Genomic DNA, 72,089 nt, shown 5'->3' with positions numbered 1-72,089 from the left:
CCGCGGCACCGTAACTTCTGCCCTCCTGCCCCAGCCGACCCCCGCGGGGCCGACCCCGGGGCTGCCCCGCCGGGGCGCGATTCCCCGCAGCCCCCGGGCCCGGCCCTGCGGGGCGGCGCCCACGCCCAGGCGCTGCCGCGCCGCAGACAATGGGGGCGGCAGCCCCGCGCCCACCGGGCCGCGGCGGCGGCGGCGCTTCACTCACCGAACAAGGTCAGAGCCATCGCGGCGGCGGCAGGGCGGGCCCGGGGGGCGGCGAGGGCTGACCGGGCGGCGCGGCGCTGGCATTGGCGCGGCGGCAGCTCTCGCATCAGCGGCGGGGCGCGCCTGCAACACAAGTTGGGCGCGGGGCTGTCAGGACGCCCCGCGGCAGCAAGTGGCGGCGGCCGCCGGTGCCGCGGGGCGGGGCGGGCGCAGCCCGCAGGGGAGGGGAGGGCAGGGCCGGGGGGTGTCGGGGGAGGGCGGCCGGGGACGCGCGGCACCGGGGGCAGCCCGCGCCCGCCCCCCGCCCGCTGCTCACGCTGCGTCCCGCCGCCTCGGGGAGCCATCTTGCGCCGCACGGCCCGGCCCCGCCCGCCGCGGCCGCCGGGACGGTTCCCATGGCAACGCGGCCGCCGCCGCCGGGGCACAAAGGGAAGCGCGTCCCCTCCCGCGGGGCTCCCGGCTCCCATCCCCGCACACCGACGGGGTACCGGCTCGTCCCTCGGGCACCGCCGAGCCGTCCCGCACGCCTTTGCTCCTCTGAGAAGATTCCCCGTGGAAAGCACCGCTGCCCCACGGCCGGTGCTTCCTCCGCCTTGGCGGGGCTTTGCCTGCCTGGTCCGGCAGGAGAGCCAACGGTCCTGTGAAACACATGAGTTTTGAAAGCGAGGTGAGAATTGCCTCTTAAATGCCAGCAAGCACGAAAAGAGCAAACCCATATATTTCCCCTCCAAATCTTTGATTTGAGAAATTTCAGCCAGCCCAGCTACCGTCATTTTTCGCTGTCCAGGACTGTAAACTTCAGAGCTAAAAGCATTTAACTGAGAAGACAGCATCGCGCCTGGTGTAACTCACTTGTACAGTTTGCATTTTCAACCTGAAAACAGATACTCACAACAGAGGGTAGCGAGTACTCGACAGACCCTCCCAGCACACGCAGGATAACCAGACCCACCTCTCTTGGCTGTACAGAAGTTTCTCACTTACAGGTACTTCTCTCAGATGCAAACTCAGATGCGTGCTGAGAATTCAAATCCAGCCTGAGCACAATCCACACAAGTTTAATCTACTACAGCTGTAGAAATTCACAACCTTCAGCCGAAGGCTTCGGAGACCTCAGCCAGGGCAAGCAGGCTTTGCAGGTGTTTTTAGGAACATCATAGAGCCTGTCCCACCTTCGCTTGGGGCACTGTGGTGGCTTCTGCGGCGGGTGCGCAGTGAGAAGCCTGCCTTCAAGACAAGATTTTTGGCAGAGGACAGCCTGAAGGAAGAAGAGTGTGTACACAGGCTGCATCCACAGCTGCTGCAATTAATGGTTCCGGTTCTGTGAATGCAGCTCAGGGTCAGCAAGTACATAAAATACATTTTCTTTCAACAAGACAACTAAAACAAAGGTCTGTCTGAAAAATAGGTGGTTTATGCAGCTAGCTGTTTTCATGCTCAGTGTTCTACCTAATCTTTTTTGTAGACAACAAAAGGACAAGATAGTGTGGGAGTTTTCAGTATCTTTAAATCCGGTTTAAGACAACATGAAAAACATGCAGGTTTTTTATATCTGTCAGATATTTCAAAACATAGGTTTTTATGTTGATATACTTTGCTTAGCATGCAAAGTTAAAAGAAAAATAAACGTTTTATCCCAGAGTGATCATTTCCTTCATTTTATTCCTTGCCAAAGGAATTCTCGCATGATGAACCTGATTTCACAAAACATTTTCATTTTGCATGTATAAAGTGCAAAAGTTTATTGAGCAGCTGGACTACTGAGAAATAATATTTTAATTGCAGAGCTAAAAGGTTAAAAATGGATGAAAACTGGTTTGAAAAAAAGGAACACAATAAATCTTTGCCATCCTGCCTACATGATTTGACCTTTGTGTGCATGGAGTGTTTTGCTTGGCTTTTTGGAAATAAGTTAGACCTTCCTACAGATTTTTTTCCCTCTTACATTTCCTGGAATTAAATCCTAAGCTTTCACTCCAACTTCCTTCAATTAAATGGCCAGTTTTTACTATTCCACTACTCCCAAATCTTTATTGCTAACTATTGAACTGTATGTTTACTTGAAAAATGCTTTCCTGTACAGAGAGTGCAACACAGTTTTTCATAATAGGCATTATCAATACTAGAGTTGTTAAGATCAGTCTGAATTATTTGATTAGTCATTTCAATTGTCTAATAATGCCTTTGCTATTAGTGCAGTTATGGCTAAAACCTAGGGAAGTGTGATGGTCATTTCACAGTTAGTTATTGGAGCTGTATTTTACTGTGCCTGGAAGAGTTCTGCAGCTGATCTGAACTTTCAAAACAAATTGAGCTCAATTATTATCTCTGATTAGATGCTTTTCTTGGTTTAGGAGGATGTTTTGAGCCAGGCTCCAGCACTCTGCAGAGAACAGCAGCAGATTTTGGAAGGACTTCACCATCAAGCTCATACCCAGAACTCTGAACCAGCCCTCACAGGTGTTGGCACAAAAAAGGTGACGAGGGTAGCAAGGAGTGTGTCTGTACACAGATGGCAGCTGTGGCTTTTACAAGGGCTGACAGCCTTAACATGGCAGGAAGAAATCAAAGATGCAAAGCAGAGAAAAAAAATTAGCCTGAAGTTCACCAGGCAAAGATCCCTTCCACCACACCCTACTTTTGAATGGACCTGAAATCCTCATGGAGATTTTTGTTTAACAACAACATTATCTTAAAATTACATAATGCCTTATCGAGCCAGCACATATTAGTGCACCAGAAATAACAATGATTTAACTGCTACTGTGGGAATTTCATTAGAAGAGAGCTGGAGCTGACTGAGCACTGACCCACGTCGCCTTGCACAGGGGCGAAGGGAGGAAATGCAGATGCTCGGGAGCAGCTGAACCACAGCTCCCACCTGGGCCTGTTTGGCCAGAGGGGCTGCTCCTTCACAGAGACCCCAGAGCATGAGTTTGATCTTTTGCAGGGGAGAGCACAAAAGAGAACCCTGTTGTGCATGACCTTGGTGTAAACGGCAGCAAGTATGACCTTAGTGTCTTGTTTCCCTGGATCTTTAGCCCTTGAAAAGCCCTCCTTTGCAAAATTGGCTTGTTAGCATCACTTAGTGTAGAAAAAGCACTATTATACTTGCCACCTCCCAGGAGTATTTAGGGGTGTATTTACAAAGTGTACCTCAAGGATAAAGTCTCCAAAGAGAAATATATGCGTAAAATGCTATTTTCTTGCCTGCTCACTGTCCTTCAGTACGTTTCTTGCCTTGTCTCCCAAACCTCAAGGCTCTTTAAAAACTGCAGTCAGTTACTACTGCTTCATTATTGAGGTAAAATTTCATCACTGGGATTTGCGATTGGTTTCTAGTGTTTAGGTTTTTTTATTTTGACCCCTCTCCTTTTGCTGCCTTGCTCTGGGTGCTGAGCACTATGGGACCAGTATCCCATTTTCTAGTGGCCTTTCTTTGATCCATCACTTTGTCTGAGAGTCTGGTACAAAACTGCTTCTAATTACCTGACATTTATTCTTCAAACCTTAACTAATTCACTAATCATATAGTGATAAATGACATTTTTAAAATTAATCGCTGACATTTTTAAAGATTTATACACAACTGGAAAAAAAAGTTCCCAGCTAGTAAATATAATGTTGTGTGAAGGAAAAAAAAAACCCACTATAAATTAAAGCTGTCCTGTATTAAAGGGAAGCAGTAAAATTGAAGACACGGGGAGATGTTACCTGATGAATAGCAGTAGCATCTTATCACAGTTAGTGTCTTTGTGCTACAGACCCCCTTGACAGCAGGAAAACAGCACTGGTAAAAGCCTTGTCACGTGCAGAATTTAATTTAACTTCTAATGTGTAATTGCTGGGAGTTTGTGAGGCAGGCAGGGAGGTGGCCAAGGGCTGCCTTACCGAGCAGATTCGGAGTTCACAGTATTTGCAATGGAACATTTATTCCTTGGAAAACAGCAAGGCAGATTTCTACCACTTATTCAGTAAGATAAATTCAATTATTTTAGCTAATTTAAAAGTCATCAATTAAAAGTTTGAAGACTGACTACCAAGCTTGCTAGTTATAATTAATGTTTATGTAGATGACAACTATTTAAATGTAACATCAAGCCTTATCACCAAACCCAGGATTGTCATTGCACATTACCAGCATTTTGGATAATCTTTCTCCCTTTAATGAGAGAACTGGCATTTGAGCTTATATTTTGGATGCTGCTATTGTTTATTATTAATAGCAAAGTTATTTAAACACAATATTACCTAACACTGTTACAGGCATAGAAGGAGAGAGAATTCCTGCATCAAGTGCAGCCTCTATGAGCAACCTTTGCAAACCAGACATAATCAGTGTTTTACTGGGATCTATGCTAGTCTGTAGATTTTGGTGGTAATTTTTTTCTTTTATGTACAGGGTACAGACTAGCAAAATAACAGTTACTAGGGGGAACTTGCATGTTGAATTTTATGATCATTGCCAAAGAAAGTGACATAAGTGTAACATATCCACCATGGCTCCTGTTTTAAATCACAACTACCAAATTAGGAACTCACATTTGGCATCCTACCCAAATCCATAGGACTGGCACTATGTCCCATAACAACTTACAGCAGTTTAGTACACAGTAGGTGGTGTACACCAATGAAATGAAAAATGGGCTTAACACACCTGCTTCTGGCTGTGTCATGAAAAAATGTTTGACAGAAATAGCTGGCAATGACAACCTTTAGAGTTGGATTTTTTCCTGGTTACAGTCAAAGTGAATGCCACAAGATCTAAGGGGAACCAGCACATGAGCACAGTCATAGTTTTAAAACTAAAGCTGTTTTCTTTGAAGCCTAGAGAATGTGCTTTGTTTAGACTGATGTTATGAGATATTATGCCATTTTTGAATGGAACTGCATTAAAGTAAAAAAAGCTCCCCCTTGCCTATGTTTCCTGAACAAAGTCCTTTCTGAAAAAATTTTTAATGAATTTTACATCATGACTCCCACTTAATTGAATTTCCAAGATGTGCAGAAATGTGGTGAGAATTACATCATGAACAGGTACTATGGATAGGATATAGGTGATGCTGCCTATGTATCTTGGCAAAATCATATGATCTTAAATTTTGATGCTGACACGTGGGGCATTTCTCTCACAGCAGGTTCCTGATGATATTTAGAGGCAGCAAGTGACTAAACTATTTATAACTGCGAAAGGGCTTTTTTTTTTTGTTATTATTTGCAGCTGGTCTGAAGGTATTTTAGCACCAGACTTTTTATGAGCTTTCTTACTGCTCATGTGCACACTTACTAGCATATCCCATCAGCAGAGACTTCTAGTGTGAGATCAGCTAGTAATAAAATTATTAAAATATTAGGAAATTTCAAAATTGCTTGCACTTTTGCTCAGATGTAAGAGCCACATACTCTAAGTTACATTTTTAAGAGTCTTGTGCAAGAAACACAATATGTTTTTGATTGCTTGTTTTATTAAGTGAAATGAACAGGCTAATTGAAGAAATTCCAGGAAGTTTCTGCTTTCTGTCTCCTAGGGACATGCCTCAAGTGTCAAAGGAGATAATACTGATGGCTATAAAACACCTAAGTGTGTTTATACTGGCTGTAAAATGCAACTTATAGCTTCTATTTAACTTTCATAATATTTCCTTTTTATACCACGCTTAGAAATTCCTATTAAGGCATTAGTTGAAGTAGTGCTTGTATATATTTGAAAAAAATCCCTGGTAATTGCAAGTTAAAAACCAGAAGGCAAGCCATTGGCAAAACAGTCTTGGGAATAAACTGTTATGACTATAATTTCATCCATAAACACTAAAAACTAAGAACAAGCTAGCCATCGAAAAATATAGAAGTCTCCAAGATACCTCTAGTCTTGTCTTTCAAAATATGTTTAACGCTGAGTGATGAACTCCTACTTGAAGCCATAAGCTATGCCACAGAGCTGGCTGTGGTTCTGCAATCAGTTCAGACTTCTAGAACCACTAGATCCACTTGTAGATCCACTGGATGGATTTGAAGGATTGTTAAAGAAATTGAACGTTCTCATAAGCAACCCAAACCAGCAATTCTGAGGGGCTATATAGAACTGACACACAATTACTCGATTTTCTAATACCAGTCCTTCAAAGTAATTTCTATATTCTTAGAGAACCTATGTATGTGTTACTGAAGCGAGTCGAAAGTAATGTTTTTAATGAGGATATTAGTTATCCCATGCAACTTGCTTCTCAGAAAGAGTTGCATCTTCTAGACTACTTAGGGTTCTTTGAGATAATGTTCATGTTTTAGAGCACATGAAATGTTTAAGGGTATTTTAAGGCTCAGTAATGCACTTTACTTGAACAAAGGTGTATGAGCCCTGGTAAGGCAAACTGCATCAGATTTGAAGTTGAATTCTATGTGATAGTTTAGAAAATGGACTATATGAATAAGAAATGAAGTTTGGAAAAGTTCTGATAATTTCCTGCTGATTAGACGTATGCAATCTACTCATCAGGTGCCTTTGTAAAATGAACTTTAATGCCTTGAAGATGCTTCTAAGTCCAAGCCTCAGAGTGTTGAGATAGCAGAAGCACTGGGTAACTAATTTGCAGTTCAACAAGTCTCTGAGAGATGTGTTTACTTCCACCAGGAAGACTTTTGAAGAATATAAAATCTTCCAAACCAAGTGGGCAAGCACATGCACTAGTGATATCTCTCTGCTTTAATGCACAGCTAAGTGTGAGCAGGCAGGTAACGGCAGCAGGGTGCAAAAGGCAGCAGAAAATAATGTGGGAAATATCTTTCAAGACCAGCATTAGTTCTTCAGGATTGCAGAGAGACAACATTTACCAAAGCAACTTCAAAGAGCTGAAAGAGATTAAAGTTTTCCTCTTAATGAATCTAAAGTGTTACTGAAGGGATCAATAGCTCTTCTGTTAAACAAGCTGTTCAAATCAAGTATTCCTGGAGAGGAGATAAACCAGTCCTGAAAGTAATAGTGAGATTTAATTAGAATTTGAAATTGTTCAGTATTCGTTAATTTATCTGCCAGTATCACAATAGTTTTAGTGAACTGTAAGTTTACAACAGTAGGATTCCCTATGAAAGGAAAAAATTATCTGATTCTTTCTGAGCCCTTTTAACTGTGCCTCAATTATTTACTATGTAGCCCACATAGAGAGAAATTTCTCTTTTCTGTACCTGATGTCACTGTTTTTTTCTGGGGGAGGAGGAGAGAAGGAAGGGAGAAAAAATCGTTACTTCCCGTTTCTTTAATAATAAAATAATTGCATCCCATTGTTATGCACGTTTTCCTTATTGTTAACCAAGACACATGGAAAGCCTCTCAACAAAGCAAAACTAAATTAGCAGATATCCAGGTCCTAAATTGGATGCCAGAGACTATTACTAAGACTTGGCAACTTTTCAGCTGTGCATGCAGCAGTTTTATTTAAAAAAAATCAGAGATCAGGTAACTGATCTTGCAATCTGACTTGCCCATCACCACACCAACCTCAGATCTGGAATTCAACCTCATGTATTCAACTGTAAACTCATGCAATCCTCAATCAAACAGATATATAGAAAACTAATTCCTGGTTTAGTCCTTCCAACATCCAGTTCCTAGCAGTTTTCTACACAGATATGGTCCCAGTGCTTTCAGCCTATGCAAACACAATGACTTCAGAATTCAGAGTTAATCTGCACAACAAGTCACTAATAAGGGAAGCAGTTTCCAAAGAGGACCGTTTGGTTTTTTTTTCTTAAACCCCAATAAGTCAAGAAGGTATCTTTTGGACATACACAACCAAGCAAAGCTCTTTGGGAAACTCTGTACAATGCTGCAGGAGCAGGGGGATCCAGGCCCTCACCATTTTGGTGTGGGTCACAGCAACGTTTCAACTGCCAGTGTGCTGCTTGTTGTCAGAAAACAGTTTCTTTGGTCCACCAAGGGAAAGCTGCTCTCCTTTGTGCTCCCAGATGGATGTATTTTCAGGAAGAATGTGTCTTAAACTATTCTATGGGAACAATGGCTAAAGAAATCTAATTAGTTTATCCTCAGAGTGTTCAGATCAAAAAGCAATAATCCAGATTATTATGTTATACAGCATTAAAATAATTTCCTCTTTATAGCATATAATCATTAGCCACATAAAGACAATCCCCCCCCCCCCCCCCGCCGCAAACCACTGAAAGTAACATTGTCTGTATTCTGTCCAGTTCTTTGAAGGAAGGAAAAATATTGTGTAGGCACTATATACTGTTTCACTTGCCTTTGTATTTAGCTAGATAGCTTCAAAAACATAGATGCAAAGTTCAGGTGGATCATTACCAATCAGTTGTTTTCCCTACTCTTTCTCCTTTATTTCAAGATTTGATTGCATGGTTACTTGCTCTTCAGATTTCTTTTCTTTCCTGTGTGCACAGCAAAACACCTTCCTTCTGACTGTGGAGAATCCTAAGAATCCTCTTTAAAGCATCCTGCTGCTCTGAAAACTTGAGAGTGAAGGGCAGATATAGCGATAACAGCTCCAAGGCTGCAGTTGTTACTCAGAGAAAGCCACTATCTTTAAGAAATTGTCCCAGATATAAGGATTTCATTGTGTATTTTTAGCAAGGACAAACAAGACAGATTTCTTGGTGCTTTTCAGACTGCATTTGCCACTGCTTCCCGAACCCTTCCTGTCCCACCTACCTAAATGTGCTTCCATGGCAATTTACTCCCACCAAAACCAGCGCTGCTCTAGTCCTGTTTCTGTTCCCTCCTATTTCTCTGCAGCTGCACTGGCTGTTGGCCAACACCAGGGCCTAGGAAAATAACCAGCAGCATCCTAGAGGGACAGATGAGTGCACAAGTGCCAGTGCTGCCATCACAGCAAGGGCAGGGACTCCAGAGCAGCCCAAACTCTCCAAAGACCCTCTTGATAAGCTGTGCTGTGAGTGCTCTTGTTAATCAGACTCTTTAGTAGCCTGCAGTTTACTTCAAATACCATACAAAACAAGAATCAAAATGAAGCATTTCTTTATCCATCCACAAACTCTTTCACAGACCATCAAACTGATGTCATGCCACCTTCATAGACTTTACAATGACGTCAGTGGGACAGATTAGATTTCTGCACCAGCCTGCAGAACACACCCCAGAGACCCTCGGTCTGAGCACAGCCCTGGCGACTGCTGCTGCTGCAAACATCTTGCAATGGAACAGGGCAACATGGACCAGTAGATGAAGGAATTCAAACAGTGCATGGAAAATGCAGACCCATAAACAACAACAACAAACCCCCTATCACACTGAAGTGCAAACTCATAGAAAGGTGAAACACTGCAGAGCTCTCTTCAGTCAGCTCCATGTATAAAGCTGGACTATCTCCATCAGTGGGCTCATATCACATGGGTGCTCCTATGCCCACTTTACATTGATGAATATATTTATATAGAATAATTTTTAAAATTATTTTTATTATTTATTCTTGCTGTACAAGTAAAGTCCTTTATTCAAGTCTACAAGCCAGTTTATGGCAGTTACTTTTTCAGGAGTCTATTCTAGAAGCCAAATTTGTTTTGTTAATTTTTTTAGAGTTTATATTCTACTCTAAGGAGTCAAGTAGGCAAACTGTGCCATGAAGAAACTTATACCATCCCCTGGTAGTTCATTAGAAGAGCAAAAGGGATGGCTTCCCCTTAACTCCTTGGAGAATGACAAACCAGAGGGCAAAGCTTCCTACCAGGAGAGGGACAGAATCAGTGAAGCAGAGGTGGCTTTCAGCTCCTTTCATACAGTGCTGGCCAAATTATATTTTATTATCAAGTAACAGGAAGGTGCAGCCTACCAACTAGGTATGAAATTTTATTCACCCCTTAGCAGGGGAAAACTCCAGGACCTACCTGGGCCCAGCTGCAGAGGCAGGCAAGGAGCTCCCAGGTAGCATAGCAGTGTGGTGTCCCTGCCACGGCTGGCCCAGGCTGGGGGGACTGTACCTTCCCTCTCCCTCTTTATCTTCTTCTCTCAAGAGCTTAATGCACTGTAAAATGTAGAATATTAGGAAAAAAGTATGAAAATGATGTCAATGTAAATAAAGTATTTTCTGAAAATATTCAGCAGTTACCACTAGATGGCATTTGGGTCCTGAGAAATTAGAAACTCACAGAGTTCAAATTAGATGTTACAGACAGCAGGAAACGGTAAGAAATGGAATTACTTATCTCATTCAGTTAATAATTTATTATCCATTGTCTTGTATAAGCAAGACATCACTAACAGAAGACATTTTATTTTCAAGTTTATAAATTGCTTTTATTTAACTATAGCTCTTCAAGTGACTCTTCAACCCTCTGCCCAGTAGGCAGAGGTTTGAGCTGTAGTCAGCACTTACCAAAAATCTCTTCCACACTTTTAAATGAAAGACAAATGTAGGCCAATTCACAGACTTTGAGCATGCCATGGAAATCTGCCAGAAATGCCTTGCTCCAGTAACTATACACAGTATTTCCTGTGTTATTTTTGGATAAACCCCTTAATACAGACTGCAGTACAAAAAATAATTCCCATTCAGGAATAGAGCTGTTACAGTTTGCTTATTATGAAGTAATAATTTAATAATATTCACTTATTAATATTATATTTTTCACTGGTTCATTTTAATGTCAGCTTGTACAAGCTGTGATGTACAAAGTGACATTTACATTCTTAATCTTTGCAGGGTACAATGTATCATACCCAGAGGTGCAATGAAGCTCTACTGGGCACAACCTGGGGTGACATATAGGTGGCATTGTTTAATACAACATTGTTTGAAATCTGTAAGCCTCTCCATGTCACATTAAACTAAGCAAGGGTATTTCCCTTACTCTGCATCAAAATAGGAGACTGAGAAGTGAACTATTAACTTTTTCCTTAAAAGAGACTAGAGTACAGTTAACTCTTACTTATAGAAAGTCAAAACACCTTCAATAAATGTCCTTAATTTTGCATGTATGCAAATATTATGTTTTTTCATTAGATTATCATAAGCACTGCTGCTCTGAGCATATAGCAGCCTAACAGTTCATCACAGCAAAATTCAGCAATCAAAATATTCAAGAAAATAATCCTCACCTTTTCATAAAACAGGCACAAGTTTCTCTGAAGTTCTCAATGTAGGAAAACTGCTTTGCTTTAAGTCAAGTATTTTAAGAGATAGTGTACTGCAAAATTAATTGGCTTTTTAAAATGGCTTTGTACTGTTTTAGTAAGTATATACCCACACTTTTTTTAGTTTAAATTTAGCTTAATACTATTCTCCAGCAACATAAACTGGACTGGAATAAATCAACAGACATGTCAAACCAAAAGTTTACAATCTGTAAAAGTCTGTGTTTGTAACAATCTAATTCTGCCAAACTGGTGACATTTTCTTAGGTAGACAAGACTCACAGGATCTTATGCACCCTCGGGAACATGCCTGGGTGCCTGGCATATTGCAAAGGGCAGTTCCGTGAAGGTGGGGAGTGTGCCTTTATCCAGTATGTGAAAACAACAACAAAACCTAAACTAGATGTGAACTTACAAGAGCAGGTAAAGATAATGTGTTTCTTTCTTGAAACAAAATGACCTTGACAGACCTTTGTAAAAACTAAAAGTACAAAATTTATATATCAAGCTGGTACTTACAATTTAAGTATAAATCCAAGTCAGTATAAAGTGTTTCTATCCCAAGAAGCCAATGCTGTGCCATATGTGACAAATACAACTGTCAACTCAGAAATAGCATTGCAGTTGTATGGTGACTGGGAACAGAGCTCAAAGTTCTATGGCCAGCAACCTCCCTACACAGCATTCAAGAGAGTGCTGCATAATTTATAGAAGAAAAAAGAGTAAAGCGCTATTAGAATCAGAGCCCTGAAAATTTTGGGTAGACAGCTAGATACAGAATGAAGAAATATTTTACACATATGTGCAAGTCATAAATTGTAATCTTAATAACTTAGAGTCATTAAATAGTCAACAAAATGAGCAAGTGTTCAAAATGTTCTTATCAACCAGTGAAATATACATCATCTGCTCGACATTTACATGGATTATCTATTTTTTTGACAAAAATCATTAGTCCTTTATATCAATTCTGCTGAAAGAGAGGACAGAAAGCAAGAAAACCTTTTGCTTGTTTTCAAATCACAGCCAGGCTGACTATAAAGTCTGTTGGCATTTTAGAGGCAACCAGAATGACTGTATATCACTTTTAACAGAATTTTTCTCAACACACCCTTATGAATAATAGCATGTTTATACTACTTACCTCAAGTGAGATCCAAACATTCCTAACATCACTGTAAACATTTGGAAGGAATATATCTTCACAGAATGCATCCTTGTGTCAGAGGAAAGGGCTGCTATAGTTTAGCAGTGAAAGATAGCACCTTCTTGCTCAGAGGAAATAGTAGGCAATAGTTCAGACATTTCCCCCCCCCCCCCCCCCCCACTTTCATTCTTTCCATTTATTCAGAAAGTCAATTTATTTTGTTTGCTGCTAAGGCAGAGGGCTCATTCTCTCCTTGCTCATCTCCCTTTTCTCCTGATTAGAATCCCAGACGTAGGACATGGATATGATTTCTGATTTTATTTTTAAACATAAGCAAATTAGTAGGCTTTTTGAAATCATCCAGTTAATAAAATACATCAGCCCAGTAATTTCTCAAAGGCAGTGTTTTTGCCTCCTGTAATGGCCTAGAACAAGTGATTCAGCTATAGGGAGGGAAGTACTATTTATGTACCATGGCAATAGTAGCTTGCAGCAAAACAAGAGCAGGAACGTTTTAGGCAGTAAAAAAACCGCAGACTTTTATCTTTCAGGTAGCTGAATACAGCCGTCAGACAGACATTCAGTGCATTCCATCCACGTGCACAGGATGGTGTTAAATGGAGGTGTAATAACTCATGTTTGTACTTTGATGTACTGAGATAGCCACAGGCAAGAGTGAAGGAAGGAAAATCTGGTTACCTGCAAGGAATCTATGTGCCAGCACTTCATTCCTGAAGCTCATCACAGGCTAGCACCGACAGACCTCCCTAAGCTCATTAATTGTAAACTGGAGTATGACCAGGCTCTGCTGCCTATGGTGGTTACAAATACTGCCCACTCCCTACCCTACTTTCTTTCTGCTACTGGTATTAAAACCATGTAAAAGTTCCTAGAACCATGACTCCTTTTCTTTGCTTCAAGCTGTTTTGCAACTTTTATGTTTGTTACCACTTCTAGTTTGTCTAGGCAGCTTAAGATAATGTTTCTTTGCACTGACTACAAATAATAAATTTCCTTGCATAATAATTTTACAACACTTTTCTAATTAGCTATTCACTCCCAGATTAAATTGTTACAGGTAGTTTATTTAGAAACTTAAAAACCTTATCTTCTATTCCTTCTTCTTCCCCAAAAATGAACAGCATTAAGTGCTTGAAACAATATACATCATTATAAAACTGGTAATGGAGGAGGGATAAAGATTTCAGCAAAGTTTAAAATAAAATCATTACATAAATTGGATCAAGTTTATGTGTCAATATTATATTGATAGCCACATGATTAGATGATAACTAACCCCATGCCTAGGAAGTTAAAACTCTTTTTGAAGAAGGTTGCACTTAGCAGAATTATGAAGCTATCAGCTTACAACCCACACTCATTAGTTGTGCAGAGCATCTGCAATGAAGTCTTTTGTAACAGTTACAAGTCCCTCCATACCTAAACATATGTATTATAATATAACTTGGTTTAGGAAGATGTAAATGTCAAGATATCATAAGCTTCTCATGTCTATTTTAGCTGAAGAAAACAAGATATACAGTGTGCAGAAATTCCTTTTCTGACTACTAACTTCTCAAAACAGAAGTTTGCTATAGAGAGTTAACCAAGGAGGAAGCAACATGAAAAAAGAAGGAATTCCACACTAAATATATAAGCACTTTCTGGGGCTCATCACACAAGGAAAAATATTTTGAAGAAAGTGAAGGAAAAAAAAAAAAAGAAAGAAGTCATATTAAAACCTAAAATTAAAAGGACAGGAGACTTACCGTTAAAGAATACGAAACTTTGAAAATTTCATGATACTGTTGTCCGAACCAGCCCTACACAGTGTTATACAAGACACAGGTTAAAATAATCATACCTGTATTACCATCAATCCGATGGTTAAAAATACATGTAAAGACAACCACAGGCCAATCTTACACTCACGGTTCTGCAATGTAAATGAGCGCAGTTCCAATTATGTCTCTACTGAGGGGAGCAACAGGCAGCATATAAATGCAAACAGCCTTCATTAGACACATTGCCATGAGTATATTAATCATGTCAAGAAGCATTGCTGAAGTTTCCTTCAGCACAATTTAACATACCTTACTTTATTAGGATGCACTCAATTTCACTATGTTTTCTCCTCATTATCATTTATGATGACCAATTAAAATGTTTGTGTCTGTCTTTAAGCAAATTACTTCTGTAATTCAGGTAGCTGAAATCACCACTCATCCCACACTTCTGTCATCTCCCTCCCTCAGTGTAATATCTTTCTTTGCCCAGCCTCTATTAGCATTTTAAAGAGAAAAAGCTTACTTGGATTGAGTAGTTAAGGTATAAACCTGAGTCTTTTTAAAGGACAGAAATTAAATAGCGGGTTGATTCTCCACCCCACCCCTCCACCCCCTGCCCTGAGTATCCCTGTTATACTGCCTTTTTTTTTCCCCCCTTGGAGTGACAAGTATAACTCATAGTCAGAAAAAGAACTTTCTGGAGCAATAGAGGCCTCGGGCATTATTCTCATATTGGGCTCAAAGTTGTCAGCTTAACTTTATTTCCTTTGGTCCATACAAAGGCAGTAAAGGCAACAATTGGAAACACACAACAGCTTTACCCTTTTGTTTCCTCCAAAGCCTCCATAATGGGGTTCTGTCAAGAGCTTTTCAAATGATAACAAAACATGCCTCTCCATGTATGTTTCCAACACCCATAAATAAGCCCAAACCATTTTTACTATTCTAAAAATCAGGTGAGGGCATGATTTTTTATGAACCTTTGACAACACGACTGTTGTCAGCCGTTCATCTGACTATAGCTGTTATTTCTGGCTTCATGGATATTGAAATAAGATTAAAATAGCTGGAACTTAGCTGGAAATTCTGATTACATACGGTGCTTTTGCTGTGGAACTCGGAGCAACCAGAAATGGCTGAGCAACATCTGGGATCACCAAGCTATGTTTATGAACTCATTTGTCTGTGGATTACCCTGGGCTCCTGGAACTAATGATACAAGGTTTATTCCTCAGAAGCTGCTGGAGCTCAACTACAGAGCAGTGGAATTTGCCTTATTTTCTATAGAAATGTACACGTTCTTGTTTACATAACATTACTCTGACATTATAGTAATGACTTCCAGAAAAACGCTGATAATTGCAAGGGTGAAGAAATAAGTCTGAAGACAGTGCTGCCTTTTAGAACAATTATAATTTCATTAAAATAGGAACATAACTTAAAGATAGATTTTATTCTCTTTGATGATTTACTCATGCAAACTGCACATAAAAGAAAACAGTACAGTTTGTGAAACATGTCAAATGTAAAGACCCAAAATGCTAAGTACAGAAGTAGTGTGACATACGTCTCAAAACGGAATCCATGGTAGTACGGCTAATACCTTTTCTCTATTTGCTGAACACAGATTTTAATGGTTCTTTTTCCAGCCCCACTGTTAAATCCATTAACTGTTTACATATCTCCTATACACTTATGTAGACTTATTTTACAAGCGCAACAGTTTTGTTATAAAAAAACTCCACTTATATGATTTAAAAGCCTTTGTGTTTAGGAGAGCAAATTATAGTATAATCAACGAGGCCTTATCTAGTCCACCAAAATTACAATGAAAAGTGACTGTAGAGCTTTCTTGCAAAATTCACATTTTGTGCCTATGCAATTAATTTCGTTCTCACAAGAGTTCCATTGTATTTCCCCATCCTGGAAACATTCAATAACTGTTACAGCTTTTTATGTTGAAATTGGGAAAGTAAGACTTTTAAACACATGAGGTTTTCAACACAACTTTCTTAGATTTAAAATACAAAATATTTAGAATCCCTATTATTTTCATGCTTAAAGCCCTGCAATGATACATATACGACTTAGATACTTCTTTGTCCAGCTTTCATTATAGTATGGTTGTATATATATTGCAGAAATTATGATTTTCCTGTGGATCAATTACATTTTTAGACTTAAAACTGAACCGAACAGAAACTTGATGGCACTGACACTTAAAAACACATGGTATAGTGTGGAGAAGGAAGAGCAAATGAACTACACAACCCATTATAAATGCATTAAATCTTTGTTATATACATAATGGAATCCTGCTTTACTGCCAGTTGCTACTATGCATCTGTTTTTGCTATTATACAAAGTTTTCCGACCTGAAAGCACACATCTACTTTTTTTAAAACAACTTAATCTATTGTAAAATATTAAACTGTATTTTGACATGAGTACAGAATCAAAATAGATAATGGCACATTTAAAAAACTCAGTATCCTACAGATGATTGGATAATGAGAGAAAGTGTACCTACAATCATCTCATCAGAAACAAACTACATCATGGAATGTTAGTTATCCAAGTTCGCACAGTAAATAACATTTTAAAACTGCAATCACCTATCAGCCAGCATCACATTGAAGGCATCTTTAAACATTCAAGCAAAAGACTGCTGGCATTAACTACTGAACCATTCTCACGCACACACCACACACACCACATTATAATTACATTGTTTCCAAGATACGGTAGATACTGATTTTTTTTTTCCACAAGAAAGGTATCAAAATTTTTGCTACTAAAAGATGACAGTGCTTACACAAGAATTAAGTACAAGTTAGCTTGCAAATACAAGACAATGACAAAAAAAAGTCGAGTTGTCTGAAGAAGGATTTTAGGCTTTTCTGGCATCCAAAACCTTGAGTAAACTCCTTAGTCTGCGACTCAAAAATCCACAAAATATCAACCTACTTTGGAATACTATGTATTCCATATCTGATAACCCTGTATTTTACAATATGCTTACTGATTTCAGCCTAGCATCAAGGGGTGGTTATAGATATCTATTCTGACTAGAGAAATAAAGCTCTTCTCCCACCAGAATGGAAGTGTTGGAGTGGAAAAAAACAAACACCTGACATCGATTTAAACTTAAAAAAAAAAAAAAAATCAAATCTATTTAGTAATGATCCTCATCTAGGATTGGTATGTGCATAAGAGTACTGTATCTCATATACTGTACTGGCCCTATTAAAATTAAGAACCCCAACAGATAAAAGCCAACCAAAATGCTATACACAAAACAACCCAAATGTTTTTCTCCCAATGTTCTTCCTCTCATAATGTGCAAAACAACAAAAAGGCAAAAAGACTAAAAGCAAATTTACTGTAACTGTCTTTCTCTTGCCTAGTGCTTTATGACCTTGCTCATGTTACAAAGTCAATAGGGACTATGCAGAACTTTGGTATAAAAATGTCACATAATATTACTATCACAGTCTTGGGGATGACCTTCAGTAATTCACCCCAATGTTTGTTGAAATAATACCAAATTAAAAATGAAATAAACCACATTGTACTGTACACACACTTTACACATTAAGCACAAAAAATAACTAGTAAAACTAATACTTAAAAAAAAAAAAAAGTCTTTTGCCAAGAGACTAGAACTGCTGTTCTGTCTCATCTCCACCTGCCAATCGTTAAAGCCAAATTTAAGTTGGATTTTTAAAAACGAGTAATTTTAAGCTACAATTTCTCCTAGATGGAGACTGGTCTTTTGTTGGTTTCCCTTTAAAGTCACAGGTGTGTATCTAAGAAACTGATGCAACGCAAGTTTTTAATCAACTTCCTGAAGGCTGCGACTGGGAGGGAGGCGCCATGACGATCTGGGAAAGCACGGGCTCCGTGCTCTGGTCCGCCATCTGGGTGAGAACGGAGGTGGCCACCGCTTCGGCCTTGGAAGTGGAGCTTACGCCGTTGGAAGTGCTGACAGAACTGTGCTGAATAGCTTCTGTGTGTGGACTGCTTGGCACTGATATGTCTTCCGAGCTGTCATCTTTCTCTGCAGCTGAAGAAGAAAAACTAATTGATTTTGTCTCCCAGAATGCACACCACCCCATCCCAGTAACAGCAATCAGTCCCTAAATGATTAAAATTCATGGTGTAATGCAGCACAAATGGCAAAACAATCTTATTTTCGTTTTTTTAAAAAAGAAATACTACTTTGTAAGCAAAAAAACAGACTGCAGTATGGACTATTCAGGAAACCAGAACTGATTTTCACATCTTCAAAGCCATGATTAAAATTGTCTGATTTCTTCCTAGTTAATCAGCTGGTGGGTACCATGCCTAATTCTAATGATGCATGTTCACATCAATAAGCAATATTCATAGACTAAAAATGCTACCAGACCTCTTCTTTCTATATGAATTTGCTTTAGATTTTAAATATATGCTATTTACTGCATCTCCTTTCAGTATTCAGTAATGAATACTCATGATCATGAATAAGATATCTGAAAAAATACTACTTATAGCACTATATTAATTGGACAATACTTCAACAAGTTTTCAACCCACATTCTTCTAAGGAATGAAGTTCCACATCTTCTTTAGCATACAAATGCCTCTCAATAGGGTTTAAAATTGTTAAAAATGGTTTTAAAAATATCTTCAGAATATTTCAGGTGTTCTCCACAAAACTGAAGTGAATTAGCCACAGAGTTACACCATTTTTTCCAATGACAGAGGGTAAGCAGGTTAAAAAATAATTTTCACTGTGCAAAATCAGAATTTCCAAAATGAACGTAATTTTAAATGTCTTTCTTGCACAGACCTCCTAGTCATTCTAAAATCATTCTTTTTTCCAGAGTTGCAAATGTTTGCCAAGGCATTATGCAAACACTGTCAAGCAAAAAGCTGAGTTGAAGGCTAAAAAAAAAGCAAAAAAAAGAAAATAAGCTTACTGTTTTTTACTCAAAATTAGAAATATGTATGCTGAATTTCACTGTAACTTTTTTGTACCACTTTGTGTTACCTAATGTTTTCAAATATTTTTAAAAACAGTTTTACACGCCAGCTAAAAACAGTACCCAGATGGAATACTGGAAGTGCCTTTTAAACCACTACTGACTATGGTGATATACACAGAGCCAGAAGCAGGCATGAACCATTGCTTTTGACTAAACAATGGAACAAAACTTGACTTTCTCCAGTCTTTGCAATCCCTTTCAAATTTGCTTGAGATTGGCCTATGAATTTAGAAGTGCCCCAGGGGAAGAGAAAGGATGGGAAAGGATGACATGAGAAGACGAGCAACGCTGTTGTATCATATCCTTCTTTCCACAGAAAGTCAGGCTAACAGCAGCAACAGAACACTAAGCATCAACAAACAATAGTGAAATGAACTTCATGTTGGACTTAGGTTTCTATAACATATCAGCTATGGGTAAGAAAATTTGCTACATTAGCAAGTCAAGACCCCAATATAAAGATATTTTAGCAGCCCCATGCATACTATTAACACACTTCTCTTCAAAGCTTAAAATCAATTCTATTACTGACTGTTTCTAGAAAATAACAGTAAGGTCAAAAAAGATGGGTAAGCAAGAAAACTGCTATATTTCTTTCTAACAAATACTGCCTACACAATCAAAGTGGCAATTTCTCTTACAACTCTACTACAAGAGCATGGCCATAATTGTTCGGAAGTTATAATGTTCTTACCCACAAGGCCAACTATTTTACAGATACTGCACTTTTTCAAAAACAGATCTTTCAAGCATTAAAGGAGAGAGGGACACATGACACTGAGCTAGATCTGCTGACAATTACCACATATCCAAAGGTTTCATAATAACTGTATACAGCAAGAGGAAGAAAATTAGGACATTTCAGAAAGACATGTGTGATCCTTAGCAGAATTTGCCCGTTCAAGAACAGAAAGAACATGAACAAGTGTCAATTCAGTTAACAGTATTCAACAGGATTTCATCTTTGCTGTACCTCTATCAAGACGTACAAGATCTCATGTAAAAACAAGGAGCAAACTTTGTTAAAAATAGAAACTCTAGTGTCACTTCCCCAAGTAGCATATTCTTCCCCTCAGACAGAATGAAATGGCAGCAAGTAGGATGACATGTATCAAATACAGTCTCCCTGCTGTAACACCTGCTCCTCCTCTCCAGAGCTGCTGTTATTTTCCTATGAATCTCCATCTTCTTATCAAGCTTCTTGTGCTGATCTCTAATTTCCTTGTTGTCCAAATTCTCCTTATACCCAAGAAAAAGGGTTAGTTTTAAATGCTATGAGCCAGAGATAGAGAGGAAGTTAAAACAGATCATGAGATAGAGAGGAAGTTAAAATAGATCATGATCTTTCAGCTGCAGAAGGAAGGTCTTCCATTGTCATGTCTCCCTTAACATGTATGTTCTTAACTCAAAAGAAATTTCTGTAATAATATCACAATGGTAAGAACATGAGAGAAGTTTGATTTTCTCACTTTGATGGGCTCAGGAAGACCCTATACGCGCTGGAAGAAACAGTTATCAGTACGCTTATGATCACCAACAGAAGTGTTCATTTCATTGAGCAGATAAATATACTGTGCTGAAGACACAAAAATACATGATTCAGGTGTTTTCAGATGCCAGGGGCTAGAGAGGGGGAGCTTACAGCAGACAGGTCATTATATAAGACACAGACCTAACACTAGTTCATGGTAATAAATTGGACTGGAAGCGTAAACCCTTGTAATAAGTACAAACCAATATTTAGAAATGAGGTGCCACCCTAAAGAACAGCTATTTGGATTTTCTTTAATGTCCTTCCTAAGGTAGCCCTAACTTTACAGGAATAGTGGCCAAAAGGTGAATAAAAACTCCATTTGAGAAATGAAAACCAAACAAGAAAATCACTCAATGAATATAGAAGATACTTAAAAGTCACCTCATTACAGAGGTGACTTGTTTTCTTAAGCCTGAAGACTGGGAATAAAGAACAAAGGCTTTTAGAAGAACACAGGAAAGTCATACTTAAATTCTGATTTCTTCCTTTTTTCTTAGTTGACCAGAGAATTGCCAGACACAGGACTGTGGTTTCAAGAGTGCAGCTGATACATACCAGAATCATACTATAGCTAACAACGTAAAAAAAAAAAAAAGCCAAGGCATTTTAGCTTTTTTCATGGCTCCCCCAGCTTTGCCTCAAATCAAGGAAAATACACAGTCCAAATTGGAAATTAATCTACAGAAATAACGTTTGCTGTATATTAGAAAGTTGAAAATTTACAGAGCTACATCACATGACCTTTCTTCAAGGCCAGATAGTTCCTAGACAGGCTGTGTCATGAGAGGAGAGCTATTTTGGAAATGGAATGCAACGTGGACTAGATGAGCTATAGAAAAAAATTAAAAAACAACAAAAAAGGAGAGATTTTTGAGGATGCACTAAAAAGTACCCTTTTAGAGTACTCAAACTATTTGCTTCTTAGCACTGCTTACCAACAGCTTTCATTCAGGTAAGCAAACAAAGAAGGATTTCAGTCTTCAGAAGAAAAAAAACCCACCAAAATCAAAATGAGAGTGAGTACACAAGCACCAACATGTGATTCTGAACTCCTTCAGTCCCCTGATAATCACTAGAAAGGAAGCCTCATGGTAATTATTATTAGGCCATTCAAGGCCTATAGAGGGACTTAAGCCTAGTAATGCTCATTTCCAGCGAGTTGGCCCTTGTGAATGTCCCCTGCAGTCACTGAAGAGCTGTTGCTTATCCAGAACAGGCTGCAGGAGCGTAGTGGTTTGAGAGGTTCAAATCATTCCAGGCCTGAAACTGGTTAGTCACCTTCTACCATTTCTTTAAAACTAACTACAGAAAGAGCACAAGCCCTCTCATTTAACATCACCTACACTGCAGCCTCTATTTATCTTCATTTATATTCAGTTTAGAACAAATGCTCTCGAATATTATGATGTCCTTGTCAAAAATATAAAAAAATACCTAAAAATCCCTTTACTTTCTTTTTTTTTGAAACTTTGATTTTCACAATACATTTTCTTTTCACAAGTTTTCCCCTTTCTCCTACTACAAGTCCAGAAAAATCCTGAGAAAATATAGGGTGTATTGCAAAAGACTCCTAGAAACTATCTAGTATGGAAAAGATAACATGAAAAATAAATGAACAGCATCTGGATTTCTTCTATACACAGCACTTTCCCTGCCACGGCTTAACATACATTCAGAACCAACAGCATCCTTCACTGAGAAATAAAAAAGTTTAGGCTGGCTGAAAACTCAAACATTGCAACAGAAATTCATCCATACTAACTCAAAGTGCAATAATGATCTTTCTGGTTTCTCTGTCCTGATGACACCCTCTTCTGAAGCAGGAACAACACTTTAAATAAAAAAAATATGATCCCAAGAACAATCTTAAAAGAAAGAGGTACCTGCAGTTTTATGCTTTTCATTTGGCTTGTGAAAAAATTGCCTGGAAAATTGAAAAGATCTTAAAAGGTATGCAAAATTAAGTGCCAAAAATACCCTGAAAAGTGATAGATTATTTGTGCCTATTTAAATGCATAAAAATAACATGAAAACCCATAAAATTGTGGACTTAGCTGTTAAAACAGCTAACACAGCCTAAACTATCATTTTTTAAGCAGTGCACAATACTCAGCACTGCAGGAGTTCTGTAAGCTGAGGTCTTCAATTCTTCCACAGAGATAAGACTATTAAACCACTCACTACATTTTTGAAGCAATTCAACTTTGATTACTTGATGAATATAATATGTTTATTTATAGGAACACCATTTTCATTAACATATTGACTGAAACAATGTTTTCCTCTCATAAATTGTACTGTGGGTATGTCACTTAGCCAACATGCCTTCCTAACAATATTCACACAGAGATAACATGACAAAATCCTTTCAGAGGGATGGCATTACAACTATCATTCATGTTAAATTTTTACTTTCAGGAGACTTTTCAAGAAACTAAGTGAGCTATGCTTCCAATCTCCTTGCTAACTATTATTTTTTTCTAAAATTTGCTTTTGCCACTAATTAGTATTTTAGGTCTAATTCATTTTGCATTCTTCAGTGAATCAGAAGCATTATAGTCCTTTTCTGAGGGCAGAAAACCAGCATTCCTAAAGAGGCCATTTGCTAACTCTTCAACAAAGAAATCCTTACCATGTAACCAGTTTGTCAATTTATGACTTACGATTAAATATTTTTCATGACAATTCAGGAACATGCACCCTCAAACCCATCAAAATTTAAGAAACCTACAGGGTTTTTTTGTTTTGGTTTGTTTTTTTTAAAAACTTTGCATGCATAATGCTATCTCCCTAGTAGCTTCCCTATGAAATTATCTTGTTCTGTCAGACGGGAGCCATAATGGCCTCATCCCTGCAGCAATCATTGTTAATATAAATCCCAAACATATTTCTATACTGTTCCAATTTACTCCAAGATGCTATTTTCTGTCTTGTCAAAATGACTGGAGATCAAAGGACCAAGATTTATAAGCTCAAAACTGACAAAATCAGTATTCTAAATATATATGGCAATACAGAGTTGCTAAATCTCCTGAATCTTTTAAATTAAAAAATATTGCCCATTCTGATGAAATTGCTTACAATGACTACAAGTAAAGATGGTGGCCATTAAGTTTTATCGCAAGCACCTGAGGATCTGTTTGCATGCAATACAAAATGTTCCTTTATTCTCCTGAATTACTGACACTGGCAAATTAAAATGAAGTGGCTACATATGGCAGAAACAATCTTCACATTTACAAATATCTTGAAATATCACTAAATCATAAAAACGAAAGCTGTGGGTTATATATTATGAATGTTGCCTAATGCATTCCCAGCTCAGTTATTTGTAACAAATTTGTGTACAATGGACAAAATTGGCCATTTATTCTACAGCAGCAGCAGCTGGTTCTGGCACTGTATATCACAGCCAAAAAGGAAGTTACAAGTCAGGAAAGCATAATTAACCTTTAAAATGCTGGAAGGATGAAAAATCAAAAGAACAATTTAAAGTAAAAATATAGATTAGAAAAAAACTGGTACTGAAAGTCTCAGTATTCCCATCAATATTAGAACTCCTTTTAAAAACACCCTGTTTATAGAACAGCAGTCACTTAACGTGGAAATCAGAACAATCTAGAAGACACTGTACAGTAGGAGCCATGAACCTGCATCTGATTATTTTAATGGCTTGACTGATCCTGGATGTTGTGGTAAATGAGGACAGCTGTTATAGTACCTCTACTGAAATCTCATTATGATGAAGGAAAAAAACCCACAAGGACCTTTCACTGTACTAAGCTAAGCTAATGTATAAAAAATGGTTTATCATGTGCTCTTAATACTTTAATTATATTTTCCAAAGCAGGTGTAGTAACCGATAGTCCTTAAATGCTAATTATCATATGCATTTATTAAGCCAACATAAAACCTTCAACGTTATGCAACAATTCAATTTCAACTTAAAAATACATTTCTAAATACCACATATTAATTCCTGTCTTCCAATAACCTTTGAGATTAAAAAAAAATCTTTAATGTAATATATGTAATATTAGAACTGCACTTCTCAATTTTAATGCTCATTCAGTTCACTTTGGCAGTATTTCATTGATGCAGCCTCAGGCTATAGGTAATGGAACATTACTCACTATGATAGCCAGATTTCTTCTGCATGGCAGTTACAGGGCAATCTTTATGAGCCAGAAGAAGCTGTTTCAGCTGTGCCACTTCATTTCTCAGCAGGGTGACTTCGTTCTAAAGGAGAAGAAAGTTATATACTTTACCAGGCTCAAACTACACACGTTTTGAAGGTAAGCATTAAGTTTTATAGGATTTTCAGTTGTTCATTTAGGGGTAGCTAAAATCCAAGAAGTTTCCATTTGGCATATACTACAAAAATGTATGCATTTCTTTTATCTCAGAAAATGTAAATATTAGCTGAAACTTTGCTAACTTTATTATTTTCTATAACTAGGAAATGCTTTTTTAAAAAAAAATACAACGTATGCTTTTCAGTTTGCAGATGCAGAGTTTACATATAGTCTCATTCACATGATCCAGCTACTGAGAGGAAGGTTTTGTGATGAACTCTAATCAGAGTAAACCTACATTTAGCTACACACATCTTAACAGATGCCACAGCCAACATTAAGAAAAGGGGAAAAAAATATAAAATAAAATCCAAAAAGCCAATGCAGAATAATTTTTTAGTGACTATATTTATACTTGGACTTCAAAAAAGAAAATCTCATGTAATGGAAAATAATTTAGCAAATATTTGCTGATTTCCAGACCGATTTTTTCCTTTGGCAGCCATACATAAATGTGTTGTATGTAAGAAGGAATCACTGATAATAATGACAAAATCCTGAGATGTCTGCTTATGCCACTAAAGCGTAGTGTGACCTAGGAGACAGCACCTGCAAAATCTAGTGACTGGGTATATCTCCAGACTGTGCCTTTCCAGTACTGGGTGACCTTGAGCAAGGTCATTTTACTGCTTTGTGCTTCACTTTCCCCATTTATAAAATGGAAGACAGCAACACTTACCTTCCCTGTAAAGCAGTTTGGTGTCTGTAGATGAGAAGTGCTACATAACTGCATTACATATGACAATCTAAATTAGGAATGGTATGGCATTTTGATAGAACCATTTTCACTTTAAATAGTAGAAAAATATTATTAATCAAGTTATCTGTAATGCTTTGTGATCCCCATATCTTGACACGATATGTATTTTTCATGGGTTACTGTATTTTAAATATAAATCCTTTCCACTGACACTTGAAGTTACTTCAAGTATAAGAACCTTTGCACATTAGCATAATATACCACACACGTGACATAATTGTTTGGTAAAAGCTTATGTTTATGCATTTAGGAGCAAGTTAAAATAAAAGCAAACACAGGAAAATTGGACTGCAACTAAAATTATCTGGAAAAATAAACCACAAGAAAGTCAACTTATTTACTTGTAAGCTAGAAATAAGGCAATGCAGTCAGAAATGAGATGAATTACAAGTAAAACAATTCCAAAGAAAAACAATTTTTTCAGAACAGAACTTACTAGGTTTAATTACACTAAGTAACTAAAATACCAGATTGTTAAAAGCTCTTCTTTACATTCTCTCCCTCCATTTAGAAGACAACAAATTTCAAGCCTTTATCCTTACAAAAACCTGTTAAACTGTTAAGGACTCCTTTTCTATTCAGTCATTTCACTGTGTAAAATATCTCTTTTAGAAACTTTATATTAAAAGCAAAAGCTGAGAGATGCCAGAAATCTGACTTCACAAACATTTTTAACAAAAGAAAAATGTGACTGCAAACAAAAAAGGTTGCAACTAAAGAAACCCAACCAAAAGCCCCATAAATTCTCTGCCAGCTGGCATTACACATCCTGAAACCTTAGGCTGTTAAGAAAGCACACTACGAGGGCCTCCAGCTCTCAGTCTCCCCTTAGTTCACCATGTTACTTACTGAGGAGACACAAATCTGGACGCAAAGCAGGGAGCTGCACAGAACTGACATAGCTGGGGGGAAGAAAAAGCCCGTACTGATGTAGTTTAGAGACAACTTCTTGATAATCTACAGAAGTAACAACATCCAAGACTATGAAATATACTTCTGTTTAGTTCAAAGGAACCTTGGCAAAAGAAGTGATCAAATCAGGAAAAGGCTTCCAGAAATTTTCTATCCCGTCTCTCACATTTTAAGGAGGAATTTTATACAGAAAAAGCACATATAAATATGAAGTTGCAGTTTATCTGTGTAAGTAAAGTAATGTTGTGGGGGGGGGAAACAATTTTCCCCCCTCTCAAACCATGACAAATGTTTATGAAGAACTTTTACAAGTTTATGTCAGCTGTATTAAAAATATTAAGAATGTTCCTAGCAAAAATACAAAAAGCAAATATATTATCTTGCATTAAAGCAGACTTGAAAAAATGGAATAGCATTCCCACATAAAAAAAAGGTTGAGGTAATCTGAATAACAATGCTAGCTGTGTATTCCATAATATGAACACTTGTGCCAAGAATGCTATATGCAATGCACAAATCACTCCTAAACTAGAACTGAGTTATGTCTGCTAGACATGTGGGACATGGAATGTCACAGAAAGGCAATTTGTGGTTGCCATTTATATATTACCACTTCTAACTGGTGAAGAGGGGCTGTTGTGGTTAACCTGTTGAAAACAGGCTAACAAGCAACACATGGAATAAACACTTTAACAGTTGGCATGAAGAAAGATTATTTCAAGTTTTCGTACTGGAAAGGTCCTCCTCATTAATGAGTCTTTGAGTCAAGTGTAGGCATCAACATTTCTTTAAACAAGCATGAAATATACCTCACATGCTGTCTAGAAGAATTTGTACGTTCCCACGTTTCAAAATGTGCTAACATTAAAAAGCAGGTTTCTGGAGGAAAGCATATTGACTTTTACCTGCACTCCATCTTTCAAAAGATGCTCTCCCTTTTGCATTCTTATGAAGATATACCACAGTGTACAACACATTCTTCTGTATCTGCCTCTTTCTCCTTGCATCCAAAATGCATATGTCATGGTGGAACTGGATTAACCCTTACTCAGCAAGGTGTGGGACAGTATTTGTGATATATATTTACCAGAATTATCATCAGAGACAGGTAGATGTGACTTCTGGGGATAGGGGATTGATGGGGCTGAGTTAAACAATGCTCTTGCTGCTTCTTTTTGGACAACTTCCTATATGGGAAAGGATCTTTACTCACAGGCATACTTTCACAATTCAGCCTTCCTAAAGCAGCTTCTGCAGCATCAGTACAAACCATCACTTGATTGCTGCTCATTGAGAACCCACAGTGACATTGTGAGGAAGACAGCCTGTTCTTCTTCTAATACTTTGTCCTCTAAGATTATTAAAGCAACAGGGAGACCAAATACAGTCCATATAATGCACTTTGGCATCTGATCCTGCAATACCCCTGAGTGGCCGCTGCGGACACACCGTCAATACCTTCTTAATACATTATACAGCACCCTGCACCCTGCAGGATTGTGCAAGGCATACAAGCTAAACAAGGTGATGAACAAAATCTAAGATTAATAAACCAGTCAACACATTAGTGGAACACCCAGTGAACAAAAATCAAGTAGTAAATGGTTGGAAGCATGAAAAATATTTACATAGCAGAGCCTAAAATAAAAACAGCCTGCCTAACCTATGTATGTTACTAGTGTGATGTAACAGATGGAAATTTTCCCTTAAGCAAAAATTTGAAAAATACTGCTTAAAAAGGAAATTACCTTCAAACATTTAAAAGAACTTGGCAGAAGTTAATCTACAGAACAAAATACATACGTCAACTAAGTAAACCTCTTCAAAATCCATATGTACTGTTAGCAAGTTTTCAGCCTTAAAAACCTTCCCATTGACATCAGAAGCTTTAACACAGACATTACAAGAAAGCTACTGTGTTGAAAGGAGTCAGAATTGTTACATGAAGCAATGCAGTGCAGTCATTTTGGTATGAACCTGCTTTTGGAAATGTGACATCTCGGTAAATTCAGCTGAGCAGGCCACTTAGATATTAAACAAAATATGAACTACTAACCCAAACACTCAGTCTATAAAACTGCACTAAGGCAAAATTCCAAACTTATTAAATTTTCTATTAAATATAAAGTAAGTAATCATGGGTCATAACTGCCCACTGTGCTGATCAGCTGTGTTAGCCTGTCAAGTGAAGAATTATTATGGAAATACAGGATTGATTAATGTTTTCACATAAAGTACAATTTAATTATTTCTCTGACATTCAATTTTCTTTACAAGTCATTCTGTTCTTTACAGTTAACAGTTTTGCTTTGGTTAGATCATAAGAAAACCTTCCTTGAATTCACTATTACTGAGTTAACTCTTGGAAACCTTTTGGTTATGGTACTTAGGTGATTTTTTTGTTATAAAAATTGGTACATATAAGTGATAAGTTCACGTGATACAAAATATTACTTTCACTAAAAAACTGAACTATGGCCATTTTTTTTCCATTCTCCTTCACTTGTTTCTTAGATTATTTAAGCTACAGTGCTATGTATAATTTTGTAATTATTGGACCTAACTGAGGATTGTGACTGCATTAAAGGAACACGTCTAAAAACTGTGAACAGATATGAGAATATATATTTGCAAGAAATTTAAGTAATGCTGGTGCAGTGTCATGATTCTTGGAACACAGGAAACCATTTCACGTTGTGTGCTTAGGTAGGAATTTTTTTACATTTTAGGGTCTGGGATGCTGAGTATTTTTAAAGACATGAAGATGACTCATACACTGTAATTTTGACTACATGATAAAAAGTAATCTCAACATTCCCTACTTTCTTGTTAGTAAAACTATGATGTTTTCTTTACCAAACAGCATGTAAGAGAAGCTCCCATAGGAAAGAGAAGATACGTGAATTTGACTCAGTGGACAACTCGGATGAAGAAAAGAAAGTGAAAGTTTAATATATGAAAATACATTTCACTACATTTTCTAAATGAATGCTTCATTTAGGAAATGACATAATTTTTCCTTTCAGGAAATTTCAAAATGAAGCTTTTAGACTTTTTATTTTGAAAACAATACTTTGTGCCAATTCTTCTGTGCTGCTGGAAAACATTAGGAAAGTATGCTTTAACATTGAAGACTAGTTTAAATAAAAGGGTCATGGATCGTTCTCTAGGGGAAAAAGTGCACCCACATGACAACCTTCCAAGATTGAGAACCTCAGATGAGGTGGAAAAATGAGTAGCAGCATACACTAGCCTATCCTCTTACAGCATACTTCCATCTCTATAGGATTTATGCACACTGGGAGGGCAGTGTGGTGAAATCTGCACTGCCACTGCCTGTGTTGTACCTGTTCTGTGGACAAAAGAGGCCTTCAGTTTCCAGTGATGTCAATCTGGCACCTTTCACGAGCACTACATTCACTTTAAAGGAAAAAAAGTGAAGTTTAAAAGAACCACAAGAAATAAACTCAAAACTTATTTAAGTAACTCAGGTTGTGAAACAAATTATTAAGAGCAAGATGTGTTCAAGTAAGACTATTACATTGCTAATAAGCCTTTACTCCAACACATCTTGTCATCTTTGTGTAGTATCATAGTCTGAAAGTTATTTAAAATGGAACACAGGATAAAAAGATATGATCCTAAAGTTCACACGTTGTGAAATAGGAGTATGTTCTTATACTCTAATTTTACTGCTATATGCAATTAGGGCTGAATTTTCAAGTCTGATCTGAGCCATCAGTTACAAAATCATTTCTATTTCAGATTTCATGCAAAGTTTTAAGTTCCATTGAGAATCACTGTCTAAGAATGGAAAAACTTAACTCATTTTGACTTGAAATAAAAAGTATACCTGTAACTGGCCATTTAGTGAGCTCAGGTCCTCGGCTTTTTTCTCCAATGACTGCACCCAGACTTTCCGTTTCTGTCGGCATCTGGAAGCAGCAGCCCGGTTTCTCTCCAGAAACTTTCTCCTTTTCTCATCAGGGTCTTCATTGGCAGCTCTTCTTCGCCGACCACCTGTATTTGGTGTTTGTGGCGTAGGCTGAGCTGGTGATGCCTGAAAACAGTAGAAAGTATTAAATAAGTTATCAGTATAATACCTCTCATGACTTAACCTACAGCACTGGTATAAATAGTCATCACTTCTTGAGAAAAGCATTCAGCACATTTCTAAATACATTTCTTCTGTGGAAAGTCATGTCCATTTAACTCTACAGCTATGGTTGTAAAACTTCTACCGTATTTACACTCCTGATCATGTTACATTAACATATTGCACCCAAAATAGCTTTCAAATTACATTGAGTAGGAAATACATTTTCTATTTTTGACTCTTCCAAAATACTCTTCCCACAAACCTCGTCACAACTCAATTGCTCAAGCCCACCACACAGAAGCTGTTTGACAAATGCTGCCAGTGCTGAGACTCACTGATCCCTGAATCTCCAGATAGCAATTTCCTACTTGTTGATGTGTTCCCCACCACTGAATACCAATTTCCCTTAATCCACCCACATATTATGACAGGATCAAAAAATTTCAATACTTTAAATTATACATTATGCTCATTTCACAGCTGTATACAGAACCTAAACAAAGATTTAACAAAACATGATAAGAATAGAATGGATTTTAAAATCCCTTAATGGGATAAGATAGACAGAACATAACTGTCTACATGACATATTCACAGGTGCACCTGCATGTTCAGTCTAGCACAGTAAGAAAGTTTTTCTTTTTAAACTAAAACCCCCAAATATGTATCAGTTGGCATATCAATTTGGCATAAATTCTAGACAGCTAATAATAAAAAAAATCTGGGAACTCAAATCTGCCTTTTAAGAATGAAACACTTGCAATTTTTTATTAATACTAATTGTGAAATAACCATAAAATAATCAAACAGCAAGATTTCCACCTTGAAAATTCTGCTATGTGATATTACAAAAATATTCTTTTAAAAACTGAAGGAAGTATGGGGAACAGCAACAATAAAAAGGAGATCATTTTATGATGGGTTACCCTTTTCCTTCTTTTGTTCCAAATATATTTCTTTTGATACATTATCTGACTTTACTGGCCAGTCTAAGAATGTGAGGCTTTCACTGCAGATACAGGTCCTTCTGGTTCTGGATCCGGTGTGTGACTTTTATAAAATCAGTATTATGCTACAAATTCTGAAAATAATTCTTAGAGTTTTTTTAAAGCACTTTGGAAACACATTTCAACTGGTTTTTTTAGACACAGAACAGCTGCAATCCTCCAGGATTCACCCAGGGAAGTCTGTCTTTCCTCCAGCAGCACTCCCACTTCCAGTCTGACTCAGAGGTCTTGCCTTTTACTCCCCTGTTCTCATCTAACATCCCCAAAGCACAGCACACCATACCTAAAATCAGAGCCCCCCTTTCAGAACCTGAGATGACACAGTACACTTAATCATAGAGCTGAAACTCTTTATGTGCCAGCCCAGAAAGGATCTTTCAAATAAATTAACAAAGCATGATACCTGATGGAATAAAAAAATTTCCAAGAGCATTTAAACATACAATCTATGCAACAGAAATACAAAATAAACCCACTTTTTTTTCCCCAGTATATATATTGACCAGCTGTACAAATTTCAGCTACCAAAGAATCTCCTGTTAATGAACTCCAGAAAGCAGGACTTAGTCCTAAATTTAACAAGATGGGTAATATTTATTTTGAAATGATCGTCTTGGATTACAGATTTTAGAAGCATTAAGAACATGTAAGAACTATAAACACTTTACTGCTACAGAACTACTGACTACAAGAGGAGTACATTAACATCTATTTCACAAATCAAGAGTAAAGAAAAAATATATTTATTTGCAAAATAAAGAGAGGGCGTAAGAAGTACATGTCCACTCTGTTGTCGTACCGGTGTTTCAGTTGTTGAAGTTGCAGGCTGTTGTAGTGACTGTGGTCGTGGTTCCTCTGACTGAGTCCTAACCAACCCACTCGGATGTCCCTTGGCAGTATCTCCATTTGTTACCTGAGGGTGCTGCTGGGTCAAGGCTGCTTTCAATCTCTGAAAGCAGAAAAAAAAGAAGAAGGGGAAAAAAAAGAAATATTCTATCATGCTAACTTAAACAAATAATTATTTATACTAGTAGTTACTTCCATTTTGGAAACAGGAGTTCCACTTCTTAGACAGTTGTTTCTTTCAACAGTGATCTAGGCATATACCTACTAATAGGTAACAATTTTTGGCAAGCATGATAATAGCAATAAGGCTTACAAAGGATCCCAGAAAGAAAGGGATTGTAAGCTGTATGGAGAAGTAAAGATAAAGCCTCCTTCTTGATGAACTGTGCCCAAAAGGAGATTTCTGGAAGGCCATGAACAAACACTTGCTGAGACTGATAGCACACAAAGGTGTGCTACCACATGTGTAACCACCACACATGAAGGAAAATAAGTAAAAAACAGAATGTAAACATCTTTCCATTATAAAAATTCTGGTATTCTCTATCCATTTAAAATAGCTCGTTATGCCTCCACTTTTTCATGGTGTTTAAAAATACTCACCTCTGAAATCCTTCCTATGGTAATTAGATGAAAGCCAAGATGTTTGCTGAAACATCTTAAAAATGCTCAAAATACTTGTGCAGGTTATATGTAAAAACTATTTATGTAGAAATATGCAAGGTAACTCTTACAGCATGCTATTATACAGTAAAAAACTGCTAAAAGGTTTGATGTTCTTCCTTTATTGTACACAGCCACTACGAAAAACAGAAAGTTTCCCAGAATGAAGAAGGCAGTTTCAGAAAAGTACACAAACCAAATTTACTGCAATTTCCCCAGAGCTCAGCTTTAACAACAAAAATTTAGGATAGCTGCAAGCACTAGGGCAGGGCTACAAAAATTTTCAAGATAACGTGTTCATACTTTTTAGTATACGTACAGCACTCTGAAAGCCCGTAGGTATTTAACACTCAAGAATTAATTTGTTCCTTCATAATTCTTCTTGGAAAACAAGCTAACAAAAAAGCTTAAGTTCCTGTCTCCAGCAAGGCCTAAGTGTTTTCTAATTGTCTACTAAAATTGCTAAAACCAAACCCTATGATCTTCCTGCAACAACTGCAAAGTTGATTCCTCTCCCTCCTTCAACTAATCCTGGTTTCTAAACGGTAAATTTTTCTATGCAACCACCAGAACTACCAGGGAAACATATAATTTCCAAGTCAGTTTGTAAATAATATTTTTAGAAGAAAGTAGCAAGTTTTTAATGTTAATATGACAATATTCTTTCTAAAAGTTATTAACATACAATTTTTCCCAACCTATTTTCATTTATGACCTGAATTACTCTAGAAGTATTTCTTGTATTATAACTTACTGTTAGGACGTGACAAACTTTCATCAGTCATCATCAAGAGAGTAGTGACAGTAGGAATCAGTTGTAACAAATCAGTTACAATGTGTCTACTTTAACTTCTGAGGTTTTAAAGGGTATGCTCTCTTTTATTTCAAGCCCTCATATTCGGAAATTTTTCAAAGTTACTGTTTCAAAAATTACTTGTATTGGGTTTGCACAGCAAGATTTTGGAGGGAGTGGGGAAACCTGATGACAACCAAGGTTTTTTGGTATTATTTGGTTATAGGCAAACTAAAACTGGTATTTTCAGATAGCTTAATAGCTTTTAAAGTCTTGATTAGGAAGATTTTATTGTTCATGTATATCCTTGAAAACAAATCCTCACCACATCTGTCAAAATTTGGTAGGACCAGATCATTCCATCAAGAGCTCACAGAAACAAGATAATATACTCCAGAAACAATTTGTGAAAAACTCAGATCCATATTTCATATCTGCCACAAAAGCTCATCAGAGTAATAACCCTCCTTCTCCTGGGTGTTATCCTACCATCTGCTGCTCTATTACTTATCTTTATTTTGCAACTAATTAACAGCATAATCTTCTAAATTCAGCAAGTTAATTATCATTATTGTGGTCTTTGCAGCATCATCAGTCCTTATGAAGTCTTGTCTCTCCACCCCCAGAGAACATATGAAAATGAAGTAGGTTGTGAGAGGGTCTGTTTCTTTAGAGTAGGCTCATTAGGTGTTTGCTGATGAGCTCGGCATGCAGAGAGACAGGTCAGAAGAATTTTGCTGAACACAAGGTCCCATGCCGGGCTCCAGCAAGTTAATGTTGGTTTCTGAACATTTGCCAAGCTGCCCTCTGTCACTTCTCAGTAGAAACCTCCTGCGGAAAGTCTACTGGTTGCCCACTGAGCACAAGGTATTTCTCAGATTGTGACAAAAGGTTTTATATGCAAAGAAGGAGACTGAGGAAAACATTCAGTGTTAAAGCAACTTTTAAGTTCTTCAGAAACTTCTGCAATACACGCAGAAGGGTCTGAACATTAAGTCTGTATTCACTAGCTGTACACTCAAAAGAGGATGTTTTACAGCTGCAACTCCAGGCTCATGTTTCATACACCAAAAGCACACAATTACAGATCTTCTCACAAGATCAGAAGCAATTCTGCAACATTTAGAATCATGCATCCTTATCTTAGTGACAAAGTTTTTTTGTTTTGTTGGTTTTGTTTTTTTAAAGGCAGCTATTGCATCTACTTCTAAGCCTCTCTAAAATACCATTAAACTGACTTATACATTTGATTTTACTTAAGTATATGAAAGTTAGTTTCTTTAGCATAACAAACATGGAGTCATGTCAGAAAAACTGACAATTTATATTAAGTGTGCCACAGAAATCTGAAACTCATTTTCACTTCTATTGAATGTCATTCTCAGTACAAGATGGAAGGGTATTTTCAAAAGAATAGCAGTAAAAGACAGCTTGTGTCTAAATAAAATCTCTAGTCATTTTTCACTTCAGTTCTACAACTAGTAGGAGAAAGAGGATCCAAAAACATTCAAAACTATAGTTAACAGTGTCTTTCACAGGTGTGACTGGACCAGCTATGTTCACTACAATAACTTCAGTACTGGGGCAATAAAATTTAAATGCAATCTAATTTCATGTAATTCTTCCACAGCACTGAAACACATATAGCATTGTGTACATGTTTCTGTGGTGAAGCAGACACCAAGATTGTGCTTAATGCACTCTTCTACTAAATGTCAGCTGTTTCAGTCAAGAGCCTCTTGCAATAATGTCACCAATCTAAGGATTTGGCTCACTGCATAGCCAATTTTTAAATTTCTGTCTGTCATCATTTTATGATTTTTTTTTAATGACTTTTTTTTCCTCTCAGTCATTAGTCCTTGCAGCTGACATACATTTTTCTATCTGCTATTTCACTCAGTGAACCTGTTCCCAAATGCAACTGTCCCTCTATGGAATCCACATGATCATTTAGTGTCAAGCAACTTAAATAGTAACCAGAGAAAAGACTATTTCAGAAGAAAAAGAACCAAGTGCTAGAGGTGACATCTCAGTAACTCGCTTTACATGAATAACCAAAACTGCCATGCTGAAGGAGTTTGACACTTCAGATTGAAAACTTAATCAAACACAGAAATAAATACACAGTTTTGATTATTAAGTTTGGACACTCTAATCTAAAAACACTTACAAAAGCTGTAAGAGAGCCCATTTACCAAAAGGAAAAAGTCTCCGAAAGCCGCCCACAGTGGGAAAAATTACTCAGCAAGTATCTTAGTTCCCTTATCCTTAAAGGGTTTTAAGACGACAGCTGAAGAAAAATTTCAACTGTGCTCTAGGAAGGTATCCCATGCCCATTACCAAAGACGTCTTCTACCAGCTATTTTAAGCTTTAGCTTTTAGAAATGAAAATATCAATTTGTTTTACTAAGGTTCCGTCATGAATTTATAAAAAAAAATATACACTGCTCTTTGTACAATTTGGAACATGCAGCTCATAAACAATCAACAGGTATTAATAAAAATAGAGAAAAATGTGTTGTTTTCATGTTAATAAAAATCAATAAATTATCCAAATTCATATTTAAATAATTAAGTTTCATAGCATTAGGAAATAATAGCACTACAATCTCTAATTTGACTTTAATTGGTTCCCAACTTCACTTAAAAAAAAAAAGTTACACAACAGTAGCCTTTTGTAAGCAGGTAAGAGAGAAATAAATGATTGCAATAAGGAATGAAATCAGAGCATGATGTGCTTTTCTTACTACAAAACTGCACTAGCTCCTTGAAATGTCATGCAAGACATGAACTGCAGAAATACCTTCTGCAAAGGAAGGCCCAAAGCACAAAAGCCTTTTTGGCCACCTGGGTTCACTGATGGCTCAGATTCAGCTGGCTGCTGACCAGCACCCCCAGGTTCTTTTCCAAAAATCAGCTTTCCAGATACTTTGCCCCCAGTCTGTAGTGCTGCCTGGGGTTGTTATGACCCAAGTGCTCATAAAATTGTCCTCAGCCCATGCATCCAACCTGTCCAGATCCCTCCACAAGGCAGAGCCTGCAGATCAACACTCTTGCCCAAACTGGTGTCATGTGCAAACTATCTGAGGGAGGGCTCCATTCCGATCGTTGATAAAGATATTGAACAAAATCGGCCCCAACACTGAGCTCTGGGGAACACCACTTCTAACTGGCCACCAACTGGATTTAACTCCATTCACCATCACTTTCTGGGCTCAGCCATCCAGCTATTTTTTTTACCCAGCAAAGAATATGCCTGTCTAAGCCATGGGCAGTCAGTTTCCCCAGGAGAATGCTGTGGCAAACAGAGTCAAAGGCTTTAGAAAAGTCCAGATAGACAACACTGACAGCCTTTTCCTCGTCCACTAAGTAGGTCACCTTGTCACAGAAGCCAAGCAGGTCAGTGAAGCAAAACCTGCCTTCCACAGATCCAAGCTGGCTGGGTCTGATCCCCTGGTTTTCCTGTATGTGCCATGGGATGGCACTCAAAATCATCTGCTCCATGACCTTCCCCATCACAGAGGTCAAGATGACAGGCCTTTAGTTCCCAGGATCCTCCTTCTGGCCCTTCTTGAAGATGAGCATCACATTTACATTACATTACTCTGGTCACCTGGGACCTCCCCAGTTAGCCAGGACTACCAGTAAAAGATTGAAAGAGGCTTGGCAACCTTTTTCACTAGGTCCCTAGTTGCATAACCTCACAACACCCATGTAGTCCTCCTGAGTTGCCTGCCCCTTCTCCCACAGGTCATAAACTTTCCCTTTTTTCCTGAGTTCCAGACAAAGCTCTCTGTTCAGCCAGGCCAGTCTTCTTCTCTGCTGGCTCACTGTTCATCACAAGGGGATGGCCTACTCCTGTACTTTTGAAATTTTCTTCTCAAAGGATGTCCTGAACTCCTTTGCCCTTCAGAATTGCCTCCCAACATGAGGGAGAAATGTGGCTATGGTAGGCAAAGAGACAGAGGACATGTTCCCAGTGTTCTGCTAACTTAACCACACTAATAAATCCACAAATTGCAGTATACCATTAATGCAATTAAATTTGTAACAGCTTGTATTTCAACACTATATGTGAACTATTAATGAAATAAAAAACAAACTGTAAAACTAAATATTAAGTCTTCTGTTGGCTTAACCAGGAACACAAGTGAAAAATAAACCTGGTTACCATACCTTTGCAGAACTGAGTATGTAGCAAGTAAAATTATTTTCAAGAGATACATGAAAAAGAAGGGGGTTGATATCACAAAGACTTAAATTTTAAAAATTAAATGGAACTTTGCATTTAATAAACCATCACATACCTGCCAGCAATACATCACATTGCACAGAGAGTTAATCTTCCTGTTTGGAAGCTCTTCTACATAAACATTAAGTTTCTCATTAAATTGCTTTTACTTTCAGAGTGATAAGAAATTAAGTTTTTTATTTTTTGCGAATAGGCACTATATAAAAGTAAATGAGCGTAAGAAATACACATAATTCTGATATTCTTGAATTCTACTCATGCTTGATATTAAGTGACAAGAAAGGAGAGAAGAAATACTGCAAATACCCTTTTTACAGTCTCACTTTAGGAAAAAAGATAAGCAATCACTGAAGTGCATATATTAGCTAAATTGTAATGAGAAGGCTAATGAGACTGTTAAAATTTAAGTCTAATGATTTTTGTTTTTCTTTGCATTTGAGTGATTGCTTCTCTCAACTTGACATCAAAGTCTTTGCCACATCCATGTATTTCCTTTCTGCCCTTAAAAGCTTTTTAAGAGCAAATCGCTCAGTAATACACTTAAAAACCTAATTTCTTGCCCATCTGAAAAATTATTTGGAACCAATTCCTCCTGGATTTCACAAAGCAGAATTCAGAGCATAAGTTTCCTAACTCTAAGACATGCAGTTTCTGAGAAAACAGTTCTTGTTTTCACTTTCTTACATTCTTCTTTCCTGGATTTAAGATAAACTCATTTCATCAGAGCTGGTTACATTTAGATATCTCCCCAAATATTAAAAGATTCCTTTTCCCATTCCCAGGGGGACAAGAAATACACCTTCTTCCTTTCTGTCCCTCTCTATACTCTTCCAAAAGTCCTCAGGTTCAACAGAGGAGGAAACTGAAGGCAGACCTGACAGCATCAGGCCCAGTCAGTGCACTGGTAACCACCTCTTCTCAACAGCTTCAGTACACGGTAAACGTGGCCTAGTGTGCCCACTCTACTGGAATCCCATTACTTCAGACAGCACAATAACCAGTATTCCCAGACTCACTGTTTTTCATATTGTGGATTGAGAAGAGAAAATGGGTAAGGAAAGACAGCCCACAGATTTAGGACAATAGAAATGAGGTATCAAAGAATGTTCAGGGCATCCTCACACTTACCAATATTAATGTAGAAAAATATATTTTATCTAGCAGGTGTTCCTGATTCTTTTTTTGCACAAAGTAAGAGTTGAAGGAAGACAAACACTATTTCAGAGGACAGATACTGTTTATGGAGGCATCTTGTAAATATGTAACTGGTTAATTATTGTTTAATAATAGGTTTTCTATTGCTTTAGAACAGCTGGAATAAACAAACAAATGAGATAGCAAAAAAAGAGAAGCAACTACCTAATGTTGCAGAAAATTTTTCAAGAAATTGATTAATTCAAACTACCATCATAAATGGGTCACTACTATTAAGAAAAACAAACAAAAACCAACAAAGACAAAACCCCCAAAATTTCTTTTGCTTGTTTTACTAATGATTTTTCCAAATAATCCTCAAACCCCCTAAAATACCCAACACAACAGAAACAACCTCCACACAGAACAATTTGTTAACTATGTCAGTAATACATATCTAATTACAAAACTCTTGCCAGGTGGATTATATCCAGATGAGATTCTGAAAACATTTTTAAAAAAACCTTTTTCTTTTCCTAGTTTTTTAAGCAATATCATGTTCTTTGGGAGGAAACATATTCTGCTTTTCTGAAGGAAATGTTCACTGTTAAGATGCTACTAATCTTGTCTTTCTTCCAACTAATATTTCCCATCCTCCAATACAAGGAGCAAGACGGAGTTTAGTTAAAATGTAATGAATTTAAAAGAATGTTTAAAAATAAAATCAACAGAACTAACATAGGCTGAAATTGGAAAGAGCGGTAAAATAAATGCAGCTGTTATTATTCTGCTTTTATTAAACCTGTGCTTGCAGAATTTAGACTAACAAAAGAAAACTAAAGCTGTTTTAAAAAGCAACAGAATTTAATTAATTTCTGAAGTTATTCTTCTTGAGGAATAATGGAGTTTTTCACTTACCAATTTAGCCTCAGACTGCACTGGCTGTGGGGAGGAAGGCCCTGGGATTCCTGGGATACTAGGCACCATGGTGACAGGTCTAACAAGCTGACCAGATAAAGTATAAAAATGAAGAAAACCTGAGTATGTTATCATAATAGAGAGCATATGACAACACTACCCTCTGAAGCCAAAACAGCTATCAAGGTGCTTTATAACTAAGTTCTATGCTGCACTTATGCAAATCTGCTCCACTTTCAAATTAATATAGCATCATGCTTACTTACTGGAACTGCAGCAGGGACATGCACATTAGAATTTGTGATAGATGCAGGAATAGCAACAGGCATGGTTTGTCCATTAGGAAGATGTAACAGCAGAGGAAAAGGACCTGGAACTGGACTGAAAAAGGAATGAACTATATAAAAGAAAACTTATCCAGAGAAGAGAACAAGTTTACACATTATTTTAAATTGGTTTGTTTCTTTACAGGTGTAATGTAATATTCATTTGGAGATCAAAAATATGAACTTAGTGATGTGGAGAACATGGCATTATATCTCACATGTAGTGAAAGTTACATGTTTCATGTGTAGTAAAGCACCACATTACACCAAAGCATCTCAAATTCATACATTAACTGCAGAAACAGTAACTGAAAGTAAACAAGATTTTCAAATTCTGCAAGAAAACATTTTACTAAGATTTGTGTAACTTACACTATTGGTCTGTTAGATGATGGAGCCTGGGTAATAACAGTACTAGAAGTTGGTGATGGTATTGCCTGTTGAATAATAACACTTGAGTCAGAACTCGTAAGTAGTACATTAGGAACTTGTAGTGATGCTGGACGAACTATTGTTGATGTAGGCTGTGCAGTCTGCTGCAGTGACACTTCCTGAGAAAAAACAAAGGTTAATCAGTTTGTAAATTACAATTAGAGACCACTAATTCTGACTGTTAAATGAACACAGTTTGAAGGAACAAATCAGAATTTCGGTAACATTATGCAAGTAGAATCAGTTAGACAATTAAAAACATTCAAAAAACCCCTTCTAGATGAATCATTTAAACCATCAAAGTAAAATTTATTCCAACGACAGTGATTTTAGCTTTATGACAAACCTGGCAATTTATGCTAAGGCTGCTATCACTTATAATTCAGTTTTAATCAGATTTTAATTTTTTTTTCCAACAAACCCATGGTGCTATCAACACCATCTTGTTTACCCACACTCCAAATAAGGAAAACGTTTTATGGTGTCCTTATGTACATTTCAGTTTCAGTCCATTGTTCTGGCTTTAAACAAGAGAAAAAAGTTTTATGGTTCAATAACAACAAAAATCTGGGTTTTTTTTAAGTTTTTATCTTTAACCCATGAAGCTCTCTTAACTAGAGTGATAAAAATACTTGGAGTGTTACATTCAGAACTCTGCAAAAATATACATGTATCCTGATGCAGAAAAAATTTCTCGGGCACACACATTTTTAGGTGCAAATAAAGAGAAGACAGAAATTACCATAGTTCTTAGCTTAGCAATCAGGTAAAGTACATTATCAATTGAATGTTGTACTTGCATTTGCTATTTCTGAAAACCTAGAAGGCCTTATTGTAACCAAAGCCTTCTTTCTCAGAAAACCCTTGATATTGTCAGACTTCAAATTTACCTTCAGACTGGCTTTTTACAAGTTATTTATTCGACAATAGCTACTGCAATCAATGACACATAAAATCACATTCTTAAGACCAGCAGACTTTTGCTCTGCTGTTTCACAGAATTTTATAGAATCAGCTGGGTTGGAAGGGACCTCCGAGATCATCAAATCAAACCCTTGATCCACTACCGCTGCAGTTGCTTAGACCATGGCACTCAGTGCCACATCCAGTCTTGTCTTAAAAACCTCCAGGAACGGAGAATCCACCACTTCCTTGAGCAGCCCATTCCAATGTCTGATTACCCTCTCTGTAAAGAAATTCTTTCTAATATCTAACCTAAACCTCCCCTGGCACAGCTTAAGAAAATGTTAAACCGTAATTCAATGAAAACATCTCATACCCGTGTCATACAGGCTGCAATGATTACTATTTCCTCTGAATTAAGCTAAAGTTTTGAAAATTCATCCACAAAGCTTTAAGTACTAAGGTCTTAGCTCTCTTAACAGATTGCTTTTCTTTTAGTACACTAATGTAAAATGTGTGTCCTCCTCTTGAGCAATTTGTAGAACTGAAAGTTTGCTGGCAAACTGCAGCCTTCACAAAGGAAAGGACTTTTGATGAAATTTTCTCCCTCCAACAGCTGGATTTGTCATCAGGATTCACTAGTTCATTCAGTCTTTTCCCCATGGGACCTAAAAGACTATTCACAGTGAATGAAGAGTTTTTGGAAACTAACAGTGAGCTGAGTTTAGGAAAGCAGGGATTTTTTTCTTTAGTATCAATCTGAGATATAATATTGGAACACAGTACCTAGAATTACAGATAAGCATTCAGTAAAGAGAAGAAAACATCCAGTACAGAATGGCAGAAATAAAAAAACCCAGAGCCCAATGCGTACTCTTAGGACAAGATTAAAGACTCCTTTGCAAATCAGGAATTTGGTAGAACAGCTATACAGCTCTTACTCAACAAGAAGAGCCTCAGCGAAAACATAAATGAGACTGAACTGCTTGACTGTGGGACATTAGAGGAAGGCATAAGGGGAAAACACTTGCCCTGATAATCTTTTGGCAATGTTCAATTCAGAAATTAGCATTGTGTCATTCTTCACTGGTTTCAGTTTACCCTTTTCTGCCTGCTGTTACCCTTTTCTGCCACTATTACCTCTCTCATTACTTTAAGCAAGGAGCCACTAAAAAGTCCGTTCCCATTGTAGGATCTTGACAGAGGAACACCCATATTTGCCTCTAACAGCCAGCTGAGGTCTTTTCCTTGTTCCTCCTTTCATCTGAAACATCTTCATACATGGTAACCACATATATAAAAAAGTACATGCATCGTTATAAGTGCAGTTATATGAACACTCCAGAACAAATAGCCAGAGAGGTTCAGACTAGATCCAAAGAAAAACACTTTCCTCACAGGAACAGGTGGTACTGGAGCAGGTTGCAGAGGAGAGGCTGTGCAGCCTCTCTCCCACAGAGGCTTCAAGACCAGACTGTATAAAGTGCTGAGTAACATGTTCCGATGTCAGAGTTAACTCCTGCTTTGAGGAGGAAGTTGGACCAGGAAATCCTGCAGTCCCTTCCAAACTGAATTACCCTGTGATCCTAAAATATCCTGCTGATTTTTGGGAGTAAGGTATTTGAAGTAAGACAAGAAACGATTAATTTCACTAATTTTGCTTCATTTTATGTTCTTCAAGAGAACTCCACATGATGAAAACACTAAGTCACATATTGAAGTGATCATTACTATTAAACCATTTATTTCTTCATTAAAGCAACAGTTCTAAAACTGATTTGACTACAGCATCCTCTAGTGATAGACAATACCTCAGTGTTCTATGAGTATTAGGTAAACTCTAAATAAGCAAACACCTGGGATCACTTTTAAACACACTGCTATATCTTAAAGAGTACAACATTTGAAACAAAATTACCTGGTGCTTAGTTTTGTATATTTTTGTAGAACATCCCCTGCTGTTCTACAAAACAGTTTTTGGTAAAACATAGGCTAAACAAAAACATACACATGAAGGGTCCAAACTTTTGATGTTATTTAAAAGAAAAAACAATAAAACCAAGAAAACTTTCTTTGGGTTTTTTTAACAAATGATGATGCATAAACAGGAATAAAGAGCCCCTTTAGTGTTTTCCAACATAGCGTGAATCTTAAATTTGACTTCCTTTCTAGCTTTACTGGAGGCAAAGAAATAATTGCAATGAACAAAGCCAACTAAAGAACTGAACAAATGATCTACATAGCCACTGGAATAAGGCAAACAAAAACTCTTTTCCTTTCAACCACCTAAGTAGTGTGGCTATTATCATGTACAACAAACGTACACAGATCATCAGAAGCTTTGAAAAATAAATTCCCAAAAGAAAAAAATAAAGGTTCTGACCTTTTCATCATTGGTAGTAGACTCTGGATGAGGTAAAGGACTATCTTGATGAGTTGTCTCTACAACTGAAGGTTCTTCAATCTTATTTCTTATAATTGGTGTTGCAAGAGGAGACAGATCTAGAGGCATCTGTGAGAAACAATGTAAACCAAAATTACTCAATCTCTAAAAAACTAAACTAAGCAAGAAAATGTAAATAACTAAAGAGAAATACCAGCCCATAACAACACAGGTGCTGATGTTTGAAAAATGATGTTTGCAGACGAATTACTAGCCAAGGTTATTTTACCAGCAGCTGCATGAACACCAATATTCAGTAACACCAATGTCAGACTAAGTATTTTCTTCTTGAGAATTAAAAACATTCTTAAAGTTTTCCTTTCCCAAGAGTCACAAGAAAATTATAACTGAGGAAGGATTGTGTTACACTTAAATTACAGCTAAAATAAGGTACTATCCCTCTATAAATTACTAGACCTCATGCCACAAAGCACAAAATCCTAACTATATTTTCAAATTAAGAAAAGCTACTATGGACAATTAATTTCAAGCTTATTGCAGCAAATAATTATTGAAAAAGCAATTTTTATATTACTACACAGGCAAAATCCACTGGGACATCTGAAATGCCTCAGAGAAATTAAGTTACAAAAGTACTTAAAGCAATACTATAGATTTGAAAGCCTACACTCCTGTCTAGTCTGCTATCCAAATACTTTCGGATGAAACTTTCCCCAAAGCTCATCTTCTTTTTAAGTTCTTCCAGATGCCTTTTTTTTCAATTCAGTTCCTAGTTTTCCTATATAATATATTACTAATAGAGAGGGAGGACTGCGAGAAGTGGAATCTCTTCATACCATATGTGAACATGAAACACTTCAGAAAAAAACAAACTATCAACCCGGTAGGAAGTGTGCTATTTTCCACACTTTGCTGTGATTAGTTACTATATAACTCATCCAGAGATATGGCAGGACTGTGTTTCTTCTTGTAACAGAGAGGGCAGGTTGGAAAATTAGTATCAATTAAAGAAATAGACAAAATGTTTAAAATACTTTGCGATACTTACAACCTCCCCCAAGACAGTGGTGAACTATACAGAAAATACAGTCTTAGTAAATTCAGAATCAGTTTTACCATAAGTCATGTTATAAAACCAGCATATATCAATTAGAAAAAATAAAACTAAAAATCCATGATTTGATATAGTTGTGGCAACAAAGCAAGGGTGAGGCTTATCAGGAATGGATAATAATCCATCTTATTCAGAAGTACCTCTAAAAATCTTTACTGAAACAAAGTAAATGAAGCTACTGATTCTACAAAATCTGTATAAATGAGTATAAAATTGCATTTTTTTTCACTTCCTATGGAAGTCAACCAGGTAATCAACTAAAGGTAAAACTATTCAAAGGGGACATTGAACAAAATTTTTTATTTGCAGAAGTATTTAGACTAGATACTTTAAGAGCTAAGACAAAGTCAATGTGTCCCACTGTGCATGCTAACTATGCAAAATTAATCAGGTAAACTAACCTTCAGAAGAGTAATCACAGATTTGTATTCTCTCCATACAACATATATAAGCAGCTAACAAATGATTATTGGTATAGTTTAGAAAGCAATATATAAATCCAAAGTTTGCTTTTCGAATGGAATTTCTGATACAAAAAAGTAGAAGCTTTGAGAAGAAAAAGTTTTTGAACATACTTTCTTAATGTCATCTTCAGAAGCCTTTTTAAACTCATTTTCAAAAGGACTTGCTAATTCATTGAATAAGCCCACTTCTTCACAGTTCTTCAAGAATCGAGTTGGTGTTGGTGTCTGATCTGAAATGAAGTGTATAAACCCCCCACAATTTTATTTTTAAAATACCATTTATGAACCTACTTATCGTAAATACTTTTCAGGATACAAACAAACAGAAAGAGATGAGGAGGTTGGAAACTCTTGTGCCTTGCAGGCAGCTCTGTTCTGCCCTCCAGGGAGGCAGCCAGCAGGCACACTCCACCTGCTGGAGACAAATAACTGGAGCCTGCAAAGCAGTAAGCCCCTTACAATTTTGGGAGGCTATCAAAGCATTTCTTCTGTGTTCACAAACCACAGGGAGCTATTCTCAAGTGCACAGCAGATCACTTCAGTGAGCAAGCAGGCTTTATTTTCAAATAAAGATAAAGCTCACATGAAGGCTTTTAATAAAGAGAGAGAAAAGTGCACAGCTCACAGTCAGTTTGCTTCGTTCTTTTCATAATTTGACAGCAGTAGTGACTACTTTCCAGTGCATGGAACTTCTAAAAGGAAGTGAGATACTGTACACAAGATCATATTGACTCCTATGATGCCTGTATTATCAAGCTGGAATCATAAGACTTCTGGCATCTGGGTGCCCAAATGAAGCACTTCGTGAAGCAGTTTCAAAAATGTCTTTATATAAAATCTGGTACTACGTAAATTTGCCTTATTTTACTGTCATTACCAGGTCAAAATTAACCACATTTGCCACAGAGTTACCTGCATTTAAAATACTGTAATGTGGTATTATTATCTGTAGTCACTAACGTAACCTGGTGTTTCCGACAGTTCCTGCACTGGAATGTGGCTGCACAGAGACAGACACTGTCATGGTTTCATTCTCAAACACCTGATTATTTGACAGGTTCCCTTTCTTATGGTATAATTGCCGAGGAGTACATTAATAATTTTAAAATTTGTAACTGCTAGTTTAAGAGCAATATTTTTTTGTCTGCTTGTCCTAACAAATTAGGCACTTAAAAGGAAAACAAATAACCAGAAAATGTCTGAAAGCCTTCGTGAAGTTCATTTATGCTGTTCCACCACTGAAAAAAACCCCAGCCTGACTGTAACTTTAGAATACTTAGCACATGCTATCTGCATTCAAAAACTTTAAAATTTATGATGCAATCAATCATACATTGGTGATTACTTCTGATCCTGGACAAACGAGAAGAGTTAGTTACAACTGACCAAAGATATATCATAAATTCAGAAGTGGAAATATAGTAAAAGTATTTTGAATTTAAGCTAGAATGAAAACAAAAGATTTGATCTTTCTTCTACTATCCTATCTAAAGAATAACAATTACTGATTCATTCTTCTAATATCACCATTATATGTAAAATATGCTGTATCTTCTAAAATTTAAGAGACAGGTAATGTAAATCAATAATTAAAACCAAAATACAGTTTAACCCTGTTACAGATTCTCTTAGGCATAGCCTTTATTAGCCTGCTCTTACTGAATGCTTTTTACATGATTTAATCAATTATTTGAGTATTGATAATTTAAAAATACTTAGATTATATATCAGAGCCAAATAAAAGTAACTTATGGAGAATAATACTGGCTTCAAATGAATTATGTAAGAAAATATTACCTAAGCACTATAGTGAAGAAAATGTTTCATATTCTCTTAACATAAGTCTATGCATTATGTACACAAAAATGCATAACACATATGCCCATTTAAACTAGTTACAAAAGTATATACTAACCAGCCACAATGACACTATCATTACGAGCCGGACCAAATTTCAGTGTCATCTCATGTTTATGTTTATGGACAGCCAAATGATCCTCATTGGTAAAACGCTGCAGCAGAAAGTTTCAAGAAACAGTTGAAATTCTGAGTGTGAACAGAGTAAATGACATGCCACAGAAAGCAACTTTTACAACACAAAAAACTATCCTTACAACATTAAAAGACAACCCTTTTAGGCAGATATGTCTTGCTCCTTGGTCAACACTACCAAGCAGAACTATAAAACTCAAATGATGTTCACAGTAACTAAATATGATACCAGGAAAATTGTAGTATAAGTACTTGAATTCATTCAAATTGCAAGATAGAACTTGAGAGTGCTGCAGACTCCATCAACCATCGGCAAACAGTCAAATGGATCTTGACAATGTCTAGTAATTCATTACCACTACCTCATCACTGCATTGTGTGTATTATCACAATAATGAGAATTGATCTGTAATCACAAACTTCACTGTATTTAATAGCATAAAGACAAAATAAACTATAGCTCCTGCTCCCTGACTATTTACTACATAAAATAAGGGGTAGATAGAATGGGAAACACTGCAACAATATCAGACAACTGAAATGCTGTGAACAAACTAAACTTATCAGCACTTTAGAAATCTGTCAGGTTTTCAAAACTATGTTAGTTTTGTGCATACTTTTCCCAAAATTCAGGGTATATACTATAAAAAAGCAATAAGCAGGCAAACTAGGTGCTGTAAAACAGATATTCTTACTTTCACTAACCTGAAATTTGCTATGCATCTGCAACTGTGGGTAGTGTTTCAATTGACATAATCTAAGAAAATGTTTCCCAAGATGCAGGTTTCCTAAAACTGAAATTCTTATTTTTCTTTGTGAACATTTGAGCCTCAAATTATGTTTCTGGTTATGCCTCACTAAGTCATTCCACATATATCTTATAACAGATACAATCAGAAACCAGTACATAAGTTTAGTTGACCTCAGAGTACAGCCATTCAGAATGTTTGCGTGAGAAACGACATGTGTACGTGGAACCATGAGGGAAATCAAAAAATCCAGGATCACTGTGGGACACGGTGAAACAGGCCAGGGACTTTTTTTTTGTTAGAACTCTGTTGTCCAGGCTTTCAAATACTCAGCTCTCCATAACTCCTGTACCCTATCTCTACATACAGCATAAGACAGGACATAAGTCTCATGCTAAAAGAGTTAAATGCATCTTTCTGTTTCCACTAAGCGATGGACAAGGTCTTTCAGAGGGAAGAGGATTTCCAGATCCTGACTCTCTCTATTCTATAATACGAATTTTGGAGAATCCAATCTATTCTGGAGAAGCCTTGCTCATTTACAGGGACGTGAACTTTGCTCTTCGCCTGCACTGCAATCCCAACTGCTGTAGCCCCATGATGTGTCTTCTATGAGACTTATTTACTAAAACACTTCTGGCAGAGCTTACATCGCAATGAGGTTCAAATAGGATGGGGACAAACATGCTGCTTAGGAAAAAGTAGTCCCCTTCTCTTACTTTCAATGTCTCTGAACATATGAGACATAGTAAGAAATCTTACTCCTTCCCCACTTTAAATACAGAAGGCTCCATTACTATAACATTAATGCTGTCATTCATCATAAGAACTAAGTGTTCAGAATAAAAATGAGAGTATTTTGAACTCAAAATCCAACTAAATCAAAGTGCACTAATAAAATGAAAAACATCTTGTTTAAGAAATCTATTCTATATAAAGACAGCAGCTATAATATAATGAAAAGATTCAGTTTATGAAATGATTTCTATATAAAGGATGTCCATCTCATGCAGTAGATAATGCAAAGTCACTTACTTTCAGGTTACTAAATTAAAGTGTTAAGACAGCTTCCTTTTAAGCAACCATCTCCTAAAACACTCCATAACATTTTTACTTTTCTGCTCACATTCACCTCTATATATACGAATGCTATTTACTAGAGCACATTAAAACTATAATAGGAATTGAAATACATTTTGTGGTATGAATACTGTTAGCATCTTCCTATACACAAAAATATACATAAAACAAAATTATGCCATTAAATATTTGCAACCATCTTAGCTGTGAAGATTAGTGACAAGCAAGCTCCACACCAACACTGAAGTATTCTGGAAAATACAGGTTACCTGATACAAATTAGGTTGTTTCTTGATTATTTTTTTTAATGAAAGTAAATGGATAAACACACAATATGCTACAAATTCTTGCTGTCCCCTGCTCTTCAGCAAAACATACTTTGTAGCAATTATCATCATCGCCTTTTCTTCAATCTCTAAAAATACATTTCACTGTTATAATTTTATGTGATTAATGTTAGTATCTTCAGTTCAGACCATTACCTGGCCACATCCAGGGGCAGTGCATAAAAAGGGTTTGTCATCACTCATATTCCACAGGTCGTTGTGCTACCTGTATTAAAATTAGAATTGAACAAATTTTACAAATACTGCAACAAATTATCAATACCTCAACAGCCACATTTTAGTACTCCATGGGCAAGAATTTCTGCCTTCTGGCTATACTAATATTCTAAGTACCCAGGATTCAAAGAGTATGGATTTCAAGCTATGTCAGGAAGGTGCACAGAACCCAACAGAGACAGAGCAGGTTTTGAACACACACTCAGTCAGAAATGCAAGTGTTCATATGTAACATCAGTAACTGCAGAAAGTATCTGAAAACACAGTAAGACAACTTGTCACTGAAATCAAATACATTGTAATAATTATCCAATTCCCACAATTAAAAAAGTATAAAAGCAGCAGACAGTAGCAAGTAGTCAAGGTTACGGTTCCAACAGAAGAGGAAATGTTGATTCCTTAGTCTTTTCACAATCTTTATTTAAAGCTCATCTTTAAAGATAAGTTGATACTTAGCCCTTTGCATAAACTGTTACAAATTTAATTACAAAAACATGTACTTCAGCAATATTTCAGCCACTAAATTATTAACAGGCTAAAATATTTAAGAAAGAAGAGATATTAATTATATTTAGTGCTATTTTGCATACTCACCCCACAAATACACATACCTGCCAGATTTCACATATAAACCTGTTTCATAGGGCAAACTATCATATCCTCCTTTTCATGGCAATGAACTGTAACTAAAAGAAGATATTAATTATTATGCATGCTAAAAATCTAATAATGCATGATTTTGTAAAGATAAATGACAAAATGCCCACTATTCACCCAGGAAACACAACAGTTTTTCAAAGAAATGGTTACTTCAATACATCCTCTCTAATTAGTTGTGGCATCTGTGGCTTTACCCTGGAGGAAATACATTCATGTTTAAATGTGAGTATTTGTATGGAGAACTAACAATGTTAGTTCTGAACACTATTTAGCTTGATGAAGCAGATAAAGATAAATAAAGATGCCTTTACGATTAAAAATCATAAGCAGAATAAATCCATCTCTCCCCCAGTATGCTGGTCATGCAGAGTTGCAAGGCTTCTGGAACTGTCTAGCCATCCTAAGAATGCCCACTTCTGGTACACCACTGAACACCAGACACAAGACAAATCAAGTACACCTAAGCAAATTTCACACTTATTACCTCAGAGATCTACAGTGAACATGTTACCTCATCCTTTTGCCTGTACCTGTACAGTAAAAAACTGTACAGACTTTTTGGATATTACTTCAAGGAGGAAGGGGTCCTTGGACATGTACACCAAACAGCAAAGAAACAAAACATGCAGCGGAGGAGATTCCAAACTGTCGCATCTAAATATATATGTTTAACAGAATGAGGATACTGAGCTGAGATCACAAGTCAAGAAGAGATGAATGGCTGCCAGAAACGTTAAGAGTCTTTGGCACTGACAGTTCAGGGAAACATTTACGTCCCAAAGGAAAGATGCCAAAGCAAATCAGGGATGGAGACTGTTCTGCTGTTCTTTGCAAATAGTTCATAACCTGTCTCAAGTTTCTGGAAGAGTATTTCTTGAACTGTTCAAACTATGAACTTCGTACTCTCACTAAGAAAGAGTATTAACAAGTTATGGGCAAGTCTCATGACCATGGCTTCAGGGTAAGAGATAAGGTCTCTATCAATGAAGTTTTAAGATTATATCCTTACATTATGTGGAACTTCAACAGACACTTAAAAGCTATCCCACAAGTTTATTATCCTTCTTCAGCTATGCAACAATCTTATTTTTTTAAACGCAGCTTTAAACTAGAAGAGTCTGTCTCATTGAGATCTCAAAAGGAATTTGTTTTTTTAAAAATCTGTGACCAAGGGACACCATAAAGTTATATACGGCTACATATGCCACCATATGCTAATATACACATATAGATTATGAGCAGAAGAGTTACATCCATATCAAAAATGTCTCATGGTGTAAGAAACAATTGTGGGTTTGGGTTTTTTTATCCAAACAATGAAGATTTTGATTAACCAAAATGCATGTAGGACATTTTTTCTGCTGTTACTGTATCTTGCTGTCAGTCTCTGAGAAATGCAGAGTATCAGCCAGAAAATCTACTCCATCCATACTGTTAGCATTTTTCTTAGGTGATAAGATGTAAAGGTCAATTTTTTAAGTCTGCTCATTTTCCCTTTTAAAGGAGTATCACCAAAGCATATATTTGCATAAGTTGTTGTCTGGTTCCATGTGTTGGTTTGAGAAGCTTGTGAATTTTGAATGCCTGATATATAAATTAAAAATCAATCCTTGTGAAAAAGAAAAGCAGTGCTGTCTTCCTGGCAAACTTACTGGAAAAAAGTTGGAGATAAATTCATGTCCTCATCTTTGTAACATTATTTGACTACAGGCCACATGGAATTTTGTGAGGTAATCCCTTGCAAAAAGATTCCAGCTAACATCTGAAGAAAAAAATTATCTTGAAGCACTGAAATTTTTGCACCTAAAAGGGTGCTCACATTCCAAGTATGATCTCTGACATTTTAAATCTAAATAGAAACTGGATCTGACAGGATGGAAAAACAAAGGGTTTGCATTCATTAGTGTTGCCAAATTGATAAGAATTTTATTTACGTATTACAAAGACAAATGCAAAGCTTGCACCTAGAACAAAATAACTCCATGCAGCAGTGGAGGGTGAGGGGCAACTGGCTGTCAAGCACCTTAGGGGCAGAATCTCTAACTCCTGGAGGTCAAAAAACTGAATGCGATTCAGCATCATGCCACTTGCAGCACTGAAAGCCAACAGGCTACTGGGATGAATTAGCAAAGGCACAGCAACCAGATGAAGGGAATTGATTATTCCCCTTTACCTGGCACTCATAAGGCTACAGCTGGAGTGCTATATCCACTGTTGAGCTCCTCAAGACAGTTAATGAACTGGAGAGAAACCACTCAGGGCCTCATCAAAACAGGAATATCAAGAAGCAAAGTTTGTTCAGAACAGAGAAGGAAGGCTAAGGAAGGATATACTTGCTATCTGATACTACCTGATGTATTGATAGAGACAAGACAGATCCAGACTTTGTGTAGAGTACAAGAAAAGGATGAGATGCAGCATTCACAAGGCACACTAGGAAAGTTAAGAGCAAGGTACAGGTTTGCCCAGTGGGGCTGTGGAATCTCCATCCTTGTAGGAATTCAAAATTTGAGTGGATGAAATTCTGAGCAACCCAAGATAACTCTGAAATTTAAAGTATACCATAGAGATATCATAGCTAGAAACAGAGGTGAACAACTGCAATAGACAATCCAAACTTGGGAAATGTTCTGACAGCTTTAGAAGACTCTGCATAGTTAACTTCACAGCCCAACAACTAAAGCTGTTGCTGCTACAAAATACAAACAAACCTTTGCCTCCTCTTTTCCTTCTGGATTACATTGCCTGACAGGCACAGCAAGACTAACACACAGAAGGCAAATTTTCAGAAAAAAATGTTTGTAATTCCCGCTCTGATTTCAAGAGTCTCTGTTGGAAACTGATTGCTCTAAGTGAGAATATCACAGTAAGAAAGAAGAATTTAGAAAATACTATCCCCCTGAAAACCAAAATAGCAACTTAAATGCCACCTTGACAAAAATGTTAATCACCCAACCAAATGAGAAATAAAATACATAAAGTGACTGCCCCATCAGTAGAGGTGAATTATAGACACCCTGGACTGTTACCCAGGCAACAGCAAACACCTTGACCCAAAGAAAAAAAGATGGTTCCTGAAGGAATCCAATCTGAACACGAAACTCCAGCCTTAACTAACCTCTTCAGACAAAATGAACATTCAGTGACGTGATTCTTACTACAATCCACTGAACTGCAACTTTCTTCTGTAATCTTCCAACCCTACATTCCTTTCAGTAGCATAAAGAAGTCCATACAAAGAATCTGAAGTCACACAATAACAGGATCAGAGTTGAACATGGGAAAAACATGAAATAATCTTGGCAATATAATCACCTTCGGTACTGAAATCAGAAACTACTCTCACTTTTTTGGTGTTTGCTCCATACTTTCAATGCAAAAGTAAAATACTTTCAAAGCATGCCTATTTAAAATGTCATGAGCCTCTTCTATTGCTTTTGGAATGTAAATGGTGCAGTAAAATATATAAGTAAGTATATATACATCTTCAAAATATATATAATACAGAGAAATAAAAACAAGGTTTGCAAGTAATTCACTAATATTTAGGATGATGTGCTTATTTAAAAATAAAGATGTCTCTGTACAATGCTACACTAATGTTTACCTAAATGTGCCACAAAATTAGCTTCAACAATTACCTGCATTTTTCTATAAGATTTTAATTAAACATCTTGGGTACACTTTGTGGAAACTATTACTACATAGTCTGAGGTTTGCTTTCAAAATATCCTTCTGTAGACAATTTGTAAAAGAATAGAATCATACCATACACAGAGTTAAACCATGTCTTATTGGCTTATTTTACTGGTACAGGTTCTTCTGTCTCCTTTTAATTTCCCACATACAGGAGCATGGCAAACACGACTTACACCCTGTTTCAAAATTTATTTTCTATTTAAGTAGCTTTTTAAACCGTATACATATTGATAGTCCTTGCAAAAACCTCTACAAATTTGCTGAGAAAAATAATTCTTTGCACATCTCTAGTAAAGATTCATCAGACTTACAGCTAAAGCCTCTGCTTTACCTATAGAAACCAAGCTTTGTGCTGAAAGACCTCCATGCACGAACCTGCTCAGGGGCTGTGCAGTCTTACCCTGTGATTACTTATTTTAAGCACTGTAGCAACAAGAGAGACTGCCCTCCTGACACGTCAGGGCTGACACAGACAGCATGGAGTAAAACTGCCAGAGCTGAACACAGAAAAGACAACTATAAACACACATAACCCGCACAAACAAACAAAAACCTTAAAATTTTTGAAGGATAGCATTCCTCTGCTGGCCAACCAGCAAGAAGAGATGCATATTCTCACAACTGTGTCACCCCCCCAAACTGGACAGTCCATAGAGGACAATCTGTCAGTCTGCAGCTACAGTAGCAGCTGATTTATCTACTACTGCTCACATGTGAAGCATATCCAAGCCCTGCAGCCAGACTGATCACTTGCATGTGGCTCCAACTCAAGAAACATCTCTACATTCTGGTTTGAAAAAAGATGAAAGTTGGACAAAAGCTATATTAGGCCACTGAGACGAGTTAGAATTACAGCAGTCCATCATCATTCAGTCTTCTCTGGGTCCAAACATTACAAAGTGCTTATGTTACAGTATCAGTGACGTATTTTCCTACGGATGTTTGCATTTCCTCAAGACTGATCATGTCTAGTCAACATTTCCCTTTATTCTTTACATTTGATCTGGGACTGTGCCCCTTTTACTGCAAGATACAGTAGCCTCACTGTGCAGAGAATTATTAACTCTTACTAAGCTTTTCTGTAAATCTCATCACAGTGTGTAGTTACTTTAGATAGTATAAAACTTTACTTTAAAGCTTCATTTTATAATAGGAAACTGAAGCATAAAATGATAAGGTCAATATTTTTAAGTCTTTGTCAACTTTAAGAGCTCTACTTGAGGTACATACTCACTCAAAGTGAACTGAACATATTTGGCACAGTAAAGGATAACATTCTCTTACTAGTTACTTGAAGAGCTTCTTTAGATGAGGGGGAAAAAAACCACCAAAAACATAACGGGCAGTTATTTTTGTTTTCCAAATGTAAACACCTCAAAATTAAAAGAGATGGCTTTCTCATGCAATCAAACAAATCAACACAAATCAAAATGAATGTGGCACCTTTATACTTTCAACACTTGCATACAGTATTCAAAGCATCAATTTTAATCAATTCCCACATTTGAGTCTATCTTTATTTCCACAATTTTCTGTAGAGGTAGACGTGCAAATTTTGAGTAAAAATCAGAAGTTAGTAGGTAGAATATACTACTTAATAAGAAGTGACATAAATTAAAAAAAAATTAAAGTTTTGTATTTTAAAGGACAAAAAAAGCATTGCTCCACTTACCTGGAGGGACTGGAACAGCTATTTTTTCTGTTTCCTATAAAGCAAAAGAAGAAAGGTGAAGCAAAAGCAGTATAATTAATACTTGACCATCACAGTGCACTTTCAGAAGCGATCTGACTAACTGTATTTGTGTCACACTGTAGAATTCAGCATTTCTAAAAATTAAAACTGACCGATGAAGAAAATGGAGGAGATAAAATTTGAAAAATAAACACATTTGTCCTCATAATGAAAGTAAGATTGCCAGAAAGTAGCTCAGTAGATTCTGCAAATAAGAACAAGAAAGCCAGTTGGAGATAGTCACATATACAGAAACAAAGCAATTAAGTTCCTTCACCTCTGCTGAAGGAGCAGGCTTCATCTACAAGAGGACACATTTCTGGTAAGGAGAGAACACTAAGGGCATTAAGAAAGGTCCTTAGGCCAAATGCTTCCTGCTGGCTGAATAGGCAGCTTCTAATTCAACCCTCTGGCTTCAGTATTTTTCAGAGGCACCTTGATCTTTCTTTAACTTATTAAAAATTCAGGCTGTGTGACTACAGCTCTTGCAGATAAATGAAAAGTCAATGAACCTCAAAGAAGAAATATAGAGGGGTTAATATTCCACCCATCTTTTTACAATTTGCTTACAGAGATATTAGGGCTTACTTTCCCCAGCTCATTTATCTAGGTTTGGACGTCTTCATATTGACCATCAACCTAACAAACATCAGAAATCCAACCTCCTTTTTCTACACTACTTTCAACAAATTAAAAAAAAGCTTAACAAAAAGTTACTTCCTTTTCACATTTTCTCAGACTGCATCCCTGAATTATAAAATTGAATACAACAATTAAGAATATAATTTTTAAAAAAATCTTTAAATATATCAAAAATATCCCAGTACAAGACTCCCCTTGCTCATTAAAACAGAATGATCTTATTCTATAAGATCATTGTATATAAGTAATTCTATCAATGACCATTGGCACTCATCTAGAAAGGGAAACATACAGTATTGCTTGGAATGCTTTACTGAAGAGAAGCTCTCATGTGAAGTGAAGCTAATGGAAAAGTTCTCCGGCTGCACTGAAACGGACACAGAATAAAGTTGGAAACAGTACAGCCCAGACTTGAAAAAAATATTTATTGCATGGTTATTAAATATTGACTCATATTTCTATCACTAACTATAACCAATGCCTCCTTAGAGTGCACATTACATGTGAAGCAAATGCAGTTGAGTTATGCAGGAGGACAACGAAATCTGTTAATTGTTAAAAAAAAAAAGTTAAAATTATTGAATCAAGTTTGCTCCTTTGAGAATAGTTAATGCATAGTTTTTACACAGAAATTCAAGACTACTTTAAGAAAACATTACAAATGTTGATATTAGACATAAGAAACTTTTAAAGTTAGTAAAACTCCTTGGAGCTAGAAATGTGCATTCCTAAGTTTAAATTTGTTAAGAATGGAATAAAAAACAGTTGATGACAGAAAAGGAATTTTTAGCACTATGTACATCCAAAATGTAATGAAACCATAATCAGAATAATATTTCAAGCTGTTCAACATTTTGTCACAAAAGAGAAAACAACACTTAATAAAAGTATGTATGATCAAATTTAAGAGCTGAAAGCACCTTATGTTAGATACTGAATAGTCTAGAAGTTTCTGGAAAAAGACATACCAAACATACTCATATTTCTAGAATCCAAGTTAGGATAGAAACATCAACTACATTGTGAAGATCAGAAGTTCAACTAGTTGATTAAGCATTAACACGCAATATCAGTATTGAAACATAAAGTCAAAATGGATTTTTAAAAGAGCTGCTTCACTTTATGGACACATTAAGGTTTTTTATTATTTCACAATTCTTTTGATGCACTATATAACAAGCAATTCTTGACAAAATTACTGTTTTGTTTTTTAACAAGACAACAATTTTGATTCTTGAATGCAGAATTATAAACACTTAAGAGAACTTAAGTGAGTGCCTAACTCAACTATAGTTTGCCCCTCTGAAATTGTGTCTGCAACTGGATGTCCATTAACTGAACAGCAACCTGTTTCAGAGGATGGCTGAAGAAATCCCATCTGGAACACCTGTAGAAGACCAGGACCACAAGGCCTCATCCTCATCCTATCAGCTGGTGCTGAATTTAGCATCTAACAGTGTTATGACCTTAACTTCAGGAATATTTGTTTTTATTAACTTTTATCTGGTTTTACGCTCAGCCAGACCTGGGGACATGATGTTCACCCCCATGAATACAATTTGATGAGAAGAAAACAAAAATATTATTTTAAAAGGTAGAAAATAAAATACACGTGGGCCATACTCGAGGTCACTATTTGGAAAGCAGAGACTGGTTCAGAATTTTCAGCTTTACTTAAATTTCTCATTCCAGTGCAAGGGAACAGGCGACAGCATCACTATTTGAAGATAAACATCTCTGGGAGACAGCAACGCAAGGAAAAGCAAATGACTGACACAGAGTGCATGGACAGGACATGAAGACACTCATGGATCTCCCTTCAAGAATAGGGATAGAAAAAGGCTATAGAATGAATAAGACTGCAGAAGCAATATGGCAGCACACACATGCCCTAACTACAAACATGAGGTTGCATCGCGGCATAAAACATTTGTGCCTGAAACACCGTGCAGCCATCACTGATTGAGAGTCTGTGATGTGTCTTTTTCACGAAAGCTTCAGAGACCTTCTATTAGGCAACTCGAGAGGCATAATGCACAATAACAGGCAAAGTCAATGAGGCAACTGGTCCAGGAGGTCCACGTCCACGGCCAAACACCAAGCAGGCCAAGACCTCCCTGTGGTGCAGAAAAGCTGTTCGCACCCCCCCGTCCAACGCCCCTCACACCCGCACCCCTCTCGGCACTCTCCGCACCAGCACCGGCACGGATCGAGATCTCCTTCCAAAGCAGAAGATGGATGGGGAGGACGCCTCCTTGGAGCCGAGCCGAGGCGGAAAGGCGAGGCCTGGCCGCCCCCTCCTCCCGCCCTGTGCCCACCACCGCGGGCCGGGCCGGGCCGGGGCAGGTCCCGGCGCTGCCCCCGCAGGGCTTCCCGCTCCCGGATGCGCCGCAGTCCCTTCGCCCACCCGCTCGCCCCGCCAGGCCCTACCTCCTGGCGGGTGCCGGTGTCCGCGGCGCCGGCCGGGCCGCCCCGCCCCGCTCTAGGGGCGGCGGGAGCCGCAGGCCGCGCTGGGGGAGGGGGCTGCCGCGGAGAGCGGCAGCGGCGCCATGTTACTGCCTCCCGGGCATCCCCCGCCTACCGCCGCGCGGGCCGCTCCCGCCGCGCCGCACCCGGTGCCCCCGCCCGCCCGGCGCCGCCGCAGCGCGGAGGGAGGAGGAGCCGCGGGGCCGGGCCGGGCCGGGCCGTGTTTACAAACTCACCCGGAACGCGGCCGCACCGCACATTAAAGGCCGGGTCCCCCGCGGGCTTCCGTCACCTCTCGCGAGATCGCCGCTGACACCTCCGCGGGGGCGGGGTGGTCACGTGGCGAGCGGGGGCGGGGCCGTCACACCCAAAGCCAGCGGGGCGGGAGCAGCGCCCGGTCCCGCCGCGGACACCGGACGCGGGGCTGCCCAGGGCTCCGCTGCCTCATCGGGGCAGCGCCTCTGCCGCGACAGCCGGGCCGTGGCGGTGCCAGGCCCAGCGCGGTGAGAGGAGCAGGATCTGTGCAGCCATGGCGGACGGGAGCGCGGGATGGAGCGCCCGTCCCCTGCTGCGGGAGGGCTGGGAGCTGCTGCGAAGGGAAGGCAGCAGGCAGGGTCTAAACCACTGCCTGGCTGTGCTCAGTGGCAAGTCTTCACGTGCTTGTCACATCTAATTTTTTGAATAATCAGACCTCCAAAGCCATATACTGGCTACATTACACTGGTTTCCCCATCTCTCTTCACGCAACTCGGGGCAGGAGCTTGGCGTGTGCCTGAAGCCGTGGTTCTGCTAAACGTTCGCCATAGTCGATGTATCAAAAATGCTGCAGCACTATAGAATGATGGCAAGCACCTCTATTTTACACAGGAGGAACTAAAAGCATTTTGTATTAATTAAAAAAAATATAACCCTATATGGCAACACAGTTTAGCTAGTATGTGCTCTGAATCACAGATGAAGTTTTAATTCTGTGCCTGTGTATCATTTCAAACTGTCTTGTTCTGAGACTGATCTGAGATTACGAGACTGAAACAATAAAGTATTTCTAAAAAAGTAGTGTTAGTCCCAGTAATATACATTTTGTCTGAGTTTCTCTGAACTTGCAGAAGACAATATAGTATGTTTCATTTCTTGTGTATTGTTTTGGTAGGCACTATACAGCACTTTTGAAAAGTTCTTTGAGATATGGTAGGATAAAAAGCACTGCATAAAAGTACACTTTTCACTTAAAGGTGGTATTATTTTTTAATGTAGCATGTTGCAAAGGACTCAAATGTGAGTGCAGAAGAGAGGAACAGAGATCTTAAATATTTCTTTCTTCACAGAGCAACTAAAAGCTGTATTGGAAGCAAGCATTTTTCAATGGTTTAGCTCCACCATCACATGGTAGCAGCAGTCCTGAGCCTGGACAAAAAAACCTCAACTGCAAGTGCTTTTCTTCAGTCTGAAACTGGTGCAAAAAAACAGACAGAGGGAAATGAGGAAAATGAAAAAAACAGCAGCAGGATGTTCACTTTTACCTGCAGCAATAACTTAAAAGCATAATTGCTAACATAAGCATTTCCTTCATTATCCATTAGAACAACACACTGTGCACACCACTTCCAGAGGTGGCATCAGGTCTGATCTACCTGAACAGCAGGAAGAACAGTTATTCAGAGACAATGAAGATCTGCTTCATTTAGCTTCGTCTTCAACAATGAAACATGAACAGCCTTGGGAGTCTGGAGAACCTCTAACACAAATTTTCATGAGTTGACAATCTCTATGGTCAGCATGGTCCATGTCAGAAGAAACCGTGAAAAGGGTTTCAAGGAAGTGAAGCCTACAGTATCACCTCAAAAAACTTTAAATTTGGTTTCTCTGGCTTACAGAAAGATTTCTTGATGTAAACTGTTGTGGAGAAGATCGAGAGACCTTGGTCTGCTCCTGCTCTATCAATCCAAAGAGGTTGGATTGGTGTTTTCTTTGGTAAAAAAAAAAATTAGTCTTTTACACATTTATAGTTGAAACTTTTGTGAGCATTTTAGGAAAACAAGTACTCTTTGTCAGAGCACTCAAATTGTTTTTTAAGAATAGGGAAAATGGAGGAATAGAGAAAGGGTTCAATGTGTTCTATGATAGTTCAGCTGTCAACATCTGCCCATCACTCGTTAACTCTAAGCCCCTTATTGTCTATAAGGAGGATAATCCGCTGTGCGAAGGTTTGTGGCCATGTTTTGACAGTCCTTGATTAATCTTTATCTGTAAAATCCAGATCCAATTTTTTCACGATTGGCATAACCAAACAGCAATTTTGCTTGAGTTTGGCCTATATTCATCAGTCTGAGTGATTTAAAAGATAACAAGCTTGGGGAGATGCTACTACTAAAACAGACTTCACATCCAGATACAGGATCACCCAAGATGTCCTGCTGCCTTTCAGGAAAGGCTGATCACAAGAAAAAGGGTACATGTTGACACAGTGAAGCATATGGGAAAATATGGGATGTAAATCCAGAAATTATTATTCAAACCTGATTCAAGTAACTCATGGTGACTCAGGTGGCTTTCTTACTGAGGTTATGGAGCAATAGCTTAGCCAGGTCTTCTGTCTACACCGAACAGATAACAACAACTCAGCAGAAACATTTTATTTGCAAACAAATTCCTAAGTAGAATTAACAGAGACCGAGCTAGACTTGATTGAGACAAGTTTGAAGATGCCTGTTTGGCCAAATCCCAGTGAGAAGGAAATCTGAAGCTTGAATTAAGCTAATCCACTAGACTGTCCATGATTTTAGGAAATGTAGATTGCGATATCAGATACCGGCAGACATCTCTGCTGTACTCAAAGAACAGAATAAAGTTCATCACCTACCAGGACAGCAGTACACATACAATCTTTAGTCTAGATTATCTACCTTTCAACCAGGGTAAATGCACTGCATGTCAGCTCTGCAACTCAACAGCTTATGAGAATGGGTAAGCCAGTTCCTAAAATCAACACTGTATGAGTGTAGACATGGAAGATACCTGCAATATCCTTCACCTCCTACCCTCTCCACAAAACCCTGACTTACAGATCTTGTCATATAAGACACTACTTGTGATAAAGCTAATACTTAAAAGATGCTACATATTCTACACTCCTGAAATTCACATATATAAAAGGATGTTCTCTGTATCAGAGATGCCTATTTTCTCCTAAGAACATGTGGGGAAAGCTACTTCTCATGCTAGGGCCACATTATGTTACATGAATCACAGAACCATTTAGGTTGGGAAACACCTTTAAGGAAAAGTCTCTTAGAACTTTAAGATCATCAAGTCCAACTAGTAACATAACAAAGTCCACCACATCTCTGTGAACACCAATTTGGTACTTTTTAATTCAGATGAAAAAATCTTACCTGCATCTTGCACTGATCAGAGAGTCAGTAATCCTCTCTCCACTTCCTACAGGATAGGCATCTATATTTAATTCAGTAATTACCCGTTTAATAGGAAGATGACAGAACATTTAACAAGCTTGCTCACATTCTTACCAAGTTCAGCTTGTATTTGTCAAATGATAAGATTAATATTCTGAATAAAGTTTGAGATGTGATCAACCCCCTGACCAGATTATCATAGTAGCACAAAGAATTTTGCTCCAAAATACACTATAAATGTATTTAGATTGTTACAAGACAGATACTATGAGAAGGACAGATAGATACTGCAGCAATATTTTTGTAACAAAAATGCTTTGATCCTAATGCTCTTAAAGAATTTGCAAGATAATGCAGGGCTGACTTTACAAAATTAGGAAACTGGAAGCTCTTCCTTTTAATTAGGTGGAGCCAAGAGTATAATATCAGAGTGTCACAACTAAATGATTTGGACCAAACTGAATCAATCATTAATTTAGTTCAATGGGAACACATCAGATCCAAGTGGAAAACTTTTACCATGGTAATCAAAATTTCTAATGTAGCTGAAAACTGACACAAAGAGAACTTTCTTTAATCTTCCATGGATTTGTGTTTGGCTCCTTCTATTAAGAGGTGCCAGAAGAACTTATGTGTCAGCTAGCTTGAGAAAAAATCAATTGTGCAGAGAAACAGCGCTGGACGTTTAAAACACAAACAGGAGGGCGGCCAGCACTACAGCCTTTCACACTTCATCTCTGCATCCTTTCATCTTTCAAAGATATGCCACGTGGATTTTAACAAACAAGCCACATGACCATCTATATTAATGCTTGGCTTGAGGTCATTATTTGAAAGGTGGTCCTATGCAATACGTCATTATCAGGAGAAATCCACAGCGACTGAAAAACAAAATGCCATCTTCCAGATATCCTAGTGAGAAAGACAATAAATGCAGGCAACAGGCTGACAGTTAAAGTTATCTTTAATGAAATGACTTTGGAAATAGCATCAATTTCCATGACACCAACATTTTGGGAGTCCCATAAAATGCAGTTACATTCCAATGCCAGTATTTCAGGCAGATCTCCATTCACATGGCAAATAGGATCAAGAAAGCAACCATCAGACAGAAGAGACCCATAGCTTCAGACAGGGCGAATCCCAGGATAGCATATGAGAACAGCTGCTGCTTCAGAGAAGGATTTCTAAAAGAAAGTGAAGGTGTAAGACCTTTTTATCTTTACAATTAAGATGTTTCTCACACAGTTTAACCTCATACTTCCTTGCTACAGAACAGGAAACTCCAATAAATCCAAGTAGAACTATTTTTTTGCAAGGATTTCACTGAAGACAAATGAGTTGGCAATTAAGACTAGATTCAGGTTATGCAGATGGTACAGGGGTTTTCCAAATGAGCAGTTGTTATGACTACGCTCATATATACTTTTGAATTTGACTTCTCTACATCCTCCCATGCAGAAACTATCAGCACTATGCTTTAGGCATTTATTTCACATCTGTGGCATGAGAACTATACTCCCAATGTAGTTTATAATGTTTTAAGCAGCTCAAGACAAATACAGGAACTGAAATCACCGGGGGAGGGGGGAGAATTCACAGCAATTTTTTGCAAAAGTGCAATGAATATACCTTCAAGAAGTGAGAGGAAAAAGTATTCAACATAAAACTGTGAAGTAATGTTCTACAACTTCTTATTGACATGTTCATGCCAAATTCAAAACCCAATGCATTAATTTTGTACTGAAAATACTTTTTTCTCCAATGGAAAGTGAAGTTGTCTTCAGTAGGGCTTAAAAACCTTTGTTAAGAAATAAGACTTATATCTTAACTGGCTGAAAGAGTAATGAAGAATATGAAACCTTTTTTATGCCTGTATCAGTTCTGCTCTTTCATGATGCCATGTGAACTATTTATGTAACAGGAATGTTGCAAAATTATGTGGAAATTCATCCCTACTACAAAATCCTCACCCTCACTCCCTTCAGATTTCTAGAAGCAATGATAATTCATTTGATAAATTACATACTTTGTGTGCAAAGCTGAATGTGTTAGAAAACTGAATTAAACATCCATTTATAAACAACAATCCGGACTATGAAGGCTAAACCACACAGACTCACACTCCTTATTACCAGTTTTCAGACTGTTTTTCTCTAGGACTTTTCCTCTCACATGGGAAAAGACCCAGGATGGATTTTTAATTCATTTCTAGGCTTGAAGGCTGAAACACTAGACTTCAGTGACTGAAAGACCAAGCAAGTCTAACGGTGCAATTTCTTTCACGGCTCTCCTCCAGGTAGAGTGTACAAAGTTCTGAATTTAACAGAGCTGTCCTGATGAATATAGTACAGTTTCATATGATTCTATTCAGCCATCTTTATCAGTAACAGTAATCATTAACAGAATTTATTACAGTGCCAACATCCTTACTACAACTTAGCTGATCTGGGGGTTCTATCTCAAGACACATCTGCATACAACTTAAGAGTTTTAAAAGAGAGAGAGATTGATTACCTGGCATAACCAATGATTAGACTACCGAAGACTGTTCCAATACCAGCACCAGAACCAGCCACACCTACTGTGGCTGCACCAGCACCAATGAATTTGGCAGCAGTGTCAATGTCCCTGCTGATAGCACTAGTCTGGAATTCTCTAAGTGCTAGTCGGGAGACAGTATTTTGGGCCCCATTAACTGTTGAGTTGCCCTAAGAAAACAAAACAAGAAAAAGCATTATATTCAGACACAAGACCATGTGGCAGTGTTATTATCCAGTATTAAAAGTTGTATTAGATCAAATGTCTAGCTCTTTGTCCAAGTGATGACACTGTAAGAGTTAAAAACTTCAGAATGTTACCTGTTCCACCTGAAAGCATCAACTTTAAATGTGAAACACTTCTCAGGGGAAACAGCAAGACACCAACAAGTATTATTAGGTGTTTCATTTAAGTTTCACACTATAGGTATTTGAGTTAGTACAAGTGAACTCTAGGCTGAGGACATTTAGGCTCACCAGGTAATTTAAGAAGATACAGAATTTTGTTTATAAGGTACCTCTCCATTCTTGATCTCTGGCCTAGACAACACAGACGCCGAAAGTGGTCTGTACAAGACTCTTGATCCAGCACGGATCTGCAAGAGGAGGAAAAAAACTATAAAAGAAGAAACATTTGATCACAGCTGTTCCATACAATAGTCTGTAAGATTATAAGGCTATTAGCTACTAAGCCATTTGTCTTCCTTGAAAGACGGCCATCTCTGCACAGCTGGATATACAATCAATGATAGAGAAGCAAGCACTGTCGTGCAATCTGACAGCACCGTTCTTAGCAGATGTTAGTGCAAACAGCCACATCATTCAACGACCCTGTACATGCATTATGCTGACAATGAGGCAAAACACCAACAAAAAGGCCCGACAGATCAGCAGGCAGTGATATGCGTTTTGAAATGAAAAAATAAAAGCCTTCAAAATGAATTTCAAAGCTGTTAAATGCATAGGTGTAATCTAGACTTTTAAATCTAGCGAGGCACAAATGAATGAATTCTCTTTCACAAGAGGCCTGCATGTGTCCTTGGGCTCCTGGCAGCGTAAGGTCATATAGGCTCTTGCACAAATCTCTTCCTGCAGGGTAAACCTGTACCTGCACCACGCAAAACCAGACGTTCTGCAGGCCAGAGAGATCGTTTTCATGCAGGTCACTCTTTTGTCTCCGCAAGGGCAAAAAGTCCCGGCCTTGCACAGGACAAGCAACAGGCTGGAGTTTGACCTACAGCGAGGCGCGGAGAGCAGCAGGCCCAAGAGCCACCGGCTGCGCTACCCTCCCCCTCCGCCGCTGTGTGCGGAGGCCCCTCACCTTGGCACCGGGCCGCGGCCCCCGCCAAGGAGGCGGGAAGGAGAACGCGGCCCTGCCGCAGCCCGACCGCCCCTCCCTCGCCCCTCCGCACTTGGGCGGGCGGCTCTCGCTACGGGCTCGTCCCGGGGCCCCGCCGCAGGACCCACAGGCCCGCCCGACCCGCGGGGGCCCCGCCGCCGCCACGGCTCCCGCCGCCGCCCGGGACGCAGCCGCTGAGGAGGCGCAGGCGCCCCCGCGGGCCCCCACTCACCAGGGAGGGCGAAGTGGCGAGCTTGGCGCAAGCGAACATCTTAGCGGGCGGCGTCCCGGGGGTCGCGATCCGGCGTCTCTGCGGAGAGGGAGAGAGTGAGGGAGCGGCGAGCGGGGGCGGCGATGGTCGCGGATGGCGCGGGGGGCGCGGGTCTCACCGTGCGGCTGCCGCGCTCGGGCCGAGGGCGGGCGGGCTGGGCCGGGCTGCGCAGGCGCGGCGGGGCCGGGCGGCGGAAGGGGCGGGGCGCACCCAAGGTCACTTTGTGCCGGCGCCATTGGCGGCCGCGGGAGGCGCGGTGCGCGCGTGCGCGCCGCTGCTCCCGCGCAGCCGCAGTCGCACAGCGCCAGCCGGGGGCGGGGCAGGGGCGGGGCGAGTGCTGAGGGCGGGGCGGGGATGTGGTGTTGGTGACGCGGTGTTGTGGTAGCGGCGTCGTAGTGTTAGTGACGCCGTATCGCCGTGGCTGTGTCGTGGGGTCGATGACACGGTGTCAGTGCCACGGTGTTGGTGTCACGGTGTGGCGGTGTCGCGCCCCCTCCCCGGGACTCGGGTCACCGGCAGGAGAAGGGGACGCCTCCGAGAACACCTGCTGTGTCCTCGTATGCGGCTACTGTTTAATTAGTAATGCTCAAAAAGCCCCTCCTGTTTTATGAGTAATTTTGCGCCACGAGCAGGTTCACACCCAAGCAACGACAAAAATCCTTTTTAATCAAGCTTAGTCGAAACAGGATTAACATCACTGAGCTGGGCATGTGTTCCTGAGATTCCCGCTTTAATCACTCACACGTGCTTTGGTGTTTTTCATTTGATAACGGGATCATCATTTTAATGGTCATTTTCCATTGTAAGTAGTATTAACATCAACTAGGAAAGATACAGAAAAATCCACATTTTACGTAAAACTTTGGGAAATGTATTTAAGTCATTGCACAATTTTCACTTGATACAATCTGTGCCATAAAAACAAATTCTAAATAGTCTGTGTGTAGCATACTGCCTCTAAGGGAACAAGTAAGAGGATATGTGCATCGTGTTTAGGGATGGGAACATAGCACAGTCTCTTAGGACTCAGCTACTGGCCTCCTGCAAACTTACACAGACGATTTATGTTGTTGTCATGGATTAAAACACAGGTGCCACACAGCTGACATGCTCCGTATCAGCAACTTGAACACCCGCCACCAAATATGATCAATAGGTACTTTCACCAACTGTGTACTAATGTAAAGGATAATTTTCCTTTTATAACCTACGACACAGTGTCTTCTGATCCTCAGGTACAGTGGAGGTGTACTCAGTTATAGGTATGAAGGTGAGAAACAGTACAGTTTGAATTTCCCAGCATTATGCTCCCTGCCTCAATACAACAGCAAGCTTGGTTTCGTTCCAGTGTTCATCCAGAGTTTTAGTTACAGAGCAGTATAAAATCAGCCTGTAAAGGCCAGCAAAAGGGGTCATAAGTTGCCGGTGGTTTTGTATTTTTTATTTTTCCTTTCACAGCTTACACCCATTCTTTGGAAACTGAGGTGCACATTGGCAGATCTACTGTGCCTGCCATGTGGTTCTTCCATAGTCAAACACTAAGAAATAAGTATCGATGGCAAAACCCCTTAATGGTTAGGCAGAACTTTTCACTTAAAAAAAATAAAATTCAATTTATATGCTACTGTGGGAACAAATATTTCCAGCACCATTTTATTCATTAAGAAAACCAGAAAGCAAACGTGGATGCTGTAGAGTTGGAATGACTTAAATGTGACATGCTGCTGTACACTAACATACAGAGTACACCATTTATGAAGTAGTGTACTTCACCTTAGGAAGTGTAGCAGTGAGCGGGCTGTTTACAACAAAGGAATTCACTTGTTCACGGAAGGAAGTACAGCACAGAGACATCCTTTCTTCTTGGGAAAGTGGAGGTCTGGGCCTCCAGGTATGACACAGATCTTCCCCCAGCTCTCAGGAATGGAGAGGACACTATGCATAGTACAAAGTCACGTGGGTTCAAAGATGCATTAAATGGAAACTCTTTGTTCGTGAAAGTGCCCTCTTGTGTCATGATTCCCGCCCTGGAATGTTTTGCAAAAAAATGCATTCACAAGCTCTTTGTTGTGAAAAACATCAGAACCACCATTAAACACTTGTTGATTGTTGCTTTTAAGGCATAACAGGTTATTCTGTATTTTGAATGTGACTCAGCTGTCGCTTTCAGGAGGACTTAGAAGAGCAGTTACTGATCTCTAGGGGCCATGTTGATTTTAATTCAAGCAGATCTTCATAAAGAAAGACTTGTTAATCTCACACCATTTCCTATCTGGTTGACCTGCTGTTAGGTCCCCAAGGAAATACATCAATGCACTAAAGACAGTATAATTTCTAGTCACTCACCACGTTTCTTAAAATCTGTTCTACTTGGAATATTATCTTAGGCTCTCGAAATCTCTTAGGGTAGATTCCCAGTTCTTCAACTGTCTCCTCCCGTCAGGACCAGTTATGTGTGTGCACAGTAGCAAAGGCTGTCAGAGGAGATTTTCTCCCCATTTTGCCTCTGGCGAGGAAGATACTTGAGCAGTACAGATGTTTGAGTAGTACATGGTGCCTGAAGAGCCAGTTCACTCCTCTCCCACATCTTCCTGCTGCTTAGCCAGGTTTGGGACAGGGCAATAAGAACAGCAAGTGACCACTAGCTGTGGTTCACTAGTGTGGCCTTCTCCTTTCCCAGAAAGGAAAGAGAAAAGATAGTCTCAGATTTCACAAACCCTCTAGAAACTTCCTACGAAACAATAAAGATTCTCCCAGTCCTTTTGTCCTTATTTTTGGAAAAGCAACAGTCTTTTTCACTCTTGCTGCCAAGCAGCTAATTTCTTAGGTACACCATGTGATTAATCAGTCCTATAGTGACATGCAATTTCATTTGTAACCCTGAAATGAATTGGTATCTACACATATCAGGCTCTGAATGTTACAACACACAAGTATCAGCAGAACAGATATTGCATTCAAATGGCATTTTTCTGGTGACTTCTTAAAAGAGAACTATCTGAGCCTTATAGGTGTCCAGAAAGCAGATAATAAGGAAACTGGGCACAGTACCCTTAAGCTGGAAAGCCGACCTGGTTAATATGGGTTACTTTTCCTCCAGGTACAGACAAATGATGGCAGTTGCATATTGGTTCAATTGAACAAGTAAAATCCTGTTCAACGCTGAATAAATGAGCATGTCATAAGTGCTTTGCACAGAAGGGTCTGAGAAAGTTCAACATTTATTATTAACAACTTATAAAAGATGAATGTCTGTTCTATATTTGCTGAAGGAGAAACCTTGGCTAGTCAAGAGAAATCCCATTGTCCAAAGCCTAAATAAAATGTTCTCCTTCTACATTGAAACCTATTCTTCCAGGTTAAATTTATCTCCCAGCAGAGGATTATTAACTCAAAACATGTCCCACACTCGCACTAGTTTTTTTTTTAAAAATCTGTTTTGAGGAAGAGATGTGTCTGGAAAACCAGTATATTCCAATAACTCTTAATTGTTGGAAGACCCCCAAGGAGGACATTGGATCAAAGGCCTCCTGAGATTCTCCTAATGTTTGTGAAATGTTTTAAAACGTAAGGTGGTGTTATTACCTCAGTGTTAGCCCTCTTGAACATCCAGATTTATGATGTACTTTGCAGGGCATTGATTGATATTGATTTACAAAGTCAGGGTTTTTCAGCATTTTTCACAGCTTGGGCCATGTTTCAGTTCTACCTCTTCCATTCACAGCCGTGTAGTTGAATCTTCCCCTTCAGGACTGCATAGGTCCTCTCATACAACTGGGGTAATGACCTGTAGAAAGAAGGTATATAGAGCAGAATTAATACACTCCAGAATATTTAAACCATTTTAGATCTGGAAAGAAGAAACAAAACCATTATTAGATAGCTCTGCTTTAAGGAGAAATTCTCTTGGTAGCACATTCTTAATACCTGTTTACTTTATTGATTATTAGTAGTTAGCAAATTTTGATGCAAGTAATGTTGCAAGTTTTAACTCCTGAGTTGACTGGATTGTGAGAGATGCTTTATAGGAATGCAGAAGATAAAGTTTTTTCTCTCCATATTCTAAACTTCTCCTTTACAGGAGAAAGGTAGAAACTGTTTCTTGAGTGATCTTTGTCCTCCAGACTACTTACTCAAGCAATTTTTTTTCTAATTTTTTTTTTATAGTCTCAACAGCTCCCTTCGGTGGAGAGCGGGAGGCAATTAACAAAGTAGAGCTAATTTAGGCTGTAGAGCATTCTGCTCAACAGTCCATTGATTATTTTAACACCTGAGTCCTAGAAATGGATGACATTAGCCACAAACATTATACCATGTTCATACTAGGCAAGATTTGCAATGTATGCTAATATCATTGAGAACATTAATGAAATTTGAATCAAAAATCATGATAATCCTTATCATGTAATTTTTGGGTCTTTAAAATCTGCTTTAAATAGCACAATGATTATATGTATAGGGTCTGCTACTACAATAGCCATTATACATCAAAATGGGATGTTGTCAAGAGGAAAAACATTCTGCTACAGCAGAAATTCAGCATGGCAAAGAGGCATTCTCCTTCCCATCCTAGCTATTGGATTCTGGTGGAAAGTGAGATCAAGACTCTGAGAAATCTTGCCAGAAAAGACTGGTAGAGCTGCTCTCACTCTGGATAACAAGCCCTATTGTCTACGTTCAGGTTCTGCTGGTTACCTTCAGGATGATGTATGGCAGTGTAAACATGTTTTACCCTCCTGTAAAACG

At 38.3% G+C, this 72,089-nt stretch overlaps 3 protein-coding genes across 9 annotated transcripts in view; all 3 read right to left on the bottom strand.

The window, feature by feature from the left end:
• Positions 1-419, bottom strand: part of CHN1 (chimerin 1) — a 97,590-nt gene extending 97,171 nt beyond the window's left edge. Inside the window, exon 1 of the mRNA XM_027636655.1 lies at positions 206-419. Coding sequence (XP_027492456.1) covers positions 206-311 — 106 coding nt within the window. The 5' untranslated portion in view covers positions 312-419. The remainder of the gene's footprint in view (positions 1-205) is intronic.
• A 15,226-nt stretch (positions 420-15,645) lies between these two features.
• ATF2 (activating transcription factor 2) lies at positions 15,646-60,112 on the bottom strand. 7 transcript variants are annotated; one of them, XM_027636804.1, is made up of 14 exons: positions 60,017-60,112; positions 56,613-56,646; positions 51,193-51,261; positions 50,501-50,570; positions 48,113-48,209; positions 46,309-46,427; positions 44,599-44,727; positions 41,253-41,431; positions 40,821-40,935; positions 40,555-40,641; positions 32,748-32,897; positions 30,696-30,902; positions 24,949-25,054; positions 15,646-18,317 (listed from the first exon to the last, which is right to left on the bottom strand). In XM_027636804.1, exons 4-14 carry the CDS (start codon positions 50,546-50,548, stop codon positions 18,091-18,093), a joined length of 1,464 nt encoding a protein of 487 aa, XP_027492605.1. In that variant the 5' UTR covers positions 50,549-50,570; positions 51,193-51,261; positions 56,613-56,646; positions 60,017-60,112; the 3' UTR covers positions 15,646-18,090. The 7 variants fall into 7 exon arrangements, with proteins under 7 accessions (XP_027492605.1, XP_027492607.1, XP_027492608.1 ...); XM_027636806.1 differs by lacking the exon at positions 60,017-60,112 and adding an exon at positions 59,745-59,820; XM_027636807.1 differs by lacking the exon at positions 60,017-60,112 and adding an exon at positions 59,509-59,528.
• Positions 60,113-64,139: 4,027 nt separating this feature from the next.
• ATP5MC3 (ATP synthase membrane subunit c locus 3) lies at positions 64,140-67,498 on the bottom strand. The gene is made up of 5 exons (XM_027637273.1): positions 67,462-67,498; positions 67,305-67,382; positions 66,252-66,329; positions 65,711-65,904; positions 64,140-64,380 (listed from the first exon to the last, which is right to left on the bottom strand). Exons 2-5 carry the CDS (start codon positions 67,341-67,343, stop codon positions 64,266-64,268), a joined length of 426 nt encoding a protein of 141 aa, XP_027493074.1. The 5' UTR covers positions 67,344-67,382; positions 67,462-67,498; the 3' UTR covers positions 64,140-64,265.
• Between the last annotated feature and the right edge of the window lie 4,591 nt (positions 67,499-72,089).

This window comes from Corapipo altera, unplaced genomic scaffold, assembly GCF_003945725.1.
Source record: "Corapipo altera isolate COAL_440 unplaced genomic scaffold, ASM394572v1 45, whole genome shotgun sequence".
NCBI lineage: Eukaryota > Metazoa > Chordata > Aves > Passeriformes > Pipridae > Corapipo > Corapipo altera.
Note: the sequence above shows the minus strand (reverse complement) of the source record. Positions and strands in the feature narration are given on the sequence as shown.

Coding starts and splice junctions, on each gene's coding strand:
- ATF2 (XM_027636804.1), bottom strand. CDS start 50,548: ATGAGTGATGACAAACCCTTTTTATGCACTGCCCCTGGATGTGGCCAG. Junction 44,728..46,308: donor CTGAAGATGACATTAAGAAA/GTATGTTCAAAA, acceptor TGTTTCTCACAG/ATGCCTCTAGATCTGTCTCC. Junction 18,318..24,948: donor GAAGAAATCTGGCTATCATA/GTGAGTAATGTT, acceptor TTTCTTCTTCAG/CTGCAGAGAAAGATGACAGC.
- ATP5MC3 (XM_027637273.1), bottom strand. CDS start 67,343: ATGTTCGCTTGCGCCAAGCTCGCCACTTCGCCCTCCCTG. Junction 66,330..67,304: donor TCGCCACTTCGCCCTCCCTG/GTGAGTGGGGGC, acceptor CTCCTCTTGCAG/ATCCGTGCTGGATCAAGAGT. Junction 65,905..66,251: donor CAGAGATCAAGAATGGAGAG/GTACCTTATAAA, acceptor TTGTTTTCTTAG/GGCAACTCAACAGTTAATGG.